The 72,089-nt window shown below is 38.4% G+C and overlaps 3 protein-coding genes across 7 annotated transcripts; 2 read left to right on the top strand and 1 right to left on the bottom strand.

The window, feature by feature from the left end:
• Positions 1-13,921: 13,921 nt before the first annotated feature.
• LOC139941007 (uncharacterized) lies at positions 13,922-25,407 on the top strand. The gene is made up of 11 exons (XM_071937419.1): positions 13,922-14,475; positions 17,857-18,087; positions 18,321-18,433; positions 18,727-18,821; positions 19,154-19,306; positions 22,530-22,627; positions 22,969-23,087; positions 23,367-23,503; positions 23,977-24,080; positions 24,227-24,342; positions 24,863-25,407. Exons 1-11 carry the CDS (start codon positions 14,026-14,028, stop codon positions 24,984-24,986), a joined length of 1,740 nt encoding a protein of 579 aa, XP_071793520.1. The 5' UTR covers positions 13,922-14,025; the 3' UTR covers positions 24,987-25,407.
• A 950-nt stretch (positions 25,408-26,357) lies between these two features.
• LOC139940275 (uncharacterized) lies at positions 26,358-38,660 on the top strand. Of its 3 annotated transcripts, none has more exons than XM_071936469.1 (12): positions 26,358-26,488; positions 27,217-27,297; positions 27,810-28,988; positions 29,420-29,591; positions 29,978-30,294; positions 30,510-30,638; positions 30,828-30,898; positions 31,350-31,508; positions 31,906-32,054; positions 32,203-32,618; positions 33,031-33,067; positions 33,258-38,660. In XM_071936469.1, exons 2-12 carry the CDS (start codon positions 27,264-27,266, stop codon positions 34,465-34,467), a joined length of 3,873 nt encoding a protein of 1,290 aa, XP_071792570.1. In that variant the 5' UTR covers positions 26,358-26,488; positions 27,217-27,263; the 3' UTR covers positions 34,468-38,660. The 3 variants fall into 3 exon arrangements, with proteins under 3 accessions (XP_071792570.1, XP_071792568.1, XP_071792569.1); XM_071936467.1 differs by having other exon boundaries at positions 27,217-27,348; XM_071936468.1 differs by having other exon boundaries at positions 26,369-26,397; positions 27,217-27,348.
• Positions 38,661-38,807: 147 nt separating this feature from the next.
• LOC139940276 (exocyst complex component 6B-like) lies at positions 38,808-61,623 on the bottom strand. Of its 3 annotated transcripts, none has more exons than XM_071936470.1 (18): positions 58,372-61,623; positions 52,191-52,356; positions 51,463-51,601; positions 50,845-50,890; positions 50,429-50,633; positions 49,946-50,071; positions 49,377-49,529; positions 48,547-48,593; positions 47,982-48,102; positions 47,405-47,476; positions 46,867-46,991; positions 44,994-45,099; positions 44,203-44,424; positions 43,247-43,326; positions 42,614-42,848; positions 42,052-42,193; positions 40,536-40,722; positions 38,808-40,091 (listed from the first exon to the last, which is right to left on the bottom strand). In XM_071936470.1, the coding sequence occupies exons 1-18, from the start codon at positions 58,506-58,508 to the stop codon at positions 39,956-39,958; spliced, it is 2,445 nt and encodes an 814-aa protein (XP_071792571.1). In that variant the 5' UTR covers positions 58,509-61,623; the 3' UTR covers positions 38,808-39,955. The 3 variants fall into 3 exon arrangements, with proteins under 3 accessions (XP_071792571.1, XP_071792573.1, XP_071792572.1); XM_071936472.1 differs by having other exon boundaries at positions 46,894-46,991; positions 58,372-61,621; XM_071936471.1 differs by lacking the exon at positions 58,372-61,623 and adding an exon at positions 55,707-57,562.
• Between the last annotated feature and the right edge of the window lie 10,466 nt (positions 61,624-72,089).

Raw genomic sequence — 72,089 nt, 5'->3', positions numbered from 1 at the left:
GCACCGTTAGCCAATGCAGAAGGCGTGAACACTGACACTGCCTCCACAATAAAAAAAAATATACACCAAACTGAATATTCTCTCACAACTTCAGAGAAAGAGAAATCGCCCACTGACCACAACAACGTGTCTCACTGAAAGACCTTTTCTTGAGGTGACATTTCGACAAGTGATTTCCAACTGCAATTTAATAAGCTCCAATAATGCATGCATTCAAATTGTAACCCCTCCGAGAAACGTCAACGGGGAAAAGTTACGGGGCAGTTGCACAAACACGCATTGCTCGAAAAGAGAAATTAACTTAACTTTTTTTGAACTTCAGGAAAAATAATAAATTGGAAAACAAAATCCCCTGTGTCCATCTATTCGTGTTGCCTACCGTCACTTGGTTTAGCTCCGGGCATGCAATGTAGCTGTTAAATGTCGAGCCAATAGTGTGTGCCAAAAGGGGTTGGCATTCTGAAATACGGGAATGCACAGAGGGCGCTGTTTGAGAGTGTGACGCCATGCATGTTTTTTGTTTGGTTAACATGGGTAAAGATCCGTCTTACATAATGCGAACTATCGCGTTTTTTACGCATAAAATAGTTATGTCCAATGAACTGCTTCATTTTGCCAAAGATGGGTACTTTTTGAGATGACGTCATATGCAAGAGGTCTGTAAAGACTTATCATAATAAAGCGCTCTTTAAAACAATTGCAAAGCAGAATTTAAATATAGTGCGTGGTAAAAACTGGTTACTAACTGGCATGACATAAGGTACTAGTTTCAATCAAGAAAATAAAGGGCGCCCTCGTACTTTGACTGCAGTTGCAGTTGTCAACAACTCCAAAGTGACGCACATTAGTCCAGCTTAAGCCAGTGGACATTATTGGTAATTGTCAAAGACCAGCCTTCACAGTTGGTGTATCTCAACATATGCATATTAAAATAACAAACCTGTGAAAATTTGAGCTAAATCGGTCATCGAACTTGCGAGATAATAATGAAAGAAAAAATACCCTTTAGATGGTTTAGATGGTTGATTTCGAGACCTCAAGTTCTAAACTTGAGGTCTCGAAATCAAGTTCGTGGAAAATTACTTCTTTCTCGAAAACTATGGCACTTCAGAGGGAGCCATTTCTCACAATGTTTTATACCATCAACCTCTCCCCATTACTCGTCACCAAGTAAGGTTTATGCTTATAATTATTTTGAGTAATTACCAATAGTGTCCACTGCCTTTAACGATGCAAAACAGTTTCCACTGCCTCTTGCTTCCGTACTTAGTGAAGCAGGAAACCTCCTCTTGATATTAAGTCTGTTGATGGCGAATTCGTCGTAAGAGTTTCTAAACGTTGCCTCGGGTCGAAACAATGTTTGCTTCCGCTGTCACTACTTGCAGTTCTTTCGGGCAGGATTAACGTCACGGGTTTTTGCATATTCGTTTAAAAACGGCACCAAATGACACAGTGAAAACATTGAGTTTCCTTATTTGTTGTGATAATATTTACCTGGTGAGGAGATAGAATTGGCTGTTGCAAATTGCTTACTAATCAAAAGGACCTGTGGTATAAATGCAAAATTTAGAGGCCTTACGTTTCCAAACAACAAAAACCATTAAATTCGACTAAACACTACGACCCGTCTGAAGACACATGTTTTATTAGAGAGAAGTGATGAAGAATTAATCAGTTTCAGATGTGGGGAAGGACGAAACCCCCAACAGAGTGGGAAAACACGCAGTCGGATGGGGATTGATAACAGGGCTCCGGTCCGAGATTCGAACCGGTGTCCGCAGCAGTGAGTGACCACTGAGTCAAGCTGATAGCCCAATAACAATAGATGAAGAAGAAGAATATTAGAAGGGCGAGTTTAACCAGATGGCAAGTACCGCCAGACGGAAACAAATAGTGTATATTAATGCACAGCATAGCCAATTTTGTTTTTAATCACTAGAAACATGAACACAAATTCTACACTGGATATCCCAGTTGTCCAATTTGTACTTTTGAGGCAACCAGCATGTTGAACAAACGAACTATTCGCTCTTGCAACTTCCATGACCAATTAAGGGAACGTTTTCACAGATTTTTTATTGTGCGCATATATGTGTGGATACACTAAGTGAGAATACTGGTTAGACAATAGGTGTCCAGGGGTGGATTTCACAAAGGTAGTCCTAACTTAGGACTAGTCCTAGGCAATGCTAAGAGATAGGACCAGTCCTAAGTTAAGATGAGTTACTGGTCATATCTTAGGACCAGTCCTATCTCTTAGCATTGCCTATAGGACTAGTCCTAAGTTAGGACTACCTTTGTGAAATCCACCCCAGTGCCTATAATGACTAGGGCCCGGGTATTCCTAAACCATCACATCTCAAGCCTAACCCCAGTAATCACCATAAAGGCTCAAACGGCGTAGGGACCTCAAGCGTGACGTAAGCAGTGGTGTGTCAACCGGATTTCCCCCCTCAGCAAGCTCCTGCGCGAGCAATCATTCTAAAAATTCTCCCAAATGCCCGTCGTGTTTGCCACAAGGCCCCATACCGAGATCGTGTCCTCCCTTGCTCCCTCTCTCTTACAGACCTGACAGGAGACAAGAGGCACAAACATTGCCTGTTTACTCTTCTCACACGGCCCACAGTATGCTGTATATGTTTATGCATATCTATGTCCCTAAAGCAGGGAAATAGGACATGAGCTCAATGTTGTGAGCGTCTGTGCCCCTGGCAGCCTGATACATTACAATCCGATGGTTCTTACCGCAGTGTGGCGCACCTTATGGGCCTTTATAGTGAATAATCTCTTTTGGAACAAAGATTGATAACGTAGATATCGAGACTGATCTGCGTGGCTTTGCAGGTGTGTGGTTAATCGTATATAGTGCTGGGCTTACAGTAAACCGGTATGCCACAAAAAGGTATGCTCTTGGGTTGGATGATAAGAAAGATCAGTTCAAAGAGGTGTAAAGTTCGACGGAAACCTCATAAGGTTGCACTCACCAAGACACAATTGTTTTCAATTTCTGACAGGAGTACCTTGTTTACATACGTATTATACTCTTATCCCCTTTTAAGGTGTGTTTAAAGACTCACATTGGCTTCATGCAGTGCCGCCGTATACTATCCGCATTTTAAGTTTCCATGAATTACACAATCTTATTTCACAACAAACCAGGCCCCCTCAAGAATTGCCTCCTTATTAGGCGATATAACCTCTAACCTCTCATACATCGCAGCTCGGTATTCATGTCTCTTCACTTTTAATACAAAATATTCCTATCCTCAACATTAAACGTCTATTCTAAGATAATAATTAAGGCTATGCATGGTGGAAAAAATACCAAGTTAGTAATGTATTCGGTGACACCATTTAAAATCTATTTTGTGACAGTGGTGCCTCGGTTTGTACTGCTCGACGTTTCGGCCAGTGTGGTGGCTTTCGCCGTCTTCTCCGTCTTTATGAGAATCTACTATAGTTTCCTCACGCACTACTTGTTTATAAGGGCCCTCATCAGACTGGACTCACTGCAAAAGGAACTAAGACCATCCAAGATAAAACCTCCCACACTTCCTCCTCATGAAAACATCATTCTTCCATTATCAGATTCCGTGACTCAAGAGCGTCTAATATTTCCTCAGGGCTTTAGGAACATGATGTAGCAGCAACCACACATGCTATTCATTCATAATATCTACGAGGTTATCCCTGTATCTTGTGGATTTGAAATTAATGCCGAAAATGTATTTATTCTTACCCAGTCTAGCATTAAAGTGACCTAGTATCAGGCAGTTGTTAGCTGGAGTGTCAAGCTCACTGCAAAACGGACTTGGCTATAAAACCTAAAGTTTCGCTGATGTTGCTCTTGTTTGTATGCGGTACATGTTGTACTTATATTACCAATGGCTATCGGTATGACTGAACTTCTTGTAACTGACTTTACTGATGCCAGCTGGCAGCTTGTGAAATACTTCTCCAGGCTGAGATGTGCCAATACAGTCCTGCCCAAGGACTTTCTACATTGTAATGAGTCGTCATGAACTATTCCACCCTCTTCAATCTCACTGACATCAATTTCTCGCTTGATTAAATCAGATCTCAAATCCTCCTTCTCTTACCGTCTCTAATTGTCCATACATTGCAGGTTGAAGCCAGAAGGAATTGTTTCTTAGCCCTCGATAATCGTGCATTACGGTTCAGCACCTTAGTCGGGTAACATCCTCCTTTAGCAGGTTCAAGGCGATAGCATCCCTCGACATCATCATATATGACACTGCTGCCCTTCTGCTGAGTTCATGCAAACTCCAACCACTGGCCTGTGGTCTTTTGCGTATTAATGACAAAGGACACAGCTCATCTAGGCCTCGAATTGGGGACGAGCTCATGACACCACAGGCATGGTTTGTTGCTCAAAATGTTTACTGGCATTATAAGATTTATTTTTACAAGAACGGTATCAAAATAACAACACAACTTCCTGGCTATATAGTTTAACATGCATTTAAGTTGGCTGTTTTTACCTCAACGACTACTAAGACATGTAAGAGAGAATTTTCCAGACCAAAACCGGCTCTTATCAGAGCCAACACTCCTCCGAAAAAATATTTAACACATGGTTGTACCTAAAAATTAGTATTAGTATTATGGTTACTCCTATTTTCAACACTATACAAAGCTTTAAAAAAAACACTTATAAAGGACAATTTACTTATTTTGTCTTTATGGGTTTTAAAAGTATACTTCATATTTTGTCATTACTCAATAGCATGTAAATTTTGACAGGATAACACAAAAATATTCTATAGTAAAATGCAATTTCCCCGCAGTCACTCTTTTATTTATTTTCCTGTCCACCATATTTAAATCTGGCGTGATAAAGCGAAATTTCACAGGCAAGTTTCCAAACCAAGTCGTACAGTTGGATAAGAAACAATAGGGTATAAGAGATTGTATTTCGTTACTGACTGAGCTTTGCCAAAAATTCCACTGCAATCACCACACAACAAATATTTACATCTGTTTATATTTGCAGAGTTGACCTGGAGTAAGATTCCTTAATTCGTCTTAATCCATCTTCAAAATCTCTTCTTCCTCTCCTCCAAGAAGCGGACAAATTGAAAACAAACAACACAAAATTTGTGTTGTAAAGTAACATCATATAAAAGCTCTTACATTGCTTCGTGGACAAAAATTGTGTGCTAAAAAGCTTTGCACAGTGAAAGATATTGATGTCACTCGATGATGTAATGCAATACTGATGAAATTTTGGGGCTTCTACAATTGTCAGTACGAATATTGCTGTAACTATGAATTAAATTTGAAAGCAGGTTGGCTTTCAGCCACACCGGAGCAAATATTGACAACACGAGAAGACGAATTCCTCGTCTATCTCTCTCTTAAATGGACTCAGCCAAAGGGATTTGAGAGACTGTAATTTACTTCTTTACCAAAAAGCGAACGTCAAATTTGAATGGAGTGAGTACATGCCAAGCTCATGTTCGATGTTTGCTCGAAAAAGTAGAACTCCCAGGATAAAAGAGGGAGGGCAAACAGTCTCATCCGACTACATATGTATCTAGGTGGCGTCTCACCACAAACATTGTGTTTATTTTACGTGCATTCATTTTTCATCATACTTCAAAGACCCAACAAAATTCTGTGTCTTATGCCACGTGCTTTCAAAGACGATTAAATCTACCTCCGAAGTGATAATAATCAACACACAGAATTAGCTTCACATCCCCCGCCTTTTCCCAACTGTGAAAAAAAGATGAGTATATTGTTGCAGATGGTGCGAGGCCCTGACAAATACAAAAAAGACACCGAGCTGAAAATAGGCCGTGCTCCAATTTTGCGGAGTGCCTCTCGTGTCGCCCGGAGCGCGATGTTCATTGAAAGCTCGATAATCGCTAAGACGCCGTCCGTCTTGACGAGTCGGGGGATCTTGCCCTGCTCTGCTCCCGCAGGGAAGGGTTGAGACGGTACTCAAATTCAAACGAACTCGGAGTGTGATTCCACGGTGGGTCCTCTCCCTGGTCCGGTGAGTGAGTGTGTACACAAAACCAAGAGGACAAGCCATATCGATTCCTCCAATAACTGGGGGTTAACCGCACTTCTAGCCCCCGCCGATATGAGGATTAAAGTTGAGCAATTCCCGCTGCCAAATTGACTACCCCCGTTTCGTATCACGAACATAAAAACGGAACGCAAGCTGTGTTTTTGTAATAGCTGCGAGGTTTATGGGCTAATTGCTGGTAGTACAAACCTACCGAGCAATACAAAGTCGGATTTCGGCATTTCAAGACAGTTCGGGAGTATCGTTAAAGTCAGCAACGCTTTAGACCAACAGGTCTGAAATTGCCTCACGTATCTAGTTAATCTCAACAGCTATCTATTGTGTGAAAGTTTGAGGCAATGCTCATCTAGCTAAATGAAAACCAGCCCAGTAATCATCCGGACATATTACGAAGGGGCTGGACGTGGTTGGTACAGGCACGTTCCATCCATTCAAAGCTTATTACACAGTCCTTGTACTAAACGTTTTCAACGCAGTGCCTCTCGGACACGACCGATCCATCAAAGAGATTCTCGGTGGACCGATTAAAAATCAATTTCACCAAACACCTTTTCTCCCTGTTGTTGTGTGTACCTGATAACCCCCTTTATCTGTGCCAGTCCGACGTTCCTGTGATACGGGCATGCTCTCACACGTTTGCTCTGGGGTGTCTTTAATGGATTTCTTCCCACTGCGATTCAGTGAGATACATTCCTGTTTGTATTGTTACACTTGGCAGAATTGAGTATTTGGAAGCGTGCAGAAAATGTGAATCTTCGTGAATAAATACATTTCATGACATTTTTCTTGGAACTCGCTGTCACGGCTCGTGAGCAGTGGTGATCAATTTATTAATTGGTTCTCCTGATGACTATGTATTTCTGTAAATGTGCTCATGGATTAATGTTAATTGAGACAGTTGATAAGCTGATCAAAGATCATACGTGTGAATTTTATAAATTGACCTAACTGACACAAAATCACACATTTTCGCAAATTTGTTTTAAAACAAATTACTGACAAACTCAATGCTGTTAACATTATCAGCAAGTTTCAGTGCCTAATATGTAATAGTTTGGTAAATACACTAATTAGTATAAACGACGCATCGCTGGACTTGCCATTTTGTCTTTTCACAAAGTGACCTATCTAGATACGTCGCTTTACCAATGGTTAAACTATGCGCTACAGCGCGCGCGATTATGGCGCGCATGCAAATTTTCGCACCACGAAGTGACCTAACTGGGGAGCGTAGTATTTTCACAAAGTGACCGATCTCGATAGGTCTCTATTACGCATTGGTTTGTACACAGCGCGCTGCAGGCAAAAATGAAATTTTCAATTTCACAAAGTGACCCATCTGTTTAGGAATTAATTACTTATTAAAATAGTTTTAGGGATTAAAACACATTGATAGTTCTGTATGAATAAAGTATTCAGCTTTGTTTTCGTCATAAAATAATACAATAAAGTTGGTAAGCAGACTCCGAAACAGCAGTTTCAAAAGTAGTGCAACTTCAATCGTGATTTTCTCTGAACACGTTTTTTAAAACAGTGAACGAGTTAGGTCAGTTCGTGGTGCGACCGACGGATTATTGTAAAAGGACCAATTGATAGTTTGCTCAAAGATCATAATTGGATGCATCTGATAAGTTGCTAATAAATGACCATTGTAATTGGAGGAAATTAATTGCTCAATTATCATAAATGGAACTTGATAATTTGCGCAATGGTCGTAAATGGAGACAAATGATAATTTGCTAAAAGATTAATCCCTACAAAAGAAGCGGTACTAAGATGTCTAAATGGATATTCTAATTGTGGTTCAGTTAAATTGATTCATTCCATCACAATACAAGTTCCCAGTGTGCACCAAAGAGCAAAGGCCATAAATGAAGTTAACAATAATAATTAACAAAACAAATCATTCAATCATTATTTTGTTTACGACCTCTCTGTCCACATGATTAGTTTTAATCAATTTAAACTCAACATTTTGCGGATCGTGACTTGTCTTGTTCGTCTTTCGGTGAATGGATTCAATCTGATCACCAGATTTAAGCCAGGATCCTGCATCGTGAAAATGGTATATAGAGAACAAATCCCTTACGTGGAATCGATATAAAGACGGAGTGTTCTATCACATCCAGAGCAATGTTTCGGAGACATGACACAACACTTGAACGGCAACAACATTATAATTTACAATCAATTTATTCTCGACAGCAAAAAGTAAGTCTACACAACAGCTTAAAGCCATCAAAGTCGCTCGACAAAACGGGATGATAGGCAAGTATGATGAAGTTCTCTGCCCGTTTAATCTCCCAGTCTACCAAGACACCCAAACTAGTTTATCAAAATGTGTAGACCGATGGCTACCTGTATGACTTGATGTTGTGACCTTGTCCGTGTGGCTTGAAAGGGGGTACGATTCAGTTACCAAGTTCAATGTTTGCCACTGTTTACTGACCAGACATGCTCCAATTGCATTAAGTGACTTCCATTATAATGACTCGACAATAATGACATTAAATTAAAATTCAATGAAATGCGCTGTATGGCTGGCTTCACATCAGTTTTGATGGGCAAGGATTTTTTAAAATAACGTTTTTGTTTCAGTAGATCTAAGTCCTAGATCTAGTAGTCTGTTATGTTCAATTTGTGTGAGAAATGTTACAACAGTACTTTGGAGGAAGCATAAACAGTGTGACCGCAAGAGGGCGCAAGAGAAATTACAATCTTGGTGGGTCGTACGTTCAGGGTAAATCCGGAGGTATGAGTCCAACTACAGGGGATCTTCACACACTTCAGACATTGACTAATCTATTAAAATATCATAATTTGAAATTTTTTTGTGAAGCAAACACAACCAAATATTATGAGTACGCATAAATTATCCATGTATTACGAGAACAGAGACCACCCAAGGAGGGTTAGCGACCCCGACCCCCAACTATGAACCTCAAGCAGTGCTCTGAATTGAAAGGTCTTTATATATCTCAACAAGCGCTTGCTGATGTCTCCTTGCTCTAAGTTAAAACTAACATACATCACATTTATTAAATGGCGGTCCCTTCGTTGACATCCACATGTACCGTTCTATTCAATGCAATGATAGTTTTTGTTTCGCTTACTGTTCTTACAAGGTGTCGTGAGCCTACTTTCAAAGATAAAAACATTCTCGAAGCCAACTTCACACCAAAGATCAAATCCAAGCCAGTTTTAATATGAAAAGTTTCCGTCCTCCGAGGTTAAACTCCTGAGAGCCGAGGGTGGCAGAAAGCGAGTGACGAGCCTCATTACGCCGCGTGCGTTTTAACATTTAATCTCAAGCTCCGGTAGCTTAATATACAATTTAATCTGTCAATCCTTGGGGCTCGACGAGGAGTGGAACGAGAGTCTCTCTCGGCACTTTGTGACGCTGGGCTAGATTCTCTCTTGGCCCCCTGTCCAGGGACCGTCAGAGTGCAACCTTACGCCAAGAGTCGACCAGGTTGCCGGTCAGTGCCTTCAACAAAACAGCCCCTGATTTGCTCGAATAAACTTCGTTTTTGTATGTGTAAGTGTACACGGTTTTAAAAGCATACTGTACAAAAATACTTTTCTTGCTTAGTAAATGCATTTGTTGCAAGAGTAATGTCCAAGTTTTTTATCCACAAAAAACACAATAATAATAGCATTTTATTTGTGACGATCTTGATTGGTCGTACATTCCTCTGGCTCATGTTTTAAAAATAAGCTGAGTTTTATTTCATTTTTTTAATGAAAACTCGCGTGTGGTAAAGAGCAATTTCTCTTAAGCTTTTGAATATGGCTTTAAAGTCGAGCCTCTTGAATTTACAAATCAAATAAACAGTTAACCAAGGAAGACGTCTTGACATAGTTTGATATGGCCATCACTCCGATAAAAAAAAGGAAATTAGAGAGAACAACAATAATGTAATATTTTCTCAAACGGAAGAGAACTCTTGCCGCGTCTGGCTAGTGAAAGTTGACACCGTTGTCTTTTATTTGAGACATTAGTTCAAACCTAAATGGCCAAGTTCCTACAAACACCCACTTATAGACTAAAGGGGCCAGTCTGACAAAGGTATAACATTCCACCATGGTATCACAACGATTAATTAAAACTGCTAATAATACCAAAAATAAACTAAACAAAACGAAGGCAGGCAACTTATACTGATTTAAAGGGGGTGCGTCAATATTATACAATTTACACTACATGATTTACGCATTCGCCCGCTAGAGAACCGCATCTTGGTGCACTGAGTCTTACTTTCACGTGCTAAATAAATACCCACTCCAATCATAATCCTGAGACATCACGGAGCCACAGCGCAAACAGAGTTTGTCTTGGGAGGGTTAAAGACAACTTGAAACCCACGGTCGTTCCATCCCAACTTTGAAAAAATATAAAAAGCTTTCAGGACCTCCCGGAACACCAAGATATGAGATCCAACCAATAAGCACTTTTATTTCCCTTGCTGACTTAGCTACCTCAAGCGAGAATGGACATAAACAGTTATTTAATAATAATAATTGGATTATAAGGCATTCCTACCGGACTGTTTTTAGACCAGCTCTTAAAAAAACACCGGTCTGTATAAAAGGATAGAATTAACCTGCATAGTTTTTTAAAGGATACCTAGAACTTATAAGTTTTGAATTAGTTGAACTTGTGTGACTGCGACCCAATTGCATAGAGCTGATTACAAAAGGTATGCTTAGCAACACAAAAATACGCTTACAGGATGAGGTTACAAGTCAAACTACCATGCCACAAGTTCAGTGTTTGACTGGTATCCTGCTCATTTCTGCTTAGCAGGATAAAAAAAGACCTGTGAGAAGGACGCCCGCTATTGACTCGAAAAGTCGACAATTTTTAGTAGAGTCACAACAGTACTCACTCTCCTAAGACGAGCAAACAACATTTCGATACCTCTAACTGTACCAGCACTTGAACATTATATACTTATGTCTTACAAACACCATGTTCCACACATAAATATTACAAAGCCGACCATTTGCCCGGAGAAGAAAATGTTTTCCAATAAGTGTCAGGCAATGAACAATCTACCTCAGCCATCCGTGGTTTGCCTCCACTTAGTTAAACTCAACGTGATTCAACCAGATCAAAAATCGTCTGTGTCTACCCCATTTATGACACAACTAACAAATGGTAATAACAGAGTATTTGAGATAGAGTGCATGATTGTTATTAAGATGTGTCGGTGACACTTGTGGACTTGACTGACACGTACAAACGTGATTAAATTCCTCGGTACGACTCCGTGCTTAAAAGGCCCATATCCTTCCATCTTAACGTTTGACATAATAGGAAAGCTATGTGACTCGACGTTGAAATAAATTGCTGGAGAGAGAAATAAGAGACCGCGAAAAGATTCCAACAAAACAAGATCTGAGTGTGATAGAGAAATCGGAGCATAGCTATCATTTACATCCACAGGACTGCACGACTTGTCAGTTATTGGTGATGCATCAATATTGATTATACGTGTATACATCAGGTAACATCAAACATAGATGGACTGAAATGCGTACCATTATATGAAGGGTGACATGCAATGTCGACTTGGGTTGCAACTTGGATGAACCAAGGTAATGCTGTACTTCGAGATCGTATGTTCTCGAAGTCATCTCAGAAAAGTTAGTGCGTGGATGGAACATGGACCGCTACAGGCCTACATGCAACGCGGTTGAGGTTTCACTTTGATTCTCAATTCAAATCAATGCTAATTGTATTGAGGCCGCATGATAAGAAAAAATAGGATAGTCTCTTAATGCAGTGGACTCAAGTAATCATTATAACGTAACCAAATACTGTTACCCCTAATGTGTCTAGATATTCTAAAGTCGATTAATAACGATACTTCTGACGCCATGTTCCTGCACTTCACAAAATTGTCAATACTTGCAAGAACACACGTTTATATGCAAGGGTCAATGCAATGGCATATTAAACTTTACTGAGTTAGAGTCATCGTTTTGTTTTTGTGTTGATGGTGATGAATAAAGGCAACGTTTTAAAAGAAAGATACAAGACAAGTCACATGAGAAATGTTCAGCTGAAAACAATAAAACCAACAATAACTGTCAAGGTTTTTTCAAAGGAAGCTCAATCCATCCACATTTAGCGAGGTGACAGACAGCATTTTTGGCCGAAGCATTCGCAAACAATCACCAACCCTCAAGTCTGAGAAACGATTCATGCACGAATCGTTTCTCGGATTAGTTTATTCTATCAACAGCTGATGCAGTGCTTCACCGACTAAGTTTGTTTTAGTCATTGAAATTTTTGAGTATTAATATTAATGACCCCACTTCTATCATCGAACTTCGAAATCTGTCTGAGCATTTTGACACTCTGTTAAGTCTGAATTTTTAAAGGTTTCCCTCTTTCTTTCTTGGACCTTTTCAGGCATCCGGTAACTCACATGATTCACACCCCGACAAGTACAACGCATGAACAGAAGAAAAACAACATCTTCACACCCTCACACATCCCGACACAGGAAAAACAGTGCAGTATCCAACATGATTACTTGCAATCCATGATAGTTCCAATTCGCCTCTGGTTTTATTTGTAATCAAACGGTGCTCATTCGTAACTCGAGACAGACTGTAAGCCAGGTCTAGGGTATTAACCCTAACTTGGGAGTGCCTCCCCCGGCAGAGTGAAGTCTCCTTCTCCATCATCTTTTCTTATTATCAGGATAATTGATGATGCAAAACTGCTTCCTACGCCTAAAAGAGTCGCCACAGTATGTGCAGTGCTGCACAGTGACATTCGCTGTGAAACTAACACCACATAGTGTGAGAGACTCATCATTAATGCAAACTAAATGATGGAATATTAAAGATGTTTTGCAAGTGCAGTGTAATTGACCCGCGTCTTATTATTCATGATGTACTGTCTTGCGCTGTTTGAGAACAATTACAGCGCGTGCTAATGCAAACAGGGACTAGGTCCCAGGTTTTATGTATACGCCAAATTATGAACGCCTCAATGATTAATTTTTATCGTGTGCCGGTTATAAAATGTGCAGGTTTGCTATATTTGACATCTTGGACATACACAACCGAGACTGGAACGGCAATATTTGGCAGGATGGAGAGAACAGCAAAAGTTGTCTCAAGTTTTTATAAAAAAATTTTAAACAATAGGACAGATTCAACTATCGGACATGAATACCGGTACCATGGAGGACAAATTAATTAATAAATCTATTTCTAGATTCAAGCTGCATACTTTCTCTATAGTTGTCGAATCTAAGACTGCGCAACTTATAGCTAAGGTAAACAATTTCATTACAAAGACATGATGGTTGTGACGGCGACGCGACCTATGAAACACTATATAATAATGAGAGGTACTTTGTTATTATTAAGAAAACAATGTTCAGTTTTAAACAGATTACTGTAGTTATTAACTCCTCGCGGTTGAGTTATCGCGATGCCAACGAGTGGGAGCAATGCAACTATTGTGGTTCATTGAGGTTAACAGAGAGCAAGACTATTTGTTTTTAATATATAACCTCGATTTATTGGCATTGACTTGAATTGAGACACATTTGTTTCTCAATTCAAGTCATGCCAGTAAATCGAGGTTATATACTCAAAAACAAATAGTCTCTGTTAACCTCAATGAACCACAATAGTCGCATTGCTCCCACTCGTTGACATCTTCAATCCTCCATATTTGAAGATATCAGTACATTATCTTGCAAATACCCAACTGAATGCCCTATAAGACGTATGACAATCAAAGCAGTGAGCAAAGGTCATTCCTTCACTCATGTTAATATTTGATCTACAAGATTTAAATCCCCGATTACAAAACAACAATAACCTTGCATGGGGCACAGTGAGCCACTTGATTGCACATTCTACCTCCATGATTGAACATCTTAGAATAGTCCTCTACGCGCTTACTCCTGGGAAGCAAAACACATCAGGGTAAAACCATGAAGTTTCTTCATGTTCTGATCGTGGTGCTCCTTTTCTTGTCACTACAAGTGGGCGAATCAGAGTCCAAAAAACAACGTCGCAGCAGTAGTCGGAGGCGACCAACAAAACACCACCATGACAAAGTTACGACCAGCACGGCAGCACCAACAACAAGGGTTGAAACTAAGACACGGACAACAACAACTGCGCCACAACAACCCATGATGAAACACAAACCCCAGTTCAACATTAACGGTCCAGTACAGGATGCCCCACCTCTTGCAGCAAGGGGGCGGCGGTATTACGAGCGGGAGGCGGGGGCAGCGACTTTCGAGGCACCCCATGAAGTTGGAATCAGTTCTGTCAGATCAAATCGTATGAGCGTAGAGGAGAAACTCATACTGCTTGAAGCTCACAATGACTTCAGAGGACAAGTCAGCCCTACAGCTGCAGATATGGTCGTTCTTGTAAGTTAATTTTTACTCAACAATGCGTTCATATTTCGTATTCGAAGATGATTTTTCTTGTCTATCTTCATTAGACGACATATTACAACCTGACTTTGGAAAACGGAATTCCATTAATGCAAAGCAAAAACAGTTATCCATAGTTTGTATTAATAATAGCGTACACAAATATTCAGTATCGGAATTGTTGCAAACAAAGCAACCAACCATGGCAGGTACTTTGCAAACAAAGCAACCAACCATGGCAGGTACTTTATTGAATTGAAATGTTGCAAAACAGTTTCAATTGTTCTTGGGCTCCGACTCAACATTCAACCATCCTCGCAACCAGCGCGGTTTGTTTATCAACAGTTTGTTTACATCCTATTTTAACGTAGATAATTTTCGGTGTAGGCCTAGCACAAGAAGCTAGCGAAGCAATGGATTTTGTGTACGATCAATGTGAATAAGGAACCACTTTTACACTGAGTTGACAAGCATGGTTTCTGTTTTTGTATTCTTTTTAGTGCACTCCAGTTCTTAACCCTATTGATACGAGGGTCCTAGATAATTACTGCGTGTTAGACCCGACCCCCCCCCCCCCCCCGCGCAATGTGTATACAATTTATTTGCATTTTCCAATGATTTGTACATCGAGAGACTTCATTACCATCCCAAGCTTATATCTAGAATTATTTGAGCTTACTTTTTGGAATTGAATTTAAAATGAATTTTGGAATGAATTTGGAATTTAAAATGATCACAACAATGATAGTATAAACTTAACAATGTGGTTACCCCGCCCCCTTAAAGTGTATTTGTGTGTGGTTAAAATGTTACGCATTCTAATGAGGATTTTAGGGGGTATTTAAATCTGTACAATACGCTTATTGGTGTGACAGTGCGGCTTAACAGCTTAGGAATTCTTTTGAGGTGTTTTTTTTTTTTTGGGGGGGGCGGGGGGGGGGGGGGTACAGATTCTGTACAATATGACAATAGCGTGTTAAAGTATGGGAACATTCGGGGTGTAATATACACACGACCCCGTAATGCATAGTAAACAATCTAAAAAGCAAAAAAAATACAGGATTCGGACACTATAAAAACGATGCAACTATTATTGGACCAGTCTGTTTACAAAAAAAAAAATCAGGTAGTCGGTCTACATACAACCCCCTCCCCAAATAAATAAATAAACAAATAACATGAAATCATGACACACACAGGTCTTTCACCACACATTATTTAGACCATGTGTCATTAAATTCACGACCTTGACCGCATTTCATAAAGTTGTCTAATTTTGTTTCAGTTTCATTTGCTAAGCTAAATAAATTACTGAGCACCGGGCAAATGACTAATTGCCTGTAAAAGTGTAACTCTTTTTCCCTATACGCAACATGCTCCTGTAGAATAATGTTTGGACATGAACATTTCAAATGAACTTCATAAACTCTTACAATATTAACCATGTTCAGTGACATACAATGAGTTGTCAAACTTACTCTGCTTGTTCAGGATTCCCATAGATACACAGGACGACCATCTTGAAGTTAGCTCTGCTGCCATTAACCGGTGTTCATTCTGAAGGTCGAGTTGACTCTTGCTGGAAAAGTGTGTGCAAATTGTGGCGTAGTGTAGTAATGTCGTCTGCTTCATGTCGTCTGCGCTGCATTTCCAAACTTTTGGGTGACTGGCTAGAACTATCACTGGTTTGAAGGAAAACTGAGGTCCCTGGTCACTGTACATTTCCAGCCGAGTCTTTCCATTAATGTCAGACAATTTCCACCACCGGAAAGCTTTTCTGTAGATTTGAGCTAGCTGTAGGTCCCGTTAGTCCAATGCAATGTGCGTATTCCGTTGACTGGGCAGACTGTACAGAAAACATTTCAATAAAACAGAATGTCAATAAACCAGCGTGTCAATAAAGCAGCATGTCGGCACAGTTTTATTCCACAGACAATTTGCAACTAGTTGGAAGTATTCCTTTTGCTGGTTCACAAGTTTTTTCCCCTGAACTCCGGTCGTAAAGTGTAGCTCACCTCCCCTTTGAAAACAACAACATGAACTTTTTTACACGTTGTTTTGACAGCTCTATTCATTAACACTGTGTGTGTAACTTTCACATTTGGGGGTGTGTCGGGTTTCACTTACAAAACCGCACGAGCCATTACCTGTTGGAATTTGGCGCTCTATTCATATGCAAATAAGGCTTATGCAAATTAGGCAAATGCACGCGACCGCGCGTGGCACAAATGGGTGTGCTTCAAGATGGTATGTTAAAGATGTAAACACACTCTTGAAAAGCAATAGCACAGTTAGCTATACACGGCTATACGTAGGGTTCAGAATTTGTATGAATGATTTTACACACTGGGCTTGTAGTTTTATTTTTAAACCGTTAGTGGGGCGGGGGGGGTAGAACTTCCGTATTTCTTGACGGCTTGCAATAGAGAACTTCCTAGAATCACAATTATATTTTCATCTTATTTTGACGTGACTGCATGTTAGTTGTTTTGTTGTTTTAATGGGGAAAATAATTATATCACAATGATGAAAACAGTAATGAACAATTCGTTTTATATACTGTTTTGTATCACACAAATGTGTTTGGAATACGTCCTCGCACGGTCGAATACTAATTTAACATCAGTTTACTAATAAAGGTTTGCATGATAGTTTGCAAAAATAATATGCTCTGAGCTCAATTTCATAGAGCTTTCAAAAAATCCGCTTGACACGTTTCTTTGCTATTAAGCAAAAAAAAAAAGTTGGTCACCAGTCACAACAATGCAAGACCGATAACCTGTTCCTGCTATAACTTATAAGCAATACAAATAATATTATTATTTTGTTTTGCTTACGGATTTAACCCGTTATTTCATGGTCGTATATGCATGCCTGAAGTCTTTCTCATAACAATTTTTTTTGCAAAAAAAAACTCTTTCTCTTAATCTATACATTATTTCATAACGTCATTTTAGTGGTTCGTATATCAACGGGCCCAATTTCACAGAGCTGTTTATAAGCACAGAAAGTAGCTAACAGAATAAGGTCACATGCCAAAACACAAATTAACAAGTACAATTTGGTACTGTTGACCTGTTCATTTCTGCTTAGCACTTAACTGTCTAGCAATCTTTTCTGCATAAGCAGCTCTGGGAAATTGGGTCCAGGTCCCAATTTCATAGAGCTGTTAAACACGAAAATTTGCTTAGCATAAAATTTCTTGCTTGACAAAAAATGTGTAAAAATTAAACATTCACTTTTTACCCCACAAAATGTTGTGCTTAGTAGCTCTATGAAATTGGGCCCAGCTCTTCTTTGCGCTTTTCCAAGTAAGTCATAAACTTCTGGAGTTAAAGTTCACCCTACTACTTTATAAAAACCTTATCCTTTAAGGACTGGCATGATGGTCTTGCAGACATGGCCCAGTCATGGGCTGATGGTTGCTTCTTCGCCCACGGCGGTACATCGAGTGGTGGACAGTTCGGTTGGATTGGCCAGAATCTATGGGCCGGGAGCGGCACGAGCTGGGATGTCTACGGTATGGTGGAGAGCTGGTACAACGAGGTGCAGGATTACAACTACAACAACGGTAACTGCAATGGTGTATGCGGTCATTACACTCAGGTTTGTTGGACAAAATAACTTCTCTTTGAGAAAATGTGTGTTTTTCGCCAGTCTCCAGAGATTTTCAAAATAAATCAACAACAAAACGGTGACAATTCCGATCTGCATTTCGCTGAATTCCCTCTTTTCTCAAACAAAAACCGCGGGACCAATCTCTAAACCTTATCCTCTGTCGTGCAAAGCTACTCTAAAATAAATTCACGTATCATCAACATTTTGTTGTATTTTTGCAGGTTGTATGGGCGGAGACTACATTTGTGGGATGTGCACTCAAAACCTGTCCGTTCATTCAGGGCCTCTCTGGCTGGTCCCCAGCCACCATTTTGGTCTGCAACTACGGTGAAGGGTAACCAACTAATCTCTTTTCAGTATACCACCCCCCCCCCCCCCAAACCAATGTTCCAATACATGTAAAAACATCTATTGTACATTAAAGCACCCATCTAAAATATTCTAAAGAATTCCTAGGATTCCAGGCACAGAACTTGTTTTCACTTTTATCAAAGACTCATCCGGGCTGCAATCTCAAGTACCTTCCCCCTCTATCAAATACTTTATTTCCTTTTACGGTAAACACTTGCTTCGTCGTTGCATGTAATTCATGTAAAGTGTCTAATATAACTTTGTTTCCATTGGCAGCGGAAACTACGTGGGTATGAAGCCATACGTTAGTGGAGCACCGTGCAGCCAATGTCCTGCCGGCTATACGCAATGTATCGATGGGGAATTGTGCGGTACGTGAGTTGATGTATTTAAAACAGTCGACGTTTCGAGCGATGTGCTCTGTTCGTTTTCATGAGACAGATTATAACAATATCTGTATTTTTCCCTTTAATGCCAATAAAATTTCACACACGCATTCATCTCATAATATTGTTCTTCCAAATCTTCCTGCAACTAAACTGCCAGAGTCAAACTTATTCTTAAATAAAAGCTTGTACTCTAATTGAAGGAAAAAAGAGAGAAACTGTAAGTTGCTTGTCATAACAGCCAGATCTTGTTCGTACAGTTGTTGTTGTGTTTTATTATTAGTAGCTTATTTTTCAAATTTACTTTTAATCACCAGCACGCCCCGACCAGGTGCCTGATGGTGAAACTGTCGACGAACCTACCGAGACCGACACCCCAGACCAACCCGTGGAACCCGGACCAGGGACCGGTGATAACGGGGGCAATCCCGGTGGAGATAATGGCGAAAGTGGTCCCGATCAACCAACTTGTGAGTGCTATCAAATGACTATCTCAAACTTAACGATCTGGATATTCAATTTGTGTTCTGTAATATTGATCTTCTGTTGTGTCTTTTGTTGGTGTAAATGTTGTTGTTGTTGTTGTTGTAGTTGTTTTTGCTGCTGCTGCATTTTAGTTGTTGTTTTGTCTGTTTTTGTTTTGTTTTTTTGGTGTTTTTTTTGCTGCTGCTGTGCTGCTGTTGCTGTCGTTTCACGAAGATACCTTTTTGAAACAGTTCGGAATTCAACTATATAATATTAAAGGCTTTCAATAACATTTTATTTTTCTTTATAGTATAGACGTGTTTTACCTGCACTGGTTTCTTGGGTTGTGTGTGGGAGATTTGACTCTACACAGATGATCCCCCACATGGACATAAAGCCAATCTTCAATCGTGTAGGAATTACGCCCACTTCTCAGGGCTTTGTGGCCGTAACTGCATTAAGTGCAAATGTTACAATGTCTTCACACTTCGAATCAGAATTACGAGATTGAAACAGCTTTAACATTTATTTGCTTATTATAAGTTATTTTATTTTTCGCTGGGACGAAATCCCTCAACTAATGTTTCCAGTAAACACCTGTGGGAAGTGTCGTCTAAGTTGTTTATGTGTGTATGAAGCTATACAAAACATAAGATCAAAAAGAGTACAAACAATAACTTGAATCCCACTCGAACAGTATGCCTGTGTTATTTGTTTGTTGTTGGTTTTGTATATTTTTTATTTTTTTAGGTGTTCGGGCCAACAGCCCGGAACACCTCTTATTTTTGTTCGGTTTTTTTTTTTTATTGATACTTCTTCTTCTTCTTCTTCTTCTTCTTCTGTACGTCCCTTGTCCCCCTACAAAAACATCTTTTCAAACATCGTATGAACTTGAAACTTCACACATAGTTAGATATTTATTAGGAGAAGAAACCGTGTGAGTTACGTCATGATGACGTCATAAATTCTTGAGTTATGAATATTTAAAGTTTATTAATTCAAAAAATCATAACTTTTGATCTACATGAGGGATTTTTACAATCGAGACATCATCGGAATCGTCATTGAAAACTCCGTAAACGCCCCACAGACATGACCCCATTTTTATGTTGTCTTCCGGCTCAAAAGAGAGGTTGAAAATTTCAAAATTCACGTCTAAAGAACAACGTAAATCCCCATTGGTATGTGCATAAACATTGCACGTACATGTAGGCATACACACAACGTGTAGTGTATTAGCGGTGCAGCAGAGCACGCTCCAGTGATCTCCCATTCTGCTTGTTAGCGGCGATTGTCCGCTAAAAAAATCACACTTCCCAAGCACATATAAAGTTGAAACTTCACACATAGTTAGATATGTATAAGGAGAAGAAACCGTTTGAGTTATGTCACAATGACGTCATCAATTCTTGAGTTATGAATTTTCAAAGTTTATTATTTCAAAAAATCATAACTTTTGATCTACATGATGGGTTGTTACAATCGACACATCATCGGAAAGTTCGTTAAAAACTCCGTAAATGCCTCGCAGACGTGATCCCATTTTGAGCTCGTCTTCTGGTTCAAAATCGAGTTTGAAAGTTCACAATTTCTTGTATAAAGAATTACGAAATTTCCCCATTGGTTGTGCGTAACACTTGTGGCGTACACGTGTAGTGTATTAGGCATAATTTATTTGGTGGCATGCTGCCAAGTTTGTTGTACTCTGTGCCATAGCGTGATATGCATAGAGCTATATAGCTATGCAGAACGCTGCGAAAACGATTTCATTTCGATCTTCAGCGTCAAATTGTTCAAATGTTACCCTTCTGATGGCTTAGTGGTCAATGTGGAATTAAAGACGGAGTTTCGCTGAGATGGCCACCTACTTCAGTGATTCATGGAACTTTTAATTATGTAAGAAAATAACAGTACAAAATGACGAACATTGGTCATGTTTTGGTTAAACACCGAGAAGAATAGAGACGTTACATCGATCGACCACTCCCCCGGGTGAAGGGCGTTTTGGGCCCACGGAATTCACGTCAGTATTACGATATCTATTACTTCTTGAACTTAGCATAATCATCAATTGTTTTGATTATTTGTTAAAACAACTATCCAAGTTATTTTAAGTTAAATATTTTGAAGAAAAAAAATCTCTGAAATAACATAAGCCCTTTCAAACTTTCTCTAGTAGGAAAGGACGTTACGTAAACTAATCTATTTCTACCTCCATGCACAGACATGAATGTTACAATACAAAACATTCAAAGAAAACAGAATGGTTAAAACATAAGGCCCAAGCAATTAGAAGTGGTCTTGCTAAAATAAACTGCCGGATTAAACAAAACTTTAGTACAAACAAATCAATAAAACAATCCAGATTTTCATCTTCTTCTTCTCTTCGTCCCTTGTCCTCGAACAAAAGCACACTTCCCAAACTCGTATGAACTTGAAACTTCGCACATAGTTAGATATGCATTAGGAGTGGAATAATGTGTTAGTTAGGTCATGATGACGTCATCCATTCTTGAGTAATAAAAATTCAAATTATTATTTCAAAAAATACTTCTTTTTAAAAATATTATCAATAGAGCGCGAAAAAGCTTCATGAAGAATAGTCTTCGTTCAAGGCGGTTAAACATACATGCCCCTTACAGTCTTTTCTTCAGTCGTCAGTCAATATTTCCTAAGTTCATATTTCCTAAACTACATAAGCTATTTTGACAATCTGTACATCATATGAAAGGGCTTTACGTACTTGACAGAAATGGATATGTTGGTGAACTTTCGTTGACCTTTTGACCTGTTTAAACGGGAAGTGACTGTGAAATGATTTGAAAGGGCGTGGTTTATTGTCTTTTAGGTCGAAATAAACATCCTTTGATGCTTTACCATCACACCATACAAGTCTGGCAAAGGTCTGGTTTAAAACAAACATTACCGATGACGTCACCAAACATACACTTTTACTAGATGACGTAATCATGTAGTTTTGACAGTTTTTGTAATTTGAATCATTTATTACAAATCTTGAGAACAAAGCAAGGTGTAATATTTGTTTTTTAATCCAGGCTTTTACTCCCGGAAACCGAACACCTTGAGTTTGTTCACAAACTCTCAATCTCTAGTTAAATATTTTTTTGTTTGGGGGGGGGGGTGTTTGGAAAGGGTTGGCCTAACGTTCAAAGAATTGCCCAATAATGATGTGTATTCCGTTGGACTGTTTTTCTTCTTCTTTTCAAGTTTGTGGTGGGACTTTGGAGACAAAGTCGGGGGAGATCGCGTCACCAAACTGGCCGGTCCCGTACAGCTCCAACTTAGAATGTGAATGGATCATACGGGTAAGTGTCATCGTCATCTTCAAAGACAATGTTCGGATATGCTTTTTGTTACTCATCATCAAAAGAACATAAACTATTCTTACTACAAAAACTTCTGAAACTAGTCACGAAAACTTCTTGAAATAAGGCACGAAAACCAACTTCTTGATACACATGGTGTTACCGCAAACCAAAATATCGATAACTGACCATGCAATGTCTCAAATCCAGAAGAGGAAAACAAGGTTAGATTGATAGTTCCATTGATTTGATAGTTCAATCAGTGGCCGAAGACTCTTCAAAGGGAACCATTACAACCCATCATATAATTGTGTTGCTTTTTAATGATTGTATATTTTTAGGGTAAAAGAGACCAAACAGTGACTCTTGAGGTAACTTACATGGATATTGAAGCGGAGAGGCAGTGTGGGTGGGATTACCTGCAGGTCAAACCAAACGGAGAAACAGGAGGGAGCACAAAGTAAGTTCAAAAGAGACAAACCAAGAAATGTATATCTCCTCATCACTAACAGTCACATTGGTACTTGTAACAAAGTATTTTGGCTGGTTACCGTAAACCTGTAAGCATAATTATGTTGTGCTTAGCTACTTGTTATGCTTGTAAGCAGCTAAAACAATGTTGGTCTCAGATAAGAGGTTCCAAGTTATGTTGGTTTAATCCCCATCATCCTTTCTTCTACAAATTCCTCCCATCATCTCCCTCCCCCCATCTCATGATCTCCTAACTGTGTCTCTTCAGATACTGTGGCAATGTCACTCCATCTCCATTAACGTCGGAGGAAAATGAACTCAGGGTAATCTTCAAGAGTGATGGTTCTGTTAATAAGGGAGGTTTCGTAGCTTCGTACAGACTCAATGGTGGCATAGCAGAAACAGGTAAACAGAGAGGAAGTCTTAAGAGGAAGTTCAACCACTTCATCATCCATGTTTCTCCAGCTTTGGGAAAGTTGCAAGATTTGTTTATGTGTTGAATAATAACTACAAAATCTATAACTAAATTGCATGTGTTAACAAAGTCAAAACATCAATGAAAATGTCTGAGATATTCCAACTAGAGACATTCTGTACTCGATGGGACATGGTTTATAACCAACCACCCCCCCCCCCCGCTTTGCCCCCCTATTGTCTTCATTACGTGCTAAATAAACTCAGGAATTTGTTTGAGGATTTTAAGGGATTTGTCTTGGCAACAATAGATGAGTATAGTGTTCCTTTTCAAGTAAGACGGTCAAACTAATCGTTTGCCTATTGATATCAACGTGGCGATTTGTGATATATAGTATAATTTATCATTTTCTTTTTTGTTGCTTACGGTTTCTCTATAACTATTTTTTTCTTCTCGTGCTCAGATCCCGTTTGCGGTGGCATCATAACCGGAAAGAAAGGCAACATGAAGTCGCCGGGCTACCCAAAAAACTACTCCACTGGTCTCAACTGTCTGTGGACTATTGAGGTAAAGTATATAAGTGCAAACTAAAGGCATTTTCAAGTAACGGTTGGGAAAGAAGTTTTGCAACAGCTAATTGTACTTTCTCATTGTTGCTTTAATACTGACAAAAACAATATCATGTTTGATTTTGTTTGTTTGTCAACACACAGGTTGCAGATAATAAGCGTGTGAGACTAACCTTCCGAGATTTGCAAATTGAAGACGACCCGATGTGCGACTACGATAAAGTCACCATCCGTCTTGGAAATGAGAGACTTCCAATGGTGTAAGTAAACTCAGAGGAAGGGAATGTTTTCTAAACTTCTTCTATTAAAATATGGACAGGGCAACAGGAATGTTACCCAAAAGAAATAGTCGGACGTCTTGAGGCCAATAGCCAGAGATAAGTATGTGTAGACAGATATGATGCCTCGTAAAGATATATAACAAATTAGTGACGGGGAGGCATTTCTTTCGCTAACTGTCACATCGCAATTTTATCCTAAAATGTCTCCAAACATTGTCTGCTTGTCTTGCACTCATTAACAGACACGCAAGCTATTTTTTAGTGATATCATTAATTGACATCATCATGATATCTTTAAAAAAAAATCCAAACCACTTTACATTGCAGCAGAAGACACGTTGTCTCCGACCACACAGTCACGATGAACCAGGATACAGGATCATAATCCAACGGCACATCACATTTCACCATACAAAATGAAATCAGTAAAAACACCCGATACCAAAATACATAATGATGTTCTCTGATCATTTCTTTCTCGTCATTTTTGTGTCTACAGTTTATGCGGTAACGAGAAGCCGAACGGGAATCTGATATCAACAAGTAACAGAATGGAGATACATCTGATAAGTGACGGAGCGAACACTGCAAAGGGTTTCTCTGCAGCCTGGAAAGCCATTTAAATTATACCCATAAGTAAGGTTTAAAGCTTTGCAAGGTGTGATGAATAAACTATACTATTCAAAATGTTGCACCCGTGTCCGGTGATTTTGCAGTAAACCTACGCTGTTTGTCATTAGCTGACTCCATTATTTTTTTTAAAAAGCTTTTAAAAGTTAACACGTTTTCGTAGAATTTAAATTTTTAATTGACATTTTAATTGAAACTCTTACTAAAGCCTAGCAGTAATCTTGTTCATTTCCGGTTGTATTAAAAGGGATATTATCGAACAAAAGTTAAAGGTGTTACAAGTAGGCTGAGTGCACTAGTTAGGCTGTATATAAGATTATTTCTTTTTTAGTAGTCGTATAACATCATGAAGTAATTGTAATGTACAAGAACTTATTATGGTAAATAAATAGAACCTGTGAAGAATGTTAAGCATGATGGTATTCGATATCTTTCCTTCAATCCAATCCCGCCCCCCTCCCATCCAACCATGCACCACCCCCTCCCCCGGCATGCTTGGGTATAAATTGGAGTATCTTTCCTTCAATCAACCTCCCCCGCCCCCCTGAACCATCGGAACCCCTGATCCCCAGCCTGCTTGGAAGGATTCGGCACTCATATTTTTATCTCCGTTACCACCCGTTCTTCCCATTAAGCAAAAGGCCCTACTTAAAACAAAAAACAGCTTGGATCCACGGGTGATGGGACTGAACTGCCAAGTTTATGTTAAATACATCCTGTTTATTCTCACTAATTATAGGTATGTTAAATACTGTTTTCCTGAGCATATGGGCATATAATGAATCAAAAGAAAGAACGCAACCTCAGTCAGCCACTGATTACACTTTTCTAATTAACAGTGTAAAGGTGCGACAATAATTTTCTCACGAAACTGGTTTCCGATAATGACTATTGGGAAATCATCATCGCTCTAATCGCCTCGCTTGGGAATTATTCTGGACGCTATTTAAAACTTTCACAATTCACAGTTTATTAATGAACAATGCCGTGGAGGACGACACGCTCGCCAGTCGCTACTGCGTTTCTTTCTCTATGATGCGCACAAAAGGTACTGTGAACTTGTTTCAACCATGGATAATCCTACCTCCATGTTTCAACGCTTCATCGGTGTGAATTCTCATTGGTGAATTGAAAGAAACAACTGCATCAAATTGTTCATAATAGTGTCAGGAATGAAACGGTGCGTTAACCAAAGACAGTATTCAGTTAGACATCCCTCATCGGTGTTTTACGCAGGCCTAAAGAGGTCGTTCACTCCAGCTCCTGTGTATAAGTATCGTATAGTTTAGCCCCGCCCCCCCCCAAACGCCTTTTTATAGCGCCCTCTGTGGGTAGGAAACCCACGCACGCAACATCACTGGATGGGATGGCATGACTGACTGCAGGATGTGTGACAACAACACGGTTGGTGGTCTTTACTTTAGTCTAGTTTCCTCAATTGTTTCTGAGTGTTGGTTGAAGGTCTTAAAGTTGTCTCTCTATTCCTGAGAATACGGTGAGCATTTTCAATTAAGTGTGCGTGTGTTTACGTAATATTAAATAAAGGGAAGGATCAGGTTGTCAATTGATCGGTGAACTGACTTGTCACTTGTTGATTGTTCGATCATTTCTCATCCATTGCAATTGAATGCAGTTATCACACGGATGAGTAACCACACACATTATCCATATTATATTATCAGCAATCACCAACGCAAATAAACTTGAGCCCACTTCACTTGTTAAATGAAAATACTTCCTTTGATGAGAAATCCATAGAGTGCATGCTCCTGCCAAAAACTTCTTCATGTAAAACTCATGTTTATGTAGCAAAACGCAGTAAACTTCTAGTAACTACCTCCATCCATCCATCCCTGTTGTAACGAACTGACAGTCACAGTCACACTCACAGTGGATTTGTTTAAAACTGAAATCTGCAGTAGTAGAGAAGTACAATGTATGTAGGCATGGTAGGTAGGCAATGTCACATGTATTGACAGCGTCAGTTCGAATGGCAGGCCATCTGCCTTTATTTACTGCAGTTACACACTGGTGGCAAATGGCAAACAAAACAGCCGAGGACTAAACCAAATTCACTCCAAGTTGTCACGCTGGCTAGTTAAATGTTCAAAAGCCTCTTATTTTGGGGGGTTAGAAATATGGATTGGTGGAAAAGCTACAAATTCTTCCTAATATATTGATTAAAATATACATAATTTTGTTCCTTTTTTGCTCCTATCCTAGATTTAAGTTCTTTCTGTTGGTTGTCCTTTTGTTGGCTGTAAACTACAATGCTGCCTTCCATGAGTCCAGGTCGGGGTCGAGGTATGACGGTAGATGTTTCTTACGATTCTGACAAATCTCAGCGTCATTCTGGTAAAATATTTGTGATTATTTCATTCAGTCATTCACAACTTTTCATGTATTATAACCTCCCCCCCCTCCCAACAATGTATGTATAGTCTATCAACGATATTCAGTGCAAACTTTATCATTTCGTCTGTCTCTGTCTCTGCACCCTGTCAGAGACTGAATTTCAAGGGAAAATCTACAAGACCGCTGAAATTGTACCTCAAAAACTTCAACTGAGTCAGAACTGTTTAAAAATCACAACGATCAGAGTCAAAATGAAGGAGAAAGGCATTTTGTAACATTTATGATCAGTGATATTAAGGAATCTGAACTTTTGCATTTGTTTCTACACCCCCCCCCCCCCCCGCCCCCACCGTACTTCTTGTCAAGGGCTTTAAAATAAATTTGACTCAAGAGTTTGTTTGTTTTTTAAAGTGGACAATAATTTGGATTATTTTTGTTTCTTACTTTTATTATTAATCTAGAGCTCAGTTCAACATCCAGTGACGAGTCACCGGTGAACCCAACAGCAAGCTTTGCCTCCTATGATTCAAGCAATGGTCTGAACAGTCCACACATAGCATATGGAATGGAACCTCCGAGCCCACCCACTGCACAACAGCAATGGCAGCAGCAGCACAGTCTCCTGCCTCAACAGCAGCATTTGCAGTCCCAGCAGCAGCATTTACACTTTCAGCAGCACTTTCAACAGCAGCAAGCCTTCATAATGTTTCAACAACAGCAGCAGCAACAACAGCAACAACAGCAGCAGCAGCAAATTTGTGAAGACATTGGTAACAAACAACAGCAGCACAATCAGGTCACCCCTAACAACGTTTCACATCCACAACAAATTCGTATTTTGAAGCGACCACCACAACAGTCACAACAGCCACAACAGCTACATCAGCTACATCAGCTACATCAGCCACAACAACCGAATCAACAACTGCCACAACAGCAACAACAACCACAACAGCTACAGCAGCCACAGCAGCGACAACAGCCACATCAACAACATCAACAAAAACACCATCAACAACAACCACAACAGCCACATCAGCTATTGCAACAACCACAACAACAGCAGCTAAAACACGAACAACCGCAACAGCTACAACAGCTGCAACAACAACAGCTACAACAGTCACAACAACCGCAACAGCTACAACCACAACGACAACAACAACACCGACAGCCACAACAGCTAAAACAACAACAACAGGGACGCCAACAACATCAGAGCACAACCAGTCCACCTCAAGTTGGCTTCCCCAATATAGTTGCTCCATCCTTTCTTCCTTCCAACATTTCTCCCATGACTTTGAACTCTTTCATTGATACATCAGTCCCCCCACCACCCATCGGTGTACCCATTCCGGGTTTACATTTCCCTGCATCTGCAAAATCTCCTCCTTTTACGTACCCGACCACTACAACAGCCTTCCATGCCCAGCCTCCTCGTCCTACAAAACCGAGCGTGCCTTCACCAACTAAGCCCAAGATTTCTCCAGACCTTCAGCCTACGCACAGATCCCAACCTATGAAATGGAAGCCTGATGCAAATGGTGACCATGGTTCAGCTTTCACCTCCTTTGAAGACTCACAGTGGGATAACTTCGAGTTGGGAGGAGGTTACGCATCCCCAATTACTATGGATACGGGTGAGTAACACGGCAATAGAGTAATCCAAATCATTACTAGTTTGGCCGAGAAGTTAAGAGCACCGGACTGGGTTCGAGACCTGGTCATGACAATTGTGTCCTTCAGCAAGATACTTTTAACCCCATGAACACTTTTGTAAGCATTTGGGAAGGTAGTCCATTATGCTCTTAGTCAGGCCGCGTGGATGATACCCATGGCTACATCCTTGGGGAGTGCTCAACGAGTAGGTGGTAACTGGCAATGTGCCCCTGATGGCAGTTGATTTGGGTTGATAGCCAAAATTAGTAAGGTGTAGCCCTCACCTTTAAGTGGCAGTCCAGCAAGATGTTAGGCGATATCTCTTTAAAAATTGTTTGTTAACTGTACTGATCGGAAAACCTATCCAAAGTATTCTCACACTGTTTACAAATTATTATTTGTGTAATCTTAGAACTTCAAGGTCAATCACCGGTATTTGTGCCAAAAGCAGCGAACCAACATGTACAACCATCCCAAGGATCGAGCCAAAATGAGCAGCACTTTCAGACGAAGAAGCCATTTTTACAGACCAGAGATGCTACACAAGGACCAAAGCTGTGGATCAATAAAGACAAAGCTAAAGGGTAATTTGGGAAAGGGGAATGCTAATATCATCCGATAGGGTTTATTTTTTCTTATAAGTTCTCTGAACACAGAATTGTTTGATTAAATTTGATGCAATATATTTTTCAGCAAATTGTAATTGATCAAAGTCTTATATGGTCGAAGTTCTGTGGTTCATAATTAACACATACTCATATTTTCTCAAGGGAGAACAATTAATCATTGTGTTTAATGAGAACCTTTGTTGTCTTTCCTTATGAAGTCAATATTTGATTGTGACATCATCATTTGAAAACAAAACTGTAACTCCAGAATCTCATCAACAAAAATAGTGCATAGAGGTTCCTAATTTTTGTGGGAATGAGAAATGAGTACCAAAGTGTTTATCGATATCTTGTTCATGCAGGCGTGGAATACCAAAGAAAGACATCAAAGGACCATCAGCGAGCCAGTTCCCCAAACCACAACAAGGATACAACGTCTTTCCCCAGGGATACAGTACCGCTCCCAACGGAACCAGCTCCTCCTACCAGAGCCAGGGATCCACCAAACAGCAACAGGATGCTAGCAAGGCGGCACTGTCCAAAGAACAGAAGAAAAACGAGTACGAGTGGCAGAGTTTCAAGATCATTCGTAAAGTCCGCAAGCTTCTGGGAGGTCTGAAAGAAGATTCCGCAAGGGAGAAAGAGATAGCTGCTGAGATTGTCAAGATCATGAAAGCTGGTAGGTTGGATTCCGTAAACCTAGGTCTAATGATTTCAAGTTTAAAATGGTTCATGCTGATTGTTCACTTCATGAAGATTGACTTTGTCAAAAGTAAATCGGTGATGACGTTATAACAGAGTCTTCCACTGAAGAAGCAAGCCAGTTTTAATAAAATAAAATCTCTATATGTGTGGGTTAAGACAAGTTTTATTCTTTTTCTTTTGTGTTATCAGAGTCCAGTCGCCTTGCCTGCTTTCCTTGGCCCAAGGAGCAGTTTGTGGCTCTGGATGAGATCTTCGGCTGGGCCGTGGATAACTCAGATCTGCTCGATAAGGCTTGCAAGGTGATCCAAGAACTACACTGTAAGTATTTAGTTCTTCATAGGATTATTTTAGTCAAAATGTTTTATTAAAACTAAGATCAGGTAAAAGCGCTGAGTTTTGTTTTTCAGTATCCTTATTGGTGCATCTATCAATCTTATGTTTCAATTACTCTTACTTGCATAACCTGTGGTTTACTTTGTTTGTGTTTTTGGATAATTTGTTACTTAGGTTTGCACCCGCAGAACTTCCAAGAGGATCTTTTGAATGTGATTATGAAGAGACAAAGCCAGTATATTAAGGTATAGCTGAAAATGTAATCCTTTTTACTCATTAATCTACCAGTGGCTCAGAAAGGATTAAGTCTTGAAGAGTCAGGGCTAAGTCCAGTGGTTTTAGTGTAGGGCCAGTAAATATATGGTCAAGTCCTGCAGCAGTCTTGTGTTACATGGGTTTAATCGTTGACTAATGTTTTTGTTTGCATTGGGGATAAAGTATATAATTTGGTTGTTACCCTCGCACCAATGTGTATTGAGCACTGTATCCTCAGGACTTTCTTGAGTTCTGTGGGGCAGGGGGAAATCCACTCAGGTGGGATTCAAACCCACAACCTGCAGTCAGGGGGTATGACTCAGGTTGGATTTAAACCCTCGAACGACAGTAGGCAAATAACTTGGGTCAGATTCGCACCCACAACCTGCAGTCAGGGGATGTGTCATTCTTATAATTGAAACTTTCTTTTTCTTGTCAAAGGTCTCCACAGCAACGAATAAAGACAAGTTGTACACCACTTTCTGTGGCCTCCTGACCCAACTCTTCATTGTGTCTCGCTCCGCTACAAATGGCCTGAACAATATTACTGATAAACTGTTGGATAGTGTCGTCAACAAGTGGATCACGTGTGATTCACAGGTGAGATTAACATCAGTAACTTTCTTCTCGAATTTTCAAAATAATAAATACGTTTGAGGCACAGTTGTTGTGTACAGGCTGATTGAAGGAGAAGTTTTTTTTTAAATTGGTTCTTATTTAACCCACATATCCTAGTACATGTGTGCAGCTAGGTAAAGGCGCTTTAAAACATTATAATTCTTGTTCATCATTTATACTTTCAGGCCACCCGTCTACTTTCTCAAATCTTGAGTGGCATATACAACCCAATCTTGCAAACACAATACTGCTGCCTCTGTGGCGAAACAGTTCTACTCCTGGGGTGGCATGGGTGGCCATAACCATTTATTGTTGCTAGGAGACTGCTACTTTTGAGTATATTTTTTATTCTCACTTTTAACGATCAATTCTCAAACAGGGGACTGCAGATGATCCTGCGCTCCTGACAGAAGTGTACGCATCCTGCTTGAGGGCGCTCTTTGTTAACATTGGTCCTCAACTAGCCAGCTCCATGGACCAGCGATATAATAAACTGCTGAAGGATCAAGTGCTTGGTAGCAAGCCAAGGTATGTCTGTCACAGTTTCTTTTTTAACATTTTGGAAGTCCAGAAGTAGGCACTCGTGTGTCCATAACCTCACATTGGTGCATACATAGTTCTCTTATCCATTACATCTACACTATTTTTATGCAGTGTTTTCAATACACAATTGCAGATTTGTGAAAGAGGCAATGCTGAACTTGCTCTTATTAAGAGCAGCAGACTGGCAGGAGGAGGTGTTCTCCAAGAAAAACACCTTCCCAGAGGATCTGAAGGAGATTCCCGACCTGGCACAAAGATGCGGGGCAGCAGGAGAGGGTACCGAAGTATCGGATGAAGTGAACCAGAAAGAAGTGCTGAAGGTGGCGTCAGTTACAACCACAAGTGAAAATCTGCCAAAAACTGATCACACTCGACCAAGTGCAGAGACGATATCCCCTACTGAAGAAGTTGTATCGTCCACTACACCAAAGACGCAACCAGACAATCTGCAGGCCACGACTGCAATGTCTTCCCTCTCCTTACATTCTAGCAACAGCAACAACTCTAATTCCATCCTCAACAGTGATGATTGTCAACAGAATTTCAAAAGTGAGTGAAACAAAAAAAATGATTTTTTAGTTGTTTACCTCGTTTGCAATTTTCATGCAATACATCAGAATTATGTATGTTGAGCTTTGTACTCGTTCTTTCTTTTGTTTAAAATGTTGTCAACAGAATTTGGGGCTGAAAGGGTAAAAAGAATTTCATCAATCTCTTATTACACCGTTCACAATCAGAGACACTTCACCAATTCCCTTCAATAGCAAATCAGAACTTAAACGACCCCTTAACAACCACTTTTTCTGAAAAAAAGCTCAATTCAAGCAGGCTACCCCACTCAGGTAATCTTCCATTCTCCATTGATGTATAAGGAAGTTCCAACACTTCTGCTACACAAGTCCAAAAGGGAGCATGTTTAACCACCAGTCACTGATAATTATTCTGTCTTATTCTTTTACAGCTGGAATTAAAATTCAGACATCACAGCCACAGCAGAGGTAAGACACCAATAATCTTTTCCAAATAATTACTCGAACCCCAAACGAGGAGATTGCCTGTGATTGTTTTCAAAGAACTCAGCAATTTACGGAGTACGCAGTGTTTACATACAGCTCTTTATGTTCACCAATGACAATTTGCTGTTCTAAACCATTTTTTTTTCTTTCTTTTTTCTTTTTTTTCTCGCAGACCACAGTCAATGCAAACAAACTCCTCATCAGATGCAAGTAAATGCCTTCATGTTGACAACGTCCAATCAAACGGTATGCAAAACAAAGAACCACTGTCGTCATCGATGAGCATTTATGGCCCGCCATATACATCAGAAGATGCAGCTTTTCGTACCAGCAATGATATCCCTAATGCAACAGCTAACATACAAGAGAGGAAGCTCAGCAGCCCATCACATGTTGCATGGACAGCTACTAAACCTAGGAGTTCCCCTGCCACGGGTAGAGGTATGATGAGATTTGAGTATAGCTCAACATCCCCTCTAGCCTTCATTCAGAGTGGGCCTCCTCGGGATGCTGCCTTCAAAAGATATGACAGTGAGCGCCTTGAGAAGCAGACTACTACTAACCAACTGAGTAGTGATTATAGCACTGAGGTGGATCAAGTCTCCACAAGCTGCCCAACACAAGAGTATAAACCGTGGTCTTCTCCCAAGTTTAGCCAGGACTGTTGTGAGGATAGACCCGACTGTATGGAATCTTCTACTGGTGCTGATCGTAACACAACCGAGGATTTGGGAAAACTTGGCAAGTGGCCGAACCAAGGACACTCGCAGGACTCTGTTGAAGAAATAAACGATAAGTATTTTGCCTCTCAGGAAGATGACACTGAGCAATTTGCGCCAGTAACTTCTGGTGAGTCAAATGATAATGAAGAAACCAGTGGGGAACGACAGACACTTTTGACGACTCAGGAAGCCGTGTCGGAGAAGGATGAGGTAGAAGGAACTGCTTCTTCTGATAGCGATCTTGTTTGTCAAGACCCGCTTGCATCAGCCTCAAACATCCCTCCTGAGGATTCCAACCAGAAGCTAGCTCCAATGGTATCTGATGAGACATCAGTGGGACTCAATCATCATGAACAAATCCAATCCACCGCGACACCTGGCAAGCCAGCCTCCCCACAGGTGGTTAACTGCTCCCTATGTGGCAGTGACAGACATCGCACTCGCCAGTGCGCTACCTTCAAAAAGTACGCCCCGCATGTCAAGACAGATGACTGTGCGCCAGAAGAGACCCCAGAAGATGTCCAGAAACCAACTGCAGAGAAATTTGGAAGCTTCATCTTCTGCAGCAAATGTGGCCAGAAAGGTCACCTGGTATACGACTGTGCGGTCAGAGGTTCCTTTAATATCTTTCAGCAACAAAACGGCACTAGTTTTATTTAAAGTGATAATGTTCCTGTTCTTATTATGTGGCGTATGCTCACTTCATACAATTGGGGTCCAACAATGGAACTTATGACTTGACATTACATGCCACCATCTTAGAGGTAACACGTAATGAAACTTTGAAAAGCGCCTATCTCTGTGTGTGGGGTTCAAAGAAAGGGTCAATGAGCAACCTTTTGTTGACCTTTGACTGAGGTCACCCTACTCAAATGGCTTCATATGACTTAGGTCTATTTTCTAAGGCTCTTGCCTTTCCTATTTACTTTAAAGGGTACTCAAGTCCTCTCAGAATTTATTGGCTCTGTCATTTAAACAGAATGACCTTGAAACAAGCAATTTTGTGAACAACTACACAGGTTTGTGCCAAAACCTTGCGTGTGTTACAGGATATTGCAAGTTTGCAGTATAACTTCAACTTAAATAAAAGTGTACCTTTTGAATGTTTACATGTATATGTAAATGGGTTTTTGATTTTTTTCCTTGTTCCTTTTTTTTCTTTGGAGGGGGGGGGGTATGCAAAGTTCGGACATATTTATTCATTGTGCCACATGTTGCAGTGGAGCCAATTATATACATGATGGTTACGAGCTAGCTTGGTGGTCTAGTGGTAAGACATATGCTCTAGCAATGCAAAGGTTGTGGGTTTTAATCCCACCCAAGTGATTTGGGTGCGATTCTTTTTCTTCACAGAGGGTAGAAAATCGTCTTGTCTATTTGCATTCGACTGCATTTAGACCTGCATACGGACGTGTGCAATATGTTGTCTCTTGCATGCTAAGGTTTGGGGTTTCTATTATAGTTCTTAAATGTGTTTTGGTTCAATATGTTATTTATTTTTTTACTCAGTAATAATTGTGCAAAGTTTAAGAAAGTTTTTTTCTGAGAAAGACACCTTTTCTTTACCATACCCTATCGAACACATCTATGTTCAATTGCATGATTGTTTGGATATTGTAAGAGTATTATTGTAATTGTTAGGGAACTGCAGAATGAAACTCTATATACAATTATTAACACGTTTTGCATGAGGCTCTGCATGCTACGATTCTAACTCCCCCTTATGCAAGGTTGAGACTCAATACTAACTCAAAGGTCAGAAACTTGGATCCAGATCTTGTTTTTCATTTGAATAATACACGCCTCATTGTGTGAAAAAAATGTTGGCTCTGGATGTGATAAGTAGCTTTCAAGATTCTTCACTTTCAACTTCAAGAATATCGATGTACACTTACACATAAAGAGAAAGATCTTCTCTGAGAGCTTGTTCAAGTTACTGGTCTTGTTAAACAAATTCGGTCCAGCAACAATTTGGAGCTACAAGCCCTTTAGTCTTGTGGATTTTTCCCTCAAATTTGAGCCCTGGTTCAAGAGCATGACAGCAGTAGCCATGTATGACATTAGGGCTAGGGGGTCAATACACAGGAAACTTACCCGTTGATGTTTAATAAAATTAAAAAGTAGATAAATTAAGATGGAATTAGCAAGTTATTGTATTTGATTGACTTCCGTTTTCACTTTATTTTCAGTATTTACACATAATCACCACCATATTTTCATGATGTTTAATGCCATGATTAAATTAAATCTACTATAATTTAGTTTTTGGTTTTTACATTAAGAAAATAACAATAAAGGGGAGATATACCTTTATTTGGTTTCATGCACACAAACAAGCGCCATGTTTATCTATTGTGACACTCGTAATATACAAACTTGGACTTCAGTGCTTAAGCGCGAAAATAAGCTAAGCGCAAAAACAATTTATGCTCACCGCAATAGGGTTACCAGCCATACTACCTTAAGCATGTACCACTTGTGACTGGTTTCCTGCTAACGTTTGCTTGGCAGAACAAAAAAGTACAAAACGCAATTTCTGCTCTATGAGATTGGGTCCTTTTTCATTCTATTCTTTGTTTGACTGTAGTGCGCAGATTTGTGGAAGTAAATTGAATAGCTTCATTTGATTAAGTTAAATATTACATGTTCCTGTAATATGTTGACCAACGTGGCCTTTTTCAACAAGTCACACCGACACACTCAAGAGTACCTTCAAAAATGTCATTTAGTTTATAACATTCAACCATTATTCCCTCACAGTGGGTGCCCTACCTTGCCAGTACATGTATATTGATACACACCTTGCCATATTATATAAGACATGGAATAAAAACAAACTATATTCGTTTTGAAGAGAAAACATCTTGCAAATGAAGGTTACTTCTGTTAACATTGGTTTTGCTTTGATTTGAAAGTTGAAGGGGAAATATGTTATTTATTTTCTCCCCCCAACTTAAAAAACATAAAGTATTGGTTGAACAAGTAATGATAACCATCCATTAAGATGAATGGCTGGCATCTGTTGAATGTCAGTTGTTTACAAATACTAGGATGGCATGGTGTAATATGGTACAACTAAGTCTTTCAGTAAATTGGTAAAATTTTTCACACAATTTTATTAACTGTACTTACAGAGAAATTGTGTTAACTGGTCACATTTTTTTTATTGTTATTGTTGTTATAGGGTTTTGTTTTTTCAGTAAGTGGACAACAGAATTGGTCAAGGATCAGATATCACTTCCCAAACTTTTGTACTCCAGTGCTCACGAGTTCAGGCTATTTCAGGCCAAAATAACTTATATAACGTGTTTTATTAGCAAAGCGAGAAGCAAGGCTTTGAACAAAAATATGCATGATTTTGTTTTGTCGAATGAGTTTTTATTTTAAGATGCCTGTGTTTATCTAGCATGGTAATTTTACCTTTGATTCCCGAACCCTGACAAGAATACTGTATTTTTGTAACTGTCTTGCATTTACTTACATTCAATACAATTTTGGTTTTGTAAATGAACAAAAATGTTTGTGTTACTCAATTACATGTTCTGTTGCTGTTCCTTTTTTGTTAGGGTTTTATGGCTAGACATCAAACTCGCACTAATGCTAAAAATAGAAGCTTGATACCCGGAACTCGGATGACATGTCAAATCCACCAATGTACACACGCGTATAACGTCCAAGTTTTATGTGTACTCGCAAGTATTACAAACGTAATGCTGTGGTCTGGCGCGCTGATGCAGTGATTGAGCGAGAGCTAGTTAGTGGAATGCTTGTCTAATGCGTGGCTATTTTTAGCAAAAGTGACGCCATTAGTGTAGAGAGAGCTATTGATGATGAAGAAGAATTAAGAATACACGCATTAATCACAGTACCACGACCGTGGTCTTTCACATGATGCGTTAGTTTTTTTTCTGTTATTTTTTGGTGTTGATTATATCATTTTTTTTGGTGTTGGGGGTGGAGGGGGGGGGGTTCAAAGTACTCAAAGCACAAAATGGTATATACAAGTATAATGACTCGTCAGTAAAATGCGCTTCCACTTATACAAATGTTTCTGCTACAGAAAGGAAAACATTTTACCATTAAGCAGCGCTATGAAATGGGACCCAGAACATGGAAACATTGATTGATTTTCAGAGAACTCTCTTTAGAATCAAGGAGAGTTGGCAACTCTGAATTAATAGTGCTTTATTTCTACTCCTATTGCATCTCTAATCAAAACCAGCATTATACATGCATACATCACAGCATGCATATCTGTACATGCCATATGGTCACAGTCAAAATAATATTCATAAAATTAGTTTCTTATAATACAAATTGTACATAAAAATACACAAGGAGTTAAGTAGAATATGTAGCATACGACAAACGTGGGATTCTTTGCAAGAAGACGTTCAATTGTCGGAGGTCTGGGTTTATACGAGTAAAGTTTTCCTAACCAATTTAGGTGCAATACAAGCAGACAACATTCATCATTATACCATGGTAATAGATTGTGAATTTTTATTGATGTGCTACTAAGACGCAAGTACGTGGCTCGAGAAAACATAAATGATGTACCATCTGGGGTACATAAACTTGATCATGCCCACCAAGAGTCATTTTTCACAATATTTTAAATAGCTCTGGGGTGTCATGGCAATAGTTAAATAAAGAAATATAATTTCTTTCACTGAGCCAAAAGGGTACAGGGTTTTTTAGTTCAACAGTACATCCACTGTCAGAACTTCCCAACACTTCCAGACAGACATTTCATTGGAGCGAAGCTTTCCAGCTCATCCTAAGCAGCTAGGTACAACTCAAAGCGATTCACACCTCAATGAAGTTGACCCAAAGTTTGACAGTTACAAAAACTGAGAGTACACCTTCCTCTCACTTGATACTCTTCGTTCCTTCAAGTGAATGAGCTTTTGCAATGGCAAAAGCAACTTCTTCCAAGGGAAACGGAAACATAGATACCGAAATTTCCCCGACACAGTAAGTGAGCACCCTTGAAATTGGGCAACCCTTCGCATTATTTTCTTTTACTTTTGCCTTTGCACAGAGCATAAACCCGATATTTATCCGTCATTGTTCCTGCTTTTGTATCTGCTTTGGAATATAGCTTTCATGTAGCCACGCGCTAATCCTCATGTATCTAATGCCTGGAAATGTAGATGGAGAAAATTTTATAGACGGCATTGGCGGCTTAGGAACTAGGCAATCACACCACCGTAAGACCATTCTCAGGTTGGTAAAAATCCACAATGAGCAAATTACTTGCAGTCACGTCACCATAGCCAAAGCTTTCTGCTCTAATTTTCACTTAACTGCATGAGGTTCTTTAAAGCCATTGGACACTTTCGGTAAACAGTATTGTCCAAAGGCCCACACTTCTTGTATCACAACTGATATAAAAAATAACAAACCTGTGAAAATTTAGGCTCAATCGGTCATCAGAGTCGGGAGAAAATAACGGGGAAAACCCACCCTTGTTTCTGCACGTTTCGCCGTGTCATGATATGTGTTTAAAATAAATCCGTAATTCTCGACAATGAGAATTGTAATTTTTTTTAATGTTTTCTTGAAAAGTAAAGCATTTCATGGAATAATATTTCAAGAGAAGTCTTTCACCATTACCTTCTGTAAACCCTGTAAGTTATTTGTAAATCTGTGAACTTTTTTTTTTTTTTGTGTGCCGAAAGTGTATAATGGCTTTAACTCCCCCTCCCCCTAATCTTGACGTCACACGGCGCTACAGTCTGGCCATGGTCTGCTACTTTGGGAGTCAATATTACACATAAGCGCATGGTGGGTGGCCAACTGCGTACACATTGTTTGAAATGCGCGCTGCACAGCGTCAGACAGGGAATCTGAAATGGCGCAAGCAAGATATAAAGTGCGATGACATCAGATCAGATCAGTAGCAGGTATCTGTCCCTCAATGCCAATGATGACAGTCTCATCCCACCCTTTTTTTTAACTCCGTCTCGGATAACAACCAAACCCATCTCAGTTTCCACTTTCTGATGTTCGTTTTGTTTTCCCCCCAAGACGACACACACCCTTCAAAAGGGGCGACTCAATAAGACACTCTCTACTGGCAAGATTTGCAATCTCCTCGTTTATTTATGTTCAGATACACAGAGGGAGGGGCTTAAAGCCATCTTTATCCTCTGATTGGCCCGTTGTTGACCAATGCCCTCAGCTGTTTCAACACCAAGTCCATCAGTTTCTTACGGTCCCGATCAGTCTTCTTGAAATTGGCGAAGAGGTTGCTCTTTTTCTTCTCTGAATCTCTCATCCTGAAAATACAAGAGAACAAAGTGCTTAACAATGATATATTATTCCAGAGTGTGGGTTCGAATCTCAATATTGACAATTGTGTCCTTGAGCATGTTACTTTACTATAACTGCTTCTCTTCACCCAGGGGTATAAATGGGTACCTGCGAGGGTACATGTAGATGTTGATATTGTGTACGAAAAAAACCTTCAAAACCCCACGACAGCTCAGGGCCGGCTGTATACTCCCCAGAGAGCTGAAGATCCCTACAGCTCCGAGTAACCCGAACTAACTCAATAATATTAATAATAAAAAGGTATTCATAAAGCGCATTATGCTTGGCCTCAAAGCACTTTTACATGAAAAAGAGTACAGTAAGGTTAAAATAAAAAGAACACATAACACAGAGAATACAATAATTTTAAAACCACTTAAAAAAAATAGGGTTATTAAAACAAAACTTACTTTTCCAGTATTGTGATAGCTGTGTGTGGATTGACGCGACTGTACTTGCTAGTCGGCTGGTTGTAATCGGCCAGGTACGTTGACCAATCCCACACCATGAAGAGGTCAAGTAACTGCCTCAACTGCACAAAGGTCATCTGAAGAGCGCCCTCGCGGAAGCCAGGTACCGGTTCTGAATTTGCAAATACTTCAGACAGATGAAGGAAAGAGATGTTAGGCTGTAAAAATGGTGAATTGCATAATGTACATGTACACACTCGTATAAGTATTTATAATGTGCCTAATCTATCTAGTGCACGTAGTACATGTAAATTGTACATACATTGTACATATTTAATACTACATGTACATGTAAGTTGAAAACATAACAAGCCACACAGAAAATATACCAAAGGAAAACATATATAATAAAATATATATCACAAAGATATCAACCATTAAGTGAACAAATCATTAGGCCTACACATTAAGGTACATGCATTAAATCAATATTTATAAACAAATGAGTGTAAGCACTTTTTTCTTGAAACAAAGTTCGTTATGAAACTGATCAATATCTTTCAACTATGTAACAAGCTTTATGTCCCATCTGAAGCAATAAAGTTTCAGTGTTTTTTTTAGGACAAAAACGTCAAGACCAGGACTCCAACCCACCCTCTGCTGATCAGAAACACCAAAGCTTTGAATCTGGTGCACTTGATCACCCAGCCTCCACATGTCGTGTGTATTTTTATACAACACAGTGATTAAGCTATGATTGTAATAACCAAAGAAGTTGTTTAGACACTGACTTTGTTCGGTATCACTAAACTACAAATCTTGGCTCTTTGGTTGTCCAGTTACCAGCATATGATAGCATTTTATAAATATTTTGATTCAACCTTTTAGCAAAGAACAAACATACAATAAACACAACAAATCTCAGTGCATACAATGTACGATTAGAAGTCATGAAAAGTATACAATCTCAAAACACATGACATCAAAAGTAAAGGATGGCCCATAACAAAAGTCTGCCAACCAAAACCTCAAAATGGGAACATCATAGGCCTTTAAAAGTACATTGTTCAGATAAAACCGTAAAAAAATTGAAACATATAAAAAGAGGACAACAAATAGATTTTACTTCAAGAGAAATACCAGTGTTCTACAAAGATGAAACGGCAAAGAGACACAAAATATATATGTATTTCAATCAATCAACAAATGTATAAGCAACAACAAATTAAATGGACATTGCCTCTTTATTGTGTGTTAAGAATAGCAATAATTCTTAAAAGGAAGGGGGCAGTGTTGTTCTGTGCAAGAGGAAAACAGACTGTTAAAGTTTAAGAAAATGTGTGTGTGTGGGGGGGGGGGGGGGGGGGTGGTTCCCCGTAGTCCAATATAGGGCATGGTATATAGAGCTTAATTTATATTGTATTCGAGGCTTTGCATGCCAAGGTATCAATGTACACTATACATATCTCCTTACTGGGTAGATTTTGTTCTTTTGAGAAATGTTCTTGCTACTTACATTCACACTGTATGATGTCGAAGCTGAACTGTTGAATGGCTCCCATGGTCATCAGTCGGATGTTACTGTCCAATAGAAACTCCATCAAGGCTTCAGAGAGATGTTTACACGCTGACAGACATGCTGTCTGCGCTACCTTACCCTGAGGATCACAAGAGAAATAGTAACATCCTCAGCAAATAGAATCCTTGCTCCTGATTGGCCAGCAGCCATGGGATTATATTTGAATATTGGAATATTTGTATTTTATTTGTATTTATTGGCAAAGCCAATAGCGGACAAACCGTTAATTTAACAGGAAAGGGAAACATAAAATTATGAACTGAATCTTTAAGATAACAGATAAGTTTACATTTACAATTGAATTTAGAAAATGATAAGTTAATTGCCAAATAAAAAATAAATAAATGCATATTCTACATGTAACATAAAAGAATATGAAACAAAAAAATGAAAATAAACAAATCCTATATTACACCAGTATATTTACGCACTAAGCATGCTATGGCGGTGTCTAAATATGGACAAAGGTCCTAGTGGCAGATGAAGCATCAAGCCTTACCGGTAAATGCACAAATGCCTTGAAGCTTCCTTCCAGAAACCTAATAATATCCATAATGTAGCCGCTAGCATGACCCTTAGGTTCATCCAGCGTCCAGTCATAAGACGCTAGTTCCAGGAACTGATCCACCTTGGCGTTGAGTCTCTTATAAATCTCTAGCTCGGCTTCGCTGCGAGCATCTCGGAAGATATTGGTGCTCTGCAAACCAGCTGCATGGATGTTGTCGCCTGTGGTTCTGTGGACCAAATCATTCGTCTTTTATTATGATTTATATTATTGTTCATCAGATTCTCTCAGTCATTTAGTTATTTTGATATTGTTGAAAAACCAAGTCCGAAGACTACAAACATTCAGTTTACAAAGAGTGACATCAAAAACAGGTGGTGTCAATTAAAATGAATTTGAGATAAAACATTAGGCACTAACAATTAAACATTCCAGAAAAAGCGGTAGACAAGACTTAAAAATGGATGAGCTAACACATTTAGTGGGAGCTGCATTTAAAAGGTTAATCGTACAAGGAATGCGTGACTGTTTATATCTTGTAGTTCAGGTTTTTGGAATACATAGTTGCTGAGAATTTGTTAAGTTATAACCTAGCATCCATTACACTGGCATCTAAGTTCTACTCACCCTGTTATATTAGAGATGAAGCTCTCTAGATGGGTGCACGCATGCTCCAAGTGTATAGTGTTGACCGTTACTTGAACAAGCTGATTGGAAATAATCAATACAATCACTGTCAGGCAAGGGCACCAAGGCATTTTCTCCTTGGTAAAGGGCACCCTATGAAGAAAGTTGTTAAGTTCTACTATAGAGCATTTCAAGGGCACCTAGGCAATGGCCAGGGAAATTGCATTGGACATAAAGTGTTTATTTTGGCGTTGGCCTACACCAGTATTTTAACGCTTGAAAAACATAGGATTACAAATCTAAAGCCAAAGTCAAGCTTTTACAAATCACAGATTGAAAAGTTGGTATTGTATAAATGCAACAACTAGACAAGCAGACAACAAACAATAATAATAACAACAGTAATAATAAAAATTTATTTTAAACTTATAAAAATCACCGATTGAAAAAGTTGGATTTGTATAAATGCAACAACTACACAAGCAGACAACATACATTAATAATAGTAACAATTTAATATTCACGCAATAATAACTATAGGTAGATCTGTTACAGAAGGAGGCCATTTTGGGAACATCAAAGATCCTGAAAAAGACCCTTGATGAGATCTAAGGCTAGAGGACATAGCCCAACTCCAGGAGTTTTCAGCACAAAGTAAATGAAGTAAATGTCACTTCTTAAAAGATAAAGTAGCATGACCATAACAATAACTATAATATTAAAGACATTTGTAAAGCGCCTAATGCAAAAGCCTCTTAACGCATAAAGTGAACAATAAAATATAAAATTAGTGAAAGATACAATACAAATGGAAAGCCAACAACGCAGCTCACACAAGTCTTTGGGTTCAATTGTATAGTCACATAGGCCTATGTTAATATTACAACTTGTTCAATAAGAACACTGGTTTCTTAACTTAAAATTTTACTGATTCAAAAAGTGGCAAAGCTGCTTACCTCCACCAGACCAAGGCTCTGTTTCCTGATGAGTGCTGTCAGACATCCACTCAGCGTTCTCGTCAGGAGGATGTTGGTGGACTTTCGGATCATGTCATCTCTCTCCGTCTGGGTAAGGTGCAGGTCTTGAGAGAACTTGTGACAGGCGTAGATGAACTCCTTGATTTGCTTGTAGACCTTGGGAACAAACTCGGAGAAGGGGAGTCTTTTTGGGTAGGGTTGCTGTGGAAGAGAATAAAAATAACAAAAATAATAATAGTGACGCTCAAGACACTTTAACGGTATTTTCCTGCAAGGTGTGGGACAAAGTTTGAGTTATGAGACGCATTTATAGAGCGCTCTTACCCTGTGTATTGCAGCGCTTTACAAGAAACAGTACTAAAAGCAAAAAAGTAATAGTACTAACAATGGGAAGACAGAAAATGAAAAAGTAGTATTGCGATTATAATGGGTCCTATAATTGTCCATATAGGACATTTTTTTACTTTATTATCCTGTTTGTACCAGAAGTAAATGTCAAAGCGGGGTCATCTTTTTAAAATAAATTGTGTCCCAAGTGTTAATAATCTACAAAACAACACAAACAATCAGCGTTCTGACAAGTGGTTCAGGAGATACAATTAAAAAAAAATTTGGAGCAGTACAGCACTACAAAAGGCAAAATAAAGGGTGATGCCAGTTCAACCAACAAAATGAAAACAATCTGTTTACATACATGTCATAGTTATTTTTATCAATTAAAAATAAACTGAATCTTTGAGCGAAAGAAATCTTTTGTAACTATTGTTTACCTTTTCGATGTCTTCACTAAGGAAGGGTATTGTTCTTGTGATCTCGTTGTAGTCATGTGATGTCTCAACAATGATTGCTGTGTAGTTGTCATTTTCAAAGATCTCACTACAAGAAGATAGTACCAAAGGAAACGATCAATGACGAGAAGATCCTAGTTCAGGCATCTTGGGATGTGATTTGATGTAAGCCTCAATAAACAAAGGAACTTAAAGGAAATGGTGTGAATATGAGCTAAGCTAAGATTCAAGAATCTTCTATATTCAAGGAAGAGTAAACCTGACATGCGTTCTCCAAGGTGTGTTATAAAAAATATCAAAATAATAATAACAATACAATATAATAACATAAAAGGTGCTTAAAGGTGCTGAAAAAAAAACCAAAAAACTTTTGCCCCTTCAGTTTTAAATCCTTGATCTAGGCATTTGAAACATAGTTCCAGCAGTCAACTGGTTATTTCTTTTTCATTTTTTTTTCTGACTGTTAAGGTCACGAGCACAAAAAGTCAGAAAAGGCCACATCAACCACCCCTAAGATAAACACTGATATCATGATACAACTTTTTTTATTATGAAGTAGCCTGTATTTTGTGTGAATATGATATTTAATTACATTAAATGAATGGTTCATCTAAAATGAAGTGGTCCATGGTTTTTGTTGACTGACCGTAAGCATTGTGCCATATGCCGTTGTGCACTGGGCGATCATGTTAATGCCGCTGCAATAATGTGGTACTCAAAAAATTTTACAAGGTTGGCAGGTCTGCAATAGCTTTATGTCCCGCTCGAAAAGCATAGCACTAATGACAACCAGAATATGGGTCCAATGCACTAAACCACTCGGCCACATTAAAACAAAATGTAGATAAAGCGTTACTGAATAAGTATATATAGTTAGGTCATGTAGGTTAGAATGTTTTATGTATTGCTTGCTTGGTTAGAATCGACTGTTACATGTAAAAGCTTCAAGAATGTAGGCATTGAATCAATGCTGCCTGGAAGCAAAACACTTTCTGAAGTTTTGATCTTGGTTAGGAAATAAATGTTAATGGAAATTATTAGGATTGGGATGTTTTTTCCCTATCATTGCGACATGCCATGCTTCAAATGATTAAGGTTCCAGGAATCTAATAAAAGCTCCACAATACTTTTTTTTAATCTTCAAGCAAACTTGAATCCTCGCTTGTGATTGGTCAATCGATGGTAATAACAGTGTGATATTAACCCATATCGCATGGCACATATCACACCCTGCAAATTCTAACTTCGCATGTTGTCCTACTTTATGCTGCACATCAAGTTTACTTGAAGATAAATGCGCTATCCATATGGAATCAGAAGACAAGAGTATAGGATCTTTAGCATTTCTGTGTCTGTGCAAACATTTGCATCTTGCAATGAGGTTCTGTCTAACAATCAGGGAAATGTCTCAAATTACATTCAACATTATAGGAAATATGTTTCCATAACCAGGGAGGTTTTTTAAATTAATCGTCAGAACATGGAAAGATTGGTTTAGTCTCTGAGAACTTTCTGCAGAATCAGGGCAGAGTTGGCAGCTGTGCCATATCCGACTAATAATGGCCAGGACACAGAAGTGCTATCTTCCAACGTGCATGTGTGCTATTTCACATGTGTGTGATCAGTTAGTAAAACAAATGTGTAAAAACAGTGTTAAACCACTCCCAGTGCAGTGTTCCCGAACATCATCTACTTCTACCACTACAACCTCTACTAGGTCTACCTCACGACTCCCAACCATGCACTGGTGCATCCTCTACTTCTAACCCTACATTATTCTTCTACCCTGCGTTAATCTAACTTCTACCACCTCCACCAGTGACTAAAGTGTTGACCCGTCATCGCACTACCCTACCATTTGGGATCTGATGATGTAATATACCTGAACACTTGCACCCATGTGTTCATCAGGATCTCATTGTACTGGTCTTTCAGGTCTAGGAGAAGCTCAACGATGGGCGCTGTGTTGAAACCATAACTCTGCAAAGAAATAACAATCCATTTTATTAGCACTGGACACTATTGGTAATTACTCAAAATAATTAATATTATAAAAAATAATTCGGTAACGAACAATGGAGAGCTAATGATAGTACAAAAAATTGCGAAAAACGGCTCCCTCTGAAGCAACATAGTTTTGGAGAAAAAGGTAATTTCTCACTCAAATATTTGCATCTGATATACATGTAAGACTTCAGGTTAGGCATTTTAAATCACACAAATTTGTGCAACAAGGTTTTTTTTTTCTTTCATTCTCTTGCAACTTCAATTAACAATTAAGTCCAAATTTCCACAGATTTGTTATTAGCTACTAAGATTGATACGCAGTTTAAGGTCCATCTTTACTCTTTGCTCTTTGTGCTATCTGCCCAGGACTAGTAGTTTATACTTACACTTAATGTGTGGGTGAAGAGAACAATTTGGTCTTTAATTTGTAGAAGGAGTGTGGCATCGGTACAGTAGGCCTGCAAGTAACAGCACAAAAAAACAAAGTTCACAAAGACCAGAAGACTTATCATTGAAATGGATTTCAACAAAGAACAGACCCTATATCAAAACTTCTTCAATATGTTCCCTTGATGTTTAAAGCAAAATGAGTTTTCAACACAGAGCTGTCAACATAAAAATCTTGCAATCAGGGACATTTGTACAATAATCAAGGGGATATTTTGAATTACATTCAACATGATACCATGTAATAGGGACAAAGTTTCCATAATCAGGGACATTTATAAATTTGTTCATCAGACCATGGAGAGATTGCTTCATTTACAGGGAACTTTCTGCCGAATCGGGCAGAGTCATTACAAGAAGGTGAAATTCAGCATGAGAATGGGAAAGCTATCTTTTGGGTAAATCCAACAACAAAAATGTAACAGTACAAAATTGCTCGTGACCTTATGTTTCTAGGAATAATACAATGTGTGTGCCTGAAATGGGTAAGTTGAAAATTAACAGAATTTCACTCACAGAGTTGTTTCGTAATGTGGCTGCTATTTTGGAGAGGGCTGTGTTCCATAAGTCATTTAGGTATTGCCTCGTCACAAGTCCCTCCGTTGTATTCAATATGTGATCCTCAACCACAAAGAAACTGCAGGGCAGGAGTAAGTGAACACAAACTCAGAAAGTTTAGCTTATACTGTCACCCTGGTCAAGTGGTTAGACTGCTTGGCTTCAATTTTTTCACTTCAATTCACATTTATTTCCACTGAAACAATTTCCACCAATTACAGAACTACATGGTAATGCATTTGTATCCAAGACAGAATAAGAATAAACTAGGGGAAAAGCATATGGAGTCACTCTAAGCACTTAAACATGAAACATACATTAATAAAACAGAAATTAACTTGTAAATAAACTTGTCAATTAAGCCCCCGGGCTACAAATGCTTTGCTTTAATAAACCAGAAAAATTAACAGTTACATGTAGTACAATACACACAAAGATTCTGGGGAAATATTGGTCTGGCATGCAAACATTTTCTGACTTTAAGAAAAAGCACTAAAAATAAAATTCCTTTTTAAAAACTTACCCTAAAATCTGGTAAAAGTACTTCTTGTAGTGCTCTAGTTTTTCATACTGCAATAAAACACAAGTTTACAGTGATTAAACACCTACCTGAGCGGAATGTTTTCAACAGAAATGGTATTTTTACTTGTTTATAATGCACTTGTTCACCATTTTAATGTAATTTTGATATGTGTACACTTCTGAACTTTTCGTAATTATCGATTAAAAAATCAGGCCCCTACCTAAAGGCTTTTTGGAAAACTAAAAACACTTCTGCCGTTGAGAGCGGGCGTCAAAGGACAATGCCGCTGACGTCATTTGTGGGAGTTTGCTTTGTTATACATCCACGCTGCAACAAAGCGGCTTTATCTACTTATGATGTTTTGAGAGTGATTACATAACAGGGCTTTTCACAAATCTCGCAGAAAAGCTCTGGATAAGGGCATACAAAATAATTGTTTTTTTACACAATTGAAACCTGTTTATAATCATATGAATCGATTTCCTTATTCATCGAAAACATTTTAAGTGGAATTCAGCAAAGTTCACGACTTGACCTTTTCGTTCAAGCAGGTCTTAAATTTCGCTTTTCTTGGAGCCATTGGCTTCACAACCAGAAAAATATAAAATAAATTGAAATGTGAGTGTGATTTGAACAGTTGTTTAATGGGGTGCATGCATAGGCCTTTTTGAATCAATTGCTTTGGCTTTGGATTTGGCTTAAGGCTCCTTTTTCTGGTCTGAATCCCTGAATGCATAGCACACGTACAGTCAAAAACAACTGAGGATTCTGACTAGCCTGAGCCGAAGCCAAAGCCATGGATTCGAAAAAGGGTCATAGAATCCTCTTACCATATGTCCATGAGGTTGGATAGCTAGTTTAGACTGTTTCCCCCGTTGTTTGCGGTAGTAACCCTCAAATGTTTCCCTCATACCTAACACGGAGTAGATATGAAGACATCTATAGACTGGAGAGAAATCCACCTTGTCCAGGGGGCTGATCTCCTAAGAGACAAACAAGGAAGAAGTATACATGGAATAAAAGGGAAGGTATGCGTTTGGTAATCAATCAACAGATTTTGGAAGCATAAAGCATTTTGAGAAACATTTCACTGAATGAAGTAACGAAGTAACAAAGTAATGAGGTAATATTAGTACAAAGTTCTTATAAAACTCACATATCCTAGACACTAACAAATAGAGAATTAATCATAAACAGATTATTGGGCTCTGAAAAGTTCAGTCTTTAACGTTTAATATTGTGATTGAGTCAGATTGGCGGATTTCTGGAGGGAGTTTGTTCCATAGGTTGGGGCCGCTATAAAGGCACCCTGACCAACCACTTTCTTCCAGATGGTAGTAGTAAGTGTTGTTGTGTTAATGCTTCTCAGATTATAAATTCATATTGGATATTATTTTACCTCATCTTCTTCGATCTCATCACTGAAGGGATTTGTGTTGTCTGCCTCTACCAGCGACGACTCCTTCTTGGGTGCAACTATTCCCTTTCCGAAGATGTTATCCTCCATGTTACTCCGTTTCTGAACCTGCAGAATTAGGTTGTTTACTGTTATTTACATATTTTACCAAGTTCTAAAAACACATACCAAAAGACAGCCTACAAAAAAATGTATATATCAACAGCTTCCTGTTTTATGCCAATTGCTTTCTCTGTTCCCTTGGGAGTGTACAGCTTTGGAATACCATGGCGCTCCAAAGGCTTTTTCAAACAAAAAATAAACCTATAGTTATAGTAAAGCATCTAGCTCAAGACACAAGTGTCATGACCAATATCTGAATCCATACACTGATGACTTAACCACCAGAACTTGAGTTTGATGCTTTAAACCACTCTGCCATGACACCCTACCACAGAAGAGACAAATCTGTTGACTACTACTAACCTGTTTCATAGCTTCTTCCCCTATCCAGTCAGAGTGCTTTCGTATACTCTCCAGGAAGTCCTTTAGATCACTCATGGAGGCCTCCATGATGCTGTCTCTTAACTTGGGAATGTTCTTGGCCATATTCTCACAGAACCGATAGCGTGTGACTCTCGGCAACTGGGTGTGTTCAAGCTGCTCTAACGTCTTTAGGGCGGTGTAATATCTGAAGGAGTTGATGGGAGAACGTAATTGGTCCATTGATATTGAATTCAAAACAATGTAAAAAATACTTCTTCATCGCTAATCCTACGAAGTGACCTATATTTGAAATACACCAAGTGAGGATACTGGTCTTAATTAAAAGCAAAATTCAATCATAAACTCATACACTCATAACTTGTGACAAAAAGGCCTAAAAATTTCTGTTAGGGTACCTTTTTGCTTCCATCTGTTCATTCAACTTGCAGTACATCTGAAGAACTGAAAGGACAGAACAAAAATATACATCACAAAGATTAATGACAGGCAGAAGCTCCGTCCATTAGGGAATGTATAGTTGTCTTATACAGGTAGAGAGTACATGTGTAGCATGAGGAGGTAAAAACTTCCAAGCTTAAATAAATACAACCATACTCATGAAAGCACTCTTTGCAATGCATGAGTGGAGAAGTCCAAGATGAGTAAATCTGATACAGGCAAAGTCGATGGACACAAGTAAGTGGATGCAAATGTATCACCTCCTAGAGAGACAAAGACATTAAAAACCCTTTTCACACTGTGTCTCTTATCTCTGTGGAGTACATCCCCGAGGAGGCCCTGGGAGTTTTCTTACCCCCAAGGTTACCTCAGTGCACTTTCACGCTGTCTCCACCAGGTCCCTAACCCATGGGATTCCAGTTGCACGTTTCCAGAACACCCCAGGGTTTTACCGCTTACCCCGTCTGGGTACAGCAGGGGTAAAGCAATCCAAGTGTGAAAGGGCCAGCCGTTAAGCCCCAGGGTTGCCCCTGGGGAATAGAGTAGTGTGAAAGGGGCTATAAGTTTAATCTTACCAGGAAGACAGAGTTGAAGATGCTCTACAGTAGCCACTATGTTTCGATGCATCTTTCTGGTTTTCTCCAGCTCCTCTGCCTGTTGTATTACAGGCAGCCCTGATCGCTGCAGGGCTCTGTTTGTGTTGAGAATCTCCTCCTATAAATTCCAAAATAATCAAGAAACCGCCAAGATTATACCATGAATCAAGCTGACTTTAGGCAATATCCGACCTCAACTTGTTGCTTTGAGAAAATGCAAAGTGGCCAATTTAATGATTCGTGATCATGCTAATTAATGTAATTACAAAACTATTAAACGTTTGGTCCTGAAACTTGCTGAAAATGTTAACAGCAATGCTAATAACGTAATATGTCAATAATTTGTGGGGGGGGGGGGGATTGCAAAATGTTGATAATAAAAACAGTGCAGCAAAACATGCTAAAATCAATGGAAATAATGGGAGAATGGCTGGTACATTCATGTCTGTGCCACCTATCAACTGATATACATGGCAGAGCGGTAAAGCACACAACACTCAAGCTCCTATGTGCCTGATCAGCAGAGTGTAGGTTTGAGCCCCAGTCTTGAAACTGATTCCTTTAGCAAGACACTATTGCTTTATCCTTCGAATGGGACGTAAAGCTACAAGTCCCGTATACTGTGTAATGCACTTAAAAGAGCCCAGTACACCTACAATGTAGCATCTCAAAAAATAAACCCTCGTCCAGATTATACTTCTACATACCTTGAGCTTCTCTGCGATTGCGCGGACCTTAAGGAGCTGTCCAATACTATCCACGAACCCTTGGTAGTGGAAGTTGCACATCCTCTCGATGTCTCGGTCATGCTCCTGGATCCGAGTCTTAAGATGCTCCATGAAGCACTCATGATCTTTGCCATCTTGAATCGCTCTGTAAACATAAAGGGGAAAGAATGCAAGGTTTTTTTGTTAGTGTCTTCCAAAGCCTGGTAGTGTGTTGTAGCCGGGCGGTTAAGAGCCCAGACTCGAGCTTTGGTGTGTCTGATCAATATTCATGTAATGCAGTTTGGTTTTGAGTCCTGGTTTTGGCACATGTGTCCTTGTGCAACATACAACTACTTTACCGTCACCACTGCTTTGTCTTTCAAATGGGACATGAAGCCAAAGATTCTGTGTGCTACGATTGGTTGTGAATGCCAAAGAACCAAGACCTAATTATATTTTATGGAGATTGCACCTTTGATTTTTGACTACTTTTGATATGACATGTTCGTATGAAGAAAGGAAGGCACATACAATTTTTAAAAATCAGCTGTTTCTTTTAGAACTTTTGAATTTATGTGGAAATCATGACACAAAATGTCATATTTACCATAATATGAGCAATACAGTATCTTGCCTGAAAAAAAAGGCCCTGCAATGTGCAATGTCACTCCGTTTGTAAAAATACAGATTTGAACTGAATTTTATCGGATACATTCTGTTCAAATGAAATGATAAGTTCTGTCTGAGTCAACTCTGTTTGTTACTCTCCAGCTCTCTCAAACTCTCAATGGCCGCTTTCCAGGTGACCATACACAAACTCTACTAATTCATTCAAGACCACTACATGTAATGTAATAAGGGGATCAATGTCTGCATATTAAGTGTAGCCTGATTAAAACAGTTTTGTATCAATGCACATTACACATTGCACAATCACAATGTATACGTGAATATACCTTCTTTTTTTTTTCAAATAAAAATAAATGTGTGCTGCTGTCTAGACTAAGCTTGGGCGATATTGATTTATTTTATTCACGATATATCGCTGACAATATATCGCGATATTCGATATAATCGCGATCCTAGTATAAGAGAGGTGTTCTAATGACCTATTCTTCTGGTTTTACTCCAAACCTATGGGGTATCAGCAAGCAAATACATCGCGATATTTAATCGATATATCGCGATTATCGCGATATATCGCGATATATCGATATTTCGATTAAAACCAAATCCATCCGATATCGAAATCGTGTCCAAATTAATATCGCGATATTCGATAATATCGTGATATCGCCCAAGCTTAGTCTAGACCTAATGTACATGTATGCTCTTTTAAGGGTGTAGGGCACATACACATACATGTAAGTACAGTATGTACTAAGTATGTATTGTAATGCCATTATTGCTCTCTTTTCTTGTTAGGATGCTAGGGGGGGGGGAGAAAATATGACCAATAATAACCCTTACTTTGGATTAATGCACAACCCGAGTAGTATTGAGCACAACATTTGTTTAAATACAGTACATCCAGACACCTGACAAATGCACATTTACATTGTACTTACTTATACTACTGTAATATTAGTGTACATCACAGATTCACAGGAAATGTACATGTTGGATGCATTCATACAGTTATGAATGTGTACCAGGAAGGAAGTGTATTTAAAATAAATGCAGGAAACATACATAATTATTGTGTTAGTTTCATAACGTATTGGACCAACAACTTTACAGATCTAAGTTAAGAAATTTCAGGAACACGTTGCCTTGGATCGGAGGAGTTGGTCTATAAAAAGCGTTTGTAACCGTTTTTTATAAAATGCATTGGTTGGAAAGATTTTTTAAAAGTAGAATATAATGACCAACACAAATTTGCCTCAAAGACCAACTCGACCAATCCAAGGCAACGTGTTCCTTTAAGAAACAATTTTGTGATAAAAACAAAAGATACATGTCTCCATTACGTAACATCAAAGAGTGTGTACTACATTAAATCTACATAAAATATGTGGTGAACACAAAAACAGCACTTTACTTTTAAAAAACTACAGCACCATACACCCTTACATGGAAAGTTCTACTCTATCCTCAAATTCCTGTACATCAGGTAATTATGTGCACAATGTAGGCTCACATCATGTACCTGTACACACACACATTGTATACGTACACTGTAAGTGTGCAGTGGATACACAGTCTGACAGTGGTTACACACTGGTATTCTGAATCCCCTTCACGTTGCGTTGTGACCAATCACAACGCAACAAAGGTCCGACATGCATGCGCATATGCTTGGCGCGCACTGCAGATTGTGCAGAAAGGCATTGGAGAGGCTCACGTATTCTTGCTCACACGTGCAACGTGGGCGGAGCCTAATAGATCAGTCTATTACATGTAGGCCTATAGATGTACAACATCCAGGGCTACATTACATTACATTACATTGCCGACACCCCTAAGACAGAGATGCCAAGTTCAGAGGCCAGCTACATGTATGCGTGAGATTTTTCAAAGCCTACAATCTGAAGATTGTGCAAACTTTGTTTTTTGTACACACATGCGCAATATGGCAATGCATTGTCGTTATTTTAATTTTTTTCTCCGGTCTGGCCCCAATGCGTGAGAAAATGGTTGCGGCGCAAGAGAGTGTGAGACAGACCCCTTATGCGCGAGTCTCACGCCTAATGCGTGACTTGGTAGGTCTGCTAAGATCTGACACCATGTATTTTCTAATACTATAACATGTACCCTAAAATCTTACCCATAACACTAACAATGAAGATCAGGAGGGGTTATGATTGGAATGGCAGGACATAAGGGTGTTGGGAAGAATGGAGCAGTCACTAAGGTCATGGAGGAAGCCAGCATGGTAGATTTGTACAGTGTTGTCAGGGAGTACTTTGTACTCTATTTTTTCCTCCATGCTTTGACAATGGCACATTGCTTGCAATTACACAGTTAACTAGTTAAATTCCTGGATATTTCCTGGCAGGCAAAATATATATGTACCACCAGGCCAGACAAGTTGAGAAATTTTAAATTTTGTATTTTTATATGTAGTCATACCACATAAAATCAAGAATATTAAATTAACAGCTAAACAAGTTTTGAGATGTGTTGCCTATCTTTGATTATGAACAGTTGATGGTGCAGTCTTCAATATAAATTATCATAAGATACATTGATTGTGTATTGACTGTACTGTGGGAAAGAACATTCTGACTTGCCCACAAATGTTCATAAAACAACTCCTTCAGACAATGGAAAAAATTCCCCTACTCCCTCAGGTCTGCAACAACAGCTTTCAGTGAATTTCAAGGTCAAGTCATGATGAGATTAATACAAACAAAAGAAAACATTCACAAGGTCAACTTGAGCTCAAGACCCACATTCAACCCTTTCCCCTCACCCGTCCTCCTGCAGTGTCCCTCGACTAGCCACAGTCCCTCACGCCCCAGCCCCGCCCCCCACCCCAACATCAACAACACACAGGCCCCTAATAACACAAACCTGAATATCTGACAGACAGATGTGGAATCGGATTCCTCAATGATACAGACCAACCGATTGTGCTCATCTTTGGTGTCCAGCAAAGGGGTGTAAGGAAATTTGTCCTCCTCAGTCATAATGATAGAATCGCTCCTCAAGAGGAGTTCACCCAAGATCAATGCTTGCCATGCAGTAGACTATGCAGTTGAGTGTGTAGAGAAGAGGAAATAACTGTTCTCTCCTTGAACTGGTGTAGTGTCTACATATGATGTGTGCCTCATGCATTAATCACATGAACAGTAATCCTTAAATGTGTTGTATATATAATTCATACTCAATACCACCTCCTACTCTGACATAATGGCTCAATAACCACCAACTGTTGGGATAGGCTACTCAATGGGGGTCAAGTGCACAGTTACATGTAGATTACATTACACAGTGCTGAGTAAACACAGCAAACTAGTATGTATTCACTGTAAACATGTATCATATCAGGTTGCCCTAATGCTGCATTTTATTACATGACACTTGTATCTTTTTCCATCAGATAGCTTTTTCAGGATGCAGTAGATTCAATGCAAGTTGCAGGCAGACGCGAATCTACAAGTAGCACTACATGTACACAGACATAATAGCATTATGTATACCATACACAATGTGCCAGTAGTTGTTTCCTGGTTTCACCAACAGAAGAGCTTGTTGTGTATCACCTTGCCCTATGTTATCACAAACCAATTCTGCAACAGGATACAACAGAAAAGAGCCTGGAACGCCCACGCTCTAGTGTGTATATTAGGTAGATCGCATGAAGGAGTTTGAAACCAGAATCTTTAAACACATGACAATCCTTACAGCATCTGTGATTAAAAGTCACTATTCATCACTTAGAAGTTAACCACCGATCAGCTCCATCAGTCATCAAGTGTAGCGTTCTCATATTTCTACGATATGGTTAGATACGATATGTTTAGCAATCAATTTAGTCCATGGATCAGGAAATACATGTAACACTACAGGTTCATGCACAACAATTTACATCCTCCCACCATTACATGTCCATAGCACATCACGGTATAGCGTTGCATCCTCTGTCCATGTGCATGTATGGTGTGCAATATGCACACGATATATCCAATCAAAGAAGTAACGGCAGTGACCTGGCTGGGATCCCTACGTCCGGAACCCGGTACTCTGACTCTCAGGTGTAATCCTTTCCTGATGATTATAACCACAGCTACTGTGCACCAGCTTTGATTATCTCGTCAAGCCATCTCTTCTTCACACACACATCTCACCAGTACTTTCACTGCACACTGTGTCTGCATTGAGAGATCCCAGTGATAAGAAGCAAGCACTGTGCATCGGTTGTGTTTAGTGATGAGCAAACGTTGTCATTAGCATCAAAGGGGCAGCAAGTAACAGTCATTTATCAATGCGATAATGAGCCAGCCATGTGTAATGGGATTCCTTCAATGCAGTGACCTTGACCTACTGTTTATGACTTCACTTTTGGATTAATGATGGGTTGTGGCACTCAGCCAGTAATCATCGAAAAGCACTAGTGAGTGGCAGCCGTTGATGACTGTACATGGTACTACCAAGTTCTGCACATATAACAAGTACAATGTACAAATTATACACACTCCCACTACCCCTGTATTTCATTTAAAGCATTTATCTACTGTGTATACTAACTTAGTACTACTTAGTTAACTGTACATCATGCATACTACTTTTTAGTTATTACACAAACAACATAATTTACAGTACAATTGACTTCACAGACCAGTTATAAAATATTGAATTTATAAGAAAAAAATGATTGATGGCAACCAATTTGACCTGATTTTAGTATTTGATACCGTATATAATAAAGATGAATTGATAAATTAAATTAGAATACATTAATAACTAATTTAATTATTTCATCTTCTTTTCAAATCTACAACACATAATTTGTTTTCCTTTGGGGTCAACTTCAATTGTTAACCTGGATTGAAGCTGTCAGTGTCAGACAAACAATTTATGTACAAAACAATGGTAAATAAATGAAGGTTTACCACATTCATATTTTTTATGTTGAACAAATTTGTTTGGGTTTTTAGAATATGATTGCACCAATTGCAACTTGCAATTGTAGATTTGACCACACCGTGTAGTTTTTATGAACTTTCAGTTCACAAAAGCAACATGTTATATTTATAACTAAGAGATTGAGAAGTCTTCTAAATTCTTTCTAACTAAATGTTTATATTTTGGTTGTCTTGCCTTGTCCTGAGAGTGAGACATTTGCACAATTTCACTGGGTAAAAAAATACATTTTTATTTATCGTTGTTTTTCTTCATTCATCATCATCATGTGATGATGTGGCTTTTGCGTTTTAATTAAATTAATTCAATCAATGAATAAGCCTGGACCAACATTCAACTCATATAAACATGTCTAACATGGTCTAACAAACATCAACATCGCACGAAATTTACATGATGTACGAGTGCATGCATGTATGGTACTGTGTGAGAGTGCATTTTATACACAGTACAGCGCGAGTGCATTATTCATGCCATTATGTATGCATTGCAAACTGTGTATGTGTCTGTGACCTTATTTTGACCTCAGCTGAACACGGATTCTTATCATTTTAAAATGCTCTATTTGAACCACAAAGACAGTTCATTATACCTTAAAGTAGGAGCAACTGGTTCCTCGGATGTCTCTATTTCCTGTACAAGGTTTTCAGCCTGAGATTCGGCGGCGTCTCCCTTCAACGATCCAGTAAAAGGGATTGCCAACGTAACTTTTTTCCAGTGATCCACCATGATGGCAATAATAACGTTGCGCCCTCTAGTGACGCTAGAAAAGTTGAAAAGTGGGTGTGGTAAGATTTCCGTTTCAAGCAAACTATCATGCAGGGATAAGTTAATTCACATCACATGAACATGACCAAAATGCATAGCATAATAACATGATTCATCAAAAGAACCCCCAGTTTGTGGTTAAAAATACATTCAGTTATCTGAATGGGAGAGGGGAGGGGAGGAGTTTGTGTTTATGTTTAATTGTTCATACTCGCCCCCCCCCCCAACAAATAAAATATTATTTATTATTACTGGTTACAGGCCTGCTGAGGAATTATAACAATTTCCAATCACAATGTTTTGTTTGCCATAACGCTCACATGCAAGCACATCACACGGGAGTTCTTTTTCCAACCTCTATCAGACCTCTTTATCAACCTCTTTAGGGAAAAATGAAAAATAAATTAATATTGATGTGTTTTCGCACATCGGTGACATTTTTGTCCAAAGGCCCACACTTCGTGTATCACAACTTATAAGCTGTGCGCCCCATCATGTTCCATTATATACACCGCCCTCACTTAATATTGAAACAAAAAGGCCACAGTGAGCATTTACACACGGTTGGTCGTCATGGCGCCTGAATGAAGCGTTATTTTTTATCAACTTCACCCCGAAATAAACAACCCGGAGCCAAATGAAACATGTGTTATATAGTTATCGTTCATGACCATTGTATAAAAACAGTATTTTCAGTTTCATAATATACTTATTCCCGTTTTCGAGATCAATTTAATACCACACTGCGGGGGATGAAAACAATGAAAACACTTTGCATATGCAATAATGTCCGCCGGACGGTTTTGTATAATGCAACCGTGTCCGCCCGGACACTGCTGCATAATGCAGTTGTGTCCGCCCCGTGCAAAACCGTCATTATAGTAAATTAAACGCCCTTGGTCGACGGAACACGTTCGCCATTAATTTGTTTACAAGCTAATTGCATGTCATGAATGACATGGGAAATGTTCGGCCGTTGGGTATTCGATTCAATCATACAATACGTGAATATTTATGTTGCATATGCGTATAGGTTCAGTGCATGCACGCTCGCTTACGTGCGCACATACATGCATGTAGAGTGAAGTACATGTCCACCGTACGGTTTTTGCATAGCCCCGGACACGATTGCATATGCAAAAGTGTCCGGAGCGGATAGTAGGTGCGAAAAAGTATTTCCACACTTGAAAGATGGAATGTTCTATTCGACGAGGCGGAGCCGAGTTGAATGGTGGAACATTCCATCTTTCAACGAATGAAAATATTTGCACTATTGCAAACATCCTAGTAGGTCTTTCCAAACTTTCAAAACAAACAAAGACATACATGTACATTGTACTTCAAGGTAACGGGCATGAATCGGGGAGGGGGAAGACTTGTCTTTCGTTGAGAACGCTTTTATTTTTTAGAGGAAGGCCCAAGGCCCACTATTTTCTGAAGAAAATTAGTAAAACTATGTAATAGGCCTCAAACAAGATAATCTTGTATCTAAGCTAAAATAATTGATGTACACAGGCTTACATCAATTGAGGTTTGAATAAAAGTATTTTTCTGCAGAAACAATGGCAATAATAAGGTGGTATTTTTTTTTAAGGAAAACCATTCTAATTACCTCATGAGTGTTATCTTGCTTCTTCATCTTATCCTCAGCTACTTGGTGGTAGAACTGTTTTAATACTTTTTATTTTATTTACAATTTTTATTGTTTCATGAAACAAATTCAGAACCTGAAAAGTAAAGATAAAACATTAGATTCTGAAAAGATATTGCTGGTATATCATGTGTATGAGAAGAAAGTTAGGTCTCATTGTGTGCAAAGGAAAGCATGTAAAACTTTAGAATATGAGATAAATGTTTCTTCATTTTCTAGGAATTAAAATTGTGATTCATCCTGATTTGTTATCTTTTTTTTAACCGGCCTCCTCCATTTCCCCACACAGCCGGCTCTTCCTCACCATTGCCAGAAAAAGGTGTTCTGAAATAGAATTCTAAAGGTTGTAAATTGGTCAGTTCTGCAAATATAGAAGACTTGTATTTTTCTTTTGTGATTGGAGAGGGCATATTGAATGATTAATAACAATTCTGCTAATAAATGAAGGTAATCTTATTCATTAAGCTTAATCATTAAAATACACTATATAAAATTAATTTTTTACATGCCTTTACAGACATTGGACTATTAAGTTTTTGCTTCAGTATGTGCCTATGTTATAGACCTATATCAAGGAAGACATGGAATGGAATTTAGGAAAAATAGCAACTAGGCCTACTTTAAATCAAATAAACTTTAACAAAAATTATATCATCTAATTGAAAAAAATCTCATTTTATTTAATGTTTTCATATTTTTTTATGATTTCAATTGTGAATAACAGTTAAATGTAGGCCTACTTCAAGAAAAAGGCATGTCACTTTGAATAAAAAAAAGTCATTCTACGCCTACTTGAAATTCATATTACCTGGAACCCCAGGGACTTGTCTTCTACTTCAAAGTGAAATTAATTAGAAGAAATGTTTTTTGGTGTTAGACTTATCATTTATAACATCTACTTTAGGCCCTCATTTTTTGTCCTTTTTTGCCATTATGTATATTTAAATGTAGGCCTACTTCAAGAGGAAATGCATGGCATTTTACCTCAAAATAATTACATAAGATGACAATTTTTATAGTGTTAAGCTCACCATCTATTCTTATTTTAGGCCTTCATTTGTTTCTTAATTTAATATTTGTAATTAACATTTAAATGTTGACATGCTTCAATGGCATGAAGTGGGGGGGGGGGGGGGTAGCCATTAAGCCTATTTAGACTCATCATCCATTGAACAAATTTATTTCCTTAAAAACAGACTAATAGCTATTTACCATAAACAGCCCTGCACAAATGAAGTAAGTGTAATCTAGAATCAACTAAAAGTTGTTTCTTGTTTTTACAGGTAGGCCATAGGCCTATTAATCTGAGGAAAATTAATAATACTATGTATTAGGCCTCAAACAAGATAATCTTGTGTCTAAGCTAAACTAATGTACATGGTTGCACAGGCCTCAATTGAGTCTTGAATAAAAGTAGTTTGCTGCAAAAACAATGGAGTTATGGAGGATTGTTTTTAAGGAAAACCATCTCATTACCTCACGAGTGTAATCTTGGTTCTTCATCTTCTCAGCAACTTGGTGGTAGAACTGTTTTATGTTATCGTTTTTATTTCCAATATTGTTTTAATTTGGTTTCAAAATTCAACAATGTCAATCTAACTTTGATTTGAAAACCTCTTCAATTTGAATAATAGACAAACTTGACAAATCAAAGTTTATAGACACCCTACTCCTATTGCACTCAGCAAAACATTAACCAAAAGGTTTGTTGTGTCTATAGAGGGCGCTATTCACAGCTCAGTAAGTGGCCAGTCAATAATGCATGTAAACCACATACAGCAAGAATTTAGGGAGGTAGAAATTATCACAGGGGGAAATCAACTGCTTTATGCAGTTACATCCTTATTTTTCTTCAAATACTAAATATTCACCAAGTGTATTACAGTGTAATTATTTTCAATGCATGTAAACCACATACACCAAGAAAACCCTGAACATTGCTTATCCCAGGAATGTAGAAATGTTTACAGAAAAACAAACAACTGCTTTATGCAGTTTGTATAAAATAAATAAAATAATAACCTAGTATTATTTACAGTGTAATTACAATCAAGTTTCACACCACAATCGAAATTTATTGACTCTTAACAATACACAGACAAGATTTTGATATGTTCCACCTGTTGTCATTTATAAAATGATAGGCCTAAATCCATCCTATGCAGATTTCAAATCTTGATTTTGAGCAATATCTTGAGAGTATTTATGTTGGGAGGATCAGCTGTCTATCATTTCCATGACAATAGAGTGAAGAAATCTTTCACAATGTTTCATGTACCACAAATTCAGAACCTGAAAAGTAAAGATAAAACATTAGATTCTGAAAAGATATTGTTTGTGTATTAATGTGTATTAAGAAACATTTGTTGGGTCTCATTATGTGAAAAGGAAAGCATGTAAAACTTTTGAAGAATTATGCGATAAAGACTTAGTTTACATTTTTTTTTTTTAACCGGCCTCCTCTATTTCCCCACACAGCCGGCTCTTCCTCACCATTGCCAGAAAAGTGTCCTGAAATCTTCTAAAGGTTGTAAATTGGTCAGTTCTGCAAATAATATAGAAGACTTGTATTTTTCTTTTGTGATTGGAGAGGGCATATTGAATGAAAGATAACATCCTGTTAAGAATGTTGATAAGTAATCTTATTCATTAAGCCTAAACATTAAAATACACTATCTAAAAAATGTACATGCCTTTCATAGACATTGAACTATTACTTTGTTTTGCTTCAGTAGGCCTACAGACCTACATCAAGGAAGACATGGAATGGAATTTGGAAAAATACCAATTAGGCCTACTTTAATTTTGTATAAACTGAGAGAAATCTCATTTTATTTAATGTAGTCATTTATTTATTTATGATTTCAATTGTGAAAAACATTTAAGTGTAGGCCTACTTCAAGAAAAGGGCATCACTTTGAAAAAAGAGTCACTATAAGCCTACTTGAAATTCATATTACCTGGAACATAGGGTTAGACTTGTCATACTTCAAATTCAAAGAATTTTATTTTGGTGTTAGACTTATTTTAACATTTATAACATCTACTTTTAGGCCCTCATTTGTTGTCTTTTTGGAATAACATTTAAATGTAGGCCTACTTCAAGGGAAAAGGCATGGCATTTTACCTCAAAATCATTTTAGAAGACAATTGTCATAGTGTTAAGCTCATCATCTATTGGAAAATTATATTATTTTAGGCCTTCATTTGTTTCTTCATTTATTTTTGCTCATTAACATTTAAATGAAGACAGAAAAGGGCATGACATTTCCGGGGGGGGGGGGGGGGGGGGGGGGTAGCCGTTAAGCCTTATTTTCTTAAAATACAAATTAACAGCTAATTACCATCTAGCCTTGCACATATGAAGTAAGTGTAGTCTTGAATCAACCAGAAGTTTTTTGTTTCTTTTATAGTGGCAGGCCATAGGCCTTTAATCAGAGGAAAATAATTAATAATACTGCATTAGGCCTCAAAGAAGATAATCTTGTGTCTAGGCTAAACTAAGTTACATGGTTGTACAGGCCTACTTCAATTGAGTCTTAATTAAAAGTAGTTTAATGTAAAAACAATGGCAATATGGTGGTATTTTTTTTTAAGGAAAACCATCTAGTTACCTCATGAGTGTAATCTTGCTTCTTCATCTTATCCTCAGCACCTTTGTGGCAGAAATGTTTTAGTGTATTTGTTTTCCAATAATTGTTTAAATTCATTTTAAAATTCAACACTGTCACTTTAAATTTGATTTTTAAATCTATTCAATTAAAATAATACACAAACTTGACAAATCAAAGAAGTTTATAGACACCATAACCATGCCCTCAGCAAAACATTAAAAAAAGTGTGTTGTGTCTATAGAGGGCGCTATCCAATCTGAGTGGATAGTCAATAATGCATAATGTAAACCACATACAGCAAGTATAGGGAGGTAGACATTATTATAGTGAGAAAACAACTGCTTTATGCAGTTACATCTTCTTTTTTCTTAAAATACAAAACATTCACCAAGTGAATTACAGTTAATTGTTATCAATGCATGTAAACCACATACAACAAGAAAAACCTATAAAATTATCGCCAGGTATAGTAGAAATGATCACGAGAACAAACAACTGCTTTATGCAGTTACATCCTCTTTGTTCTTAAACAATAATAATAACCAAGTATATTACATTGTACTGGTAATCAAGTTGTTAACCACAAGGGAAATTTACTAATTCTTAACGACGCAATACAATATTTTAATATGTTCCACCTGTTGTCATTTATCATGCCAAAATCCATCCTATTCAGATTTCAAATCTTGATTTTGAGCAATATCTTTAGAGTATTTATGTCCTTTCGAAAGATTGGGTCTTTCATTTCCATGGAAATAAAGAGAAGATTTCTTTCACATTCCAATGTGTTGAGGCTGTAATTCCAAAACAGTTCTTGGCTGACAACATAACTTGCAGCACACAGTTAAGAGTTGGTAAGCAGCTTAAATGTTTCTTGAGTCATACAAGAGCTTTGATGGGCAGTCTTGTTTTCTGAGTTCTCTTGTTATCTGAGCAGATGAACATTTGTTTAATTATAGTGTTTGATGGTCTAAATGTAATTTTGCTGTGTTCGTTTTTTTGTTTTGTGCATCTATGTTTGCCGTACTGTATTAATTTTTTTTTACCTTGTTATTTTTATTAAATTAATTGTTAATCAAAATTTTACCTCTTCATATTCATTAACTGTACTTTCACAGCTCTAATATTCATTGCTACTCATCAACCAGTTTTTTAAAAAAGTTGTTAAGAACTTTAAAAGTTGGAAAAGTAAAATAGTTTATGAGGTTCAAAAGAGATTGGTGATGTTGGCTAAAGAGAAGCCAGTTCCACAAACAGCGACTCGCTGAAAGGAAGGGACAGGTTCAAAGTTGATCAAGGCGACCATGAGAAAATAATGAATAGAATGACCTCTTCAGTTAAAGAGAAGCATCCAAGATAGATGACCATTTCAAAGAGAAACATGTGCTTGGGGAGAGGGGGGGGGGGGCGGGTGACCACCTAGGGAAAAGAAAGTATAAGAAAGATGACCAGCCAGTTGAAAGAGAGGAAAATGAGATAGATGACCCTGTCATACATTTTATAAGAAACACCACACACTATTTCCATCACTTCATTTATCATCCATCCTTTAAAATTGGTTGCAAGTAGGCCTATTGATTAATTTATTTAAATAACATGTAATTGTTGTATTTAACAATGTTGACATGTTTTGTTTTGTTTGACTGAGTGTCCATTGTTTGTGAATGTTGCATTGTGTTGTTTAGTAACAGTCACTGTTCTCTCCTTAATGTTTATTGTTACTTGCTCTTGACACAAGTCAGTGATAATGTTTATCCTGGCTTCTTTGTTCATTTATTGTCAATCCACAGAAAATTTTCCGTTGTAGTTGTCATGTGCTGGCACAACAGCTCGCTTTATCAGATTCCATGAAGCAGTTGAGTACATGTGTTGACTTTCAATACTGATCCTCCTTTTTTCCATAGACATTTCCATAGACACATTTCACTTAGCTGGCGCATATCTTGATACTTGGTGATGATTTTTCACTGTAAGAATGTCAGTTGCTGACACATATCTTGACAACTCGAGGCTTTTCCATTCTTAAAATTAATGTCATTATACTATAACATAATATAATATTATATTAATAGTTGTTTCCACTGGAAAGCATCTTGCCTTAAAAAGGTTTTAAAGATTGGGTCTTTAAGTCCACTACCAAAACATTAAATAATATTATGACAAAGTACTGTTATTGTTTGAAAGGCAAACAATTAAATTGAATCACTACCTCTCACAGTATCACATTGTTTTTAGAGTCGAAAATCATCAGACATTGCTTTTTGGCATATTGAGAACTCAATTATATAGTGGTTTCAAACAATTCACATGTTCCAAAAGAATATTGTCACAATCATGTCACTTCTTGTTTGTGTGCAGTGCAGATGATCTTGGTGCTGGCTTCTTGGACTTGTAATCCTGATGGGAAAAAATCTTGAAGTCTTTAATTGCCTTGGTATGGCTAGTTTTGAAGACACTTTCAAATGAAGAAGTATAGTCCTTGAAAATGTTTGAATCGCGAAGAAGTCTCAGTCCCTACAAAATTGTGCTTTGATTGGTCTGTTTGATTGTACATAATAAATGTATGACTGCGGTGGTTTTGTTTAAGTTGTGTATGTTTCATGATTGTTACAAGATGTTTTTATTTTTAACCAACATTTATTTACCAATTATTAGTTTTAAAAGTCCTAATTCCTCTATTATCACTTTCATTCATCGATCCACCAATCATTTTAAACTTTCACTCACATCCTTTCAACAACTCACAGTGATTTTTACTCCAAGTGAGGATATTGGTCTTTGGCAATTACCAACAGTACCCTGCCTTTGAAGAGATGGCACAAGGGATGGTTTTACAAAGTGGCCTCACTTTTTGACGAATAAGAAATTTATGATATTGGCTTTGTGACACTGAAGACTAAGAATTCCTCAAAATAAGCCAATGGAAAGAAAGAACAAGGAAACTAGCACCAAGTTAGTTTTTCAGTAATACTATCACCATGGTTACACATGGACGATCAAGATTAAACCGACATTACAACAACAGTTGGAGAATTTGGAGTTTCGGCCAACAAAGAATGAAGTCTCATTTGAGCCATAACTTGCTCAATGCATTTCAACCCCTATGCTTCTATAATCACCATTTATCAGAGCATCTATTTATTTATTTTAAATCTTTAGACATAGTTAATGATAAATATGGGTCCATGTAGGCCTTTAATAAATAATTATTGAAAAGATATCTTTTCACTTCTTTAATAAAAGGTTATATGGATGCCCTAATACATAGTAAAGTTGGGTCCTTACGCCTTCATTAATTTATTAAAGCCGTCCTCCCGAGGTAAGTCCCGGAGATGGCTTCTCGACGAACAACTAGGTGTCTCCATAGGTCTCTGTTGTTTGTTAGATGTCCTGCTGCCACGACAGCCTCTTGGCAGAAGTGCTTAAAATCGTTGAACCACCTTTTTCAGGTTAATTGGGTTTGCTTCCTGCAAAAATGTGTCCTTATTTGAGAATTTTGGGCCTTAGTACAGTAAATATGGGTCCATATGCCTTAAAAGATGGGTCCATAGATCTTAATACATGGTAAAGATGGGTCCATGCCTCAAAAGATGGGTCAATATAGACCTTAATACATAGTAAAGATGGGTCCATAGACCTTAAAGGATTGGTCCATAGATCTTGTTATTACATGGTAAAGATGGGTCCATGCCTCAAAAGATGGGTCTATATGTAGGTCTTAATACATGGTATAGATGGGTCCATAGGCCTTAGAGGATGGGTCCATAGGCCTTAAGGATTGGTCCATAGATCTTAATACATGGTAGAGATGGGTCCATGCCTCAAAAGATGGATCAATATAGACCTTAATACATAGTAAAGATGGGTCCATAGACATTAAAGGATTGGTCCATAATCTTAATATAACATGGTAAAGATGGGTCCATGCCTCAAAAGATGGGTCTATATGTAGGCCTTAACACATGGTATAGATGGGTCCATAGGCCTTAGAGGATGGGTCCCTAGGCCTTAAGGATTGGTTCATAGATCTTAATACATGGTAGAGATGGGTCCATACCTTAAATGATGGGTCTTTAGATCTTAGTACATGGTAAAATGGGTCCATATAATAGGCCTTAAATGATGGGTCTTTAGATCTTAATACATAGTGAAGATGGGTCCATGCCTTAAAAGATGGGTCCATATGTAGGCCTTAATACATAGTAAAGATGGCTCCATATAATAGGCCTTAAAAGATGGGTCTTTAGATCTTAATACATAGTGAAGATGGGTCCATGCCTTAAAAGATGGGTCCATATGTAGGCCTTAATACATAGTAAAGATGGCTCCATATAATAGGCCTTAAATGATGGGTCTTTAGATCTTAATACATAGTGAAGATGGGTCCATGCCTTAAAAGATGGGTCCATATGTAGGCCTTAATACATAGTAAAGATGGCTCCATATAATAGGCCTTAAAAGATGGGTCCATAGGCCTTAATACATAGTGAAGATGGGTCCATGCCTTAAAAGATGGTCTTTTGATCTTAATACATGGTAACAAAATTAAAGATGGGTCCATATGCCCCAAGAATTGGTACATATAGGCCTTAATACATGGTAAAGACGTGGTCCATAGGCCTTAAAAGATGGGTCTACATAGGCCTTAAAAGATGGGTCTACATAGGCCTTAATACACAGTAAAGATGGGTCCATAGGCCTTAAAGGTTTGGTCCAAAGATATTTTATGTTGTAAAAATGGGTCCATATTTATGCCCTAAAGGATGGGTCCATATATAGGTCTTAACACAATGGTAAAGATGGGTCCATAATATGCCTTAAAAGATGGGTCCATAGGCCTTAATGTAGACCTATACATGGTAAAGATGGGTCCATATGCCTTACAAGATGGGTCCATAAACCTTAACACATAGTAAAGATGGGTCCATATTACGCCTCATAAAAGATGGGTTCATTAGGCCTTAATGTAGGCCTACACATAGTGAAGATGGGTCCATAGGCCTTAAAATATGGGTCTATAGATCTTAACATTTATAGTAAAGATGGGTCTATAGGCCTTAAAATATGGGAAAGATCTTAATACATAGTACATAGCCTGTGGGTCCATAGGTCTTAAAAGATGGGTACACATAGATGGGTCCATATTGGCCTTAAAACAAGTAAAGATTGGTCCATGGGTCTTAAAAATGGGTCCACAGGTCTTACATACGGTAGTAAAGATTGGTCCTAGAGGCCTTAATAGTAAGCGTGGATCCATATGCCTTAATACAAGTAGTGTTGGGTCCATAGGCCTAGTTATAAATACAGATGCCTTGAAAGATGGGTCTATTTTAAAGACCTCAATACATATATGTAAATGGGTCTTTAGATCTTAATACATGGTAAAATGGGTCCATATAATAGGCCTTAAATGATGGGTCTTTCTTAATACATAGTGAAGATGGGTCGATGCCTTAAAAGATAGGTCCAAATAGGCCTTAACACATAGTAAAGATGGGTCCATATATCTTAATACAAAATATAGTGAAGATGGGTCCATGCCTTAAAAGATGGGTCCAAATAGGCCTTAATACATAGTAAAGATGGCTCCATATAATAGGCCTTAAAAGCTGGGTCCATAGGCCTTAATACATAGTGAAGATGGGTCCATGCCTTAAAAGATGGTCTTTAGATCTTAATACATGATAAAAAATTTAAGATGGGTCCATATGCCCTAAGAATTGGTACATATAGGCCTTATACATGGTAAAGATGGGTCCATATAATAAGCCTTAAAAGATGGGTCCATAGGCCTTAATACATAGTGAAGATGGGTCCATGCCTTAAAAGATGGTCTTTAGATCTTAATACATGGTAACAAAATTAAAGATAGGTCCATATGCCCCAAGAATTGGTACATATAGGCCTTAATACATGGTAAAGACGTGGTCCATAGGCCTTAAAAGATGGGTCTACATAGGCCTTAAAAGATGGGTCTACATAGGCCTTAATACACAGTAAAGATGGGTCCATAGGCCTTACAGGTTTGGTCCAAAGATATTTTATACGTTGTAAAGATGGGTCCATATTTATGCCCTAAAGGATGGGTCCATATATAGGTCTTAACACAATGGTAAAGATGGGTCCATAATATGCCTAAAAAGATGGGTCCATAGGCCTTAATATAGACCTATACATGGTAAAGATGGGTCCATAATACGCCTCATAAAAGATGGGTCCATTAGGCCTTAATGTAGGCCTAGACATAGTGAAGATGGGTCCATAGGCCTTAAAAGATGGGAAAGATCTTAATACATAGTACATAGCCTACGGGTCCATAGGTCTTAAAAGATGGGTACACATAGATGGGTCCATATTGGCCTTAAAACAAGTAAAGATTGGTCCATGGGTCTTAAAAATGGGTCCACAGGTCTCACATACGGTAGTAAAGATTGGTCCATATAGGCCTTAATAGTAAGCGTGGATCCATATGCCTTAATACAAGTAGTGTTGGGTCCATAGGCCTTTATTCATACAGATGCCTTGAAAGATGGGTCTATTTTAAAGACCTCAATACATATATGTAAATATTGGTCCATAAGCCTTAAAAAGAGGATCAATTTGCCTTATTACAAGTACAAGTGGGTTCATGCCTTAATAATGGGTACGTAAACCTAAACATTAGTCCATTTATAGGCCTTTAAGACGGGTCTATGTAGGCCTTTAATAAATACTGAAAAGATATAATTTCAACTTTTTATTAAAAGGTTATATGGATGCCTTAATACATAGTAAAGTTCGGTCCATAGGCCTTCATTAATTTATAAAAGCCGTCCTCCCGAGGTAGGTCTCGGAGTTGGCTTCCCAACTAACTAACTAACATGTGTCCCAATAGGTCTCTGTTGTTTGTTAGATGTTCTGCTGCCAGCTGCCACGACAGCCTCTTGGCAGAAGTGCTTCGATATCGTTGAACCACCTTTTTCAGGTCCACCATTGGGTGTGCTTCCTGCAATGTGTCCCTATATGAGAATTTACGGCCTTAATACATAGTAAAGATGGGTCATTGTGTCAATACCACACACACACCAGTTCAAATATGATAACGTTGAGTTAACATGGAAGAGAAAATGAGCGAAATGACTCATCAAGAGGGCTATGAGATGGTCACCAGTTTAAATAGAAAAACAATTGGGATAGATGATCCACCAGAATAATAGATAGTGTGGGGTGGGGTTGGAGGGGGGGGGGGGGTCAGTGACCCACTACATATGATAATAAGAGGGATGGCCCATTCCTTGCATCAGTACTCAAACACTCGGTATTGGAAGGAACCAATACCCCCACACTATTTCAATCACTTCATTCTTCATCCTTCCTTTAAAATTTTTAATTTACAAAATGGTTAATAAAATGAACATTGAAGTAAACAATTATTTAACATGTGATTGTTCTATTTTAATGATGTTGACATGTTTTGTGGGTTTTTTGTTTGACTGAGTGTCCATTGTTTGTGAATGTTGCATTGTGTGCTGTTTTGTATCAGTCACTGTTCTCTCCTTAATGTTAATCGTTTCTTTCTCTTGGCATAAGTCAGTGATGATGTTTGTCCTGACTTCTTTGTTCATTAAATGCCAATCCACTGAAACATTGTTCACTGTCATAATATTGTATCCTGGTACAACAGCACTCTTGTTTTCCAAAGACATTTCCAATGACAATTCCACAGACATTTCCATAGACATTTCCATAGACATTTCCATAGACACATTTTTTCCATAGACACTTGTTATTTGCTGGCACATATCTTGACATACTTGGTGATGGTTTTCCTCCCTGGTGACTTGTCATAACTGTCTTGAGTGTACTCAGTTCATATTGACTTTTCACACTTGATCCTGACTTTCACTGTAACATTGTCAGTTGCTGGCAAATCTTGACAACTTGAGGCGTTTCATCCTTAAAATGTCATTTTATATAAAAGTTTTTTGTTTCATGGAAGTATTGCCTTGAAAGGGTTTTTAAAAAAAATTCATGAGTTGACCAAAATAGTAAATTAGTAACAGATTGCCATACATCCCTCATTTTCAAATTTTAATACAATGAAAAAGTACTGATAATTATTTTTTCATCAGTGAAGGGCAAAAAATAAGCATATTTCTTATACTCAATTGATTATGAAAGCACAGTATGACATTGTTTGTAGAGTCCAAATTAACAGACATTGTTCTTTGGCAGAAGAACTCACAACTCCATAATGTTTCAAACAATCCTGTGTGTAGCCATAATTGTAGATTCACA

The sequence above is a fragment of the Asterias amurensis genome, chromosome 8 (genome assembly GCF_032118995.1).
Source record: "Asterias amurensis chromosome 8, ASM3211899v1".
NCBI lineage: Eukaryota > Metazoa > Echinodermata > Asteroidea > Forcipulatida > Asteriidae > Asterias > Asterias amurensis.
This window is presented reverse-complemented; position numbering and strand designations above follow the sequence as displayed.

Coding starts and splice junctions, on each gene's coding strand:
- LOC139941007 (XM_071937419.1), top strand. CDS start 14,026: ATGAAGTTTCTTCATGTTCTGATCGTGGTGCTCCTTTTCTTGTCACTA. Junction 18,822..19,153: donor TATCGATGGGGAATTGTGCG/GTACGTGAGTTG, acceptor TTTAATCACCAG/CACGCCCCGACCAGGTGCCT. Junction 22,628..22,968: donor AATGTGAATGGATCATACGG/GTAAGTGTCATC, acceptor GTATATTTTTAG/GGTAAAAGAGACCAAACAGT.
- LOC139940275 (XM_071936467.1), top strand. CDS start 27,264: ATGCTGCCTTCCATGAGTCCAGGTCGGGGTCGAGGTATGACGGTAGAT. Junction 27,349..27,809: donor CAAATCTCAGCGTCATTCTG/GTAAAATATTTG, acceptor TTATTAATCTAG/AGCTCAGTTCAACATCCAGT. Junction 33,068..33,257: donor ACATCACAGCCACAGCAGAG/GTAAGACACCAA, acceptor TTTTTCTCGCAG/ACCACAGTCAATGCAAACAA.
- LOC139940276 (XM_071936470.1), bottom strand. CDS start 58,508: ATGGTGGATCACTGGAAAAAAGTTACGTTGGCAATCCCTTTTACTGGA. Junction 50,634..50,844: donor GAACAGATGGAAGCAAAAAG/GTACCCTAACAG, acceptor CAACTCCTTCAG/ATATTACACCGCCCTAAAGA. Junction 44,425..44,993: donor TTAGTGAAGACATCGAAAAG/GTAAACAATAGT, acceptor TCTCTTCCACAG/CAACCCTACCCAAAAAGACT.